This window comes from Cinclus cinclus, chromosome 9 (genome assembly GCF_963662255.1).
Source record: "Cinclus cinclus chromosome 9, bCinCin1.1, whole genome shotgun sequence".
NCBI classification, from domain to species: domain Eukaryota; kingdom Metazoa; phylum Chordata; class Aves; order Passeriformes; family Cinclidae; genus Cinclus; species Cinclus cinclus.
This window is the reverse complement of record NC_085054.1, coordinates 8286926-8359014: the sequence shown is the minus strand read 5'-3', so window position 1 is coordinate 8359014 and position 72089 is coordinate 8286926. Positions and strand designations below refer to the sequence as shown.

Sequence of the window (72089 nt, the reverse complement as noted above, 5' to 3'; positions counted from 1 at the left end):
AAGGGTCTTAAGTGCCTGCATTTTGTAGAACTAAAAGGAATATAGGTAGTAATGACCCTCTCCTTCTTTTGAAACTTTCTAACAAGTTTGAAATCTTCAAGAATTAGAGAATCTACAACACTTATATCAGAATAAGTCCTATGTTTTACTGTGATACTTTTTACAGAACTAGTGAGTTCTGCTGAACATAACTGCTGGATAAAAAAAGAATCCATGCTGTGATGAGTTAGTTTCTCCCTGCACTTATTATTTCGATCATCATCACCCTCTTCAGCAGAGAGAATACACGCATTCCTTGTTGCTCAGGTAGCCATATCCTATCAACTGTCTGCTTTCTTCCTCAGCCACAGTACAATCTCCATTTTCTCCCACATTTTCCTTTTCCCCCACAGTTCTCCCTCTGTTCTGTCTCTTCTCTATTACATGTGGTATGTTTGTGTGCTTATGTAAACTCCTTCTCCTTGCCCTTGATTGTATGATGCATCTATTTTTGTTTGTTGTACTTGTTGGGATGCATTTGTACAGTGCTGAAAGTAAACTTCTTCTATCTCAGCAGGAAGCTGTTCCTCACAGCAATTCTGCCTGATGGTTTTCTTTCCATTTTCCCTCAGCTTCTCAAGAAATTCTATTTCCTGAAACCTTTACTAATTCTCCTTTACAGTCTTACATAACTCAGTGTATTCAACCATCCTTTTTTCATCCATCTTCTCTTTTCCATCATGGTTTCCATTTTGTTAGATATTTGGCTTATTTACTCATATATTATCTACTCTGACACTTTATATTTTCCATCACTACTTTGAATTACTATTTTCTTAGAAATTTACAGAGTTTACATGTGATCATGGCACACAACTCCCACTGATTCTAGTAACTGCCATTGACTTCAATGTGAGTTTTGCACCTAACTCCCTGGCAATTCAGAAAATACAGGGTCTAGTGGGTCTAATCTGAGTTTAGAATCACTTATATAGAAGAATAAGCTTTTAAAAGCTTTTTCTGGTTTTGTGGTCTTGCATTATTACAACTTTTAATAGCTGAGGGACCAAAGAAGACATTTTCACATAAATTAGAGTATTTGAGGTCTACATGTCAAGATTCAGAACAAATTAGGAAAGATTAGTCATTTCCCCCTGGGTCACAGTCAAATTTTGCCTTTGCTTTTATCATTGCAGTCTATGGTGGTCTTCTCTCGTCTATTGCAGATGAAAACGCAACTTGAATAATGAATGAGAGTCTGTGATCAAAAATATGCAAATCTTGTTCTTCATTTTAGCATTTGGATATATCAACTTCAATTTCCTAAATCCTCTCTTCTAACTCAAGCTATTAATGATGCTAAGACAATAATCTAACTCTACCAGACTGCCCATTTTTCATTTAGCAGAAACCCCTATTTTTACAAGAATGTCAAACTGTTTCTGTAATATTTCATATATCAGTTCCTTTTTATTTTTTACAGTCTTTCTGTGTCTTAAGTAGCAGCCAGGGTGTCTACAGCTACAAGGCAAGGAAGCTTTGTCTGAAAAAGCAACACATTCTTATAGACCATCTAATAGAACTAAGAAGAATAGATGAGCTTTTAGAATCACAACCCCTTCATCTGTATCTTAATCTTGTGTTCTTTTTAAAAGGACTAAAATCTCCTGTTACTCTTTGGTCATCTAAAAAATATGGTACATAAATACCCATTTTTCATTCCTGACATCAAGCCAATTCTCACATAGCTACAACCTCTAGTACAGTTGATGACAGCAGGTTTTCACTGTTTGTTATATTTGTTTTAAAAGTAAATCCAGCAGTTTACAAAACATAAACCTGAACACTAGAAATACCTCCTGTAAATCAGAACATGAAGTCTTTATTCAAGGCCAAATTGTAATTATCCTTTATGTAATTTCAAGGAAAAAAATAATGAAAGTATTTTATAACATACATCTATTAGCAGCCAATTGCTGCTTTGGAACACATCCAGTGATCAAGGAGCTGGCAGAGTCCTGAGTTACCTTCTCAGATTGGTAAGGAAGCTGGCCATGGAGCACATATTTTAGAATCCAAAATGGCCAGAGTACCTTAAAGCAAAAAACTTTTTGCATCCTGTGTTTCAGAGAGGTAGCTCCTGCAGCAACACTTACTGTGAGCAAACACCAGGATTACATTCACTGTCTACTGTTGCCTCTCTGTCAAACAAGCTGTGATTGGAGTCAGGGTCACTGTATGTCCCTGCACACAAAGTGACTTGCAGCCACAGTGACTGGGATGATCTACATCTACCTGGTATTCAAACTAGTGCAAGCTGTTTCTTTTCCCACTTCTTTTTTTTTTAACTGAGGAAGCATTTATTCCATGTGAAAGAAAGTTTTATATAAAAGTGGATAGTATTTATCCCACAATAAAGGGGGGGGGGGGGGGGGGGGGGAGCAGGGGAAAGAAAAGAAAGGAAGAAATAAAATAAAAAAATAGAGAGCAAAACCCCCAAACCTGTAGCTGTGAAAAACAGGCTAACTGCAGCACGATTTATTTTTGTCCTGCCACCCATTCACACTATATCAAATTTTACCTCTGAGTCCTGAAAATTGCTCAAGGCAGCTAAGTTTTCATTGGAGGTTTGCCTGGAGCCTTTTTCAGAATCAAGGTCTGCCTCATCAGGCGTCCTACCAACATGAATTACTCTAGTTCAAAGTATAATACTAATACAAATTAATCACAGCACGTACTCAAATATTTATCAAAATGTTTCTCAACCTAGTAATTTCATACTATAGAATTTTGAGATATGAAATAGATTAAATATTTTACCCTAGAAGCAGCTTCCAGTCCTTTTGACTCTTGAAATGCAGGATTTAATATTGTTACTAAGTGGTGACCATTCATCTGCCAAGTGAATCTCACATGATGAGAGAGCTTGCTGCATTACAAATGTATGGAAAGTTTTATCTCAGAATTCAATTACAAATATCAATACTTGCTATTCAGAGCAACAGCTTCAAAATAAAGCTCTTTAATTTCAGATTATAATTGAAAATGTAACCAAATTACTGTATGTTCTATTGCTTTTGACACCACTGACAAATACAGGAACTAATCCTGTACCTGCTACTCACATTATCGCTAATGCAAGTAATCCCATTCAAATTAAGAATGTGTAAACAAAAATTATTCATGTAAGGAAAAATTACAAGATAGGGTGGATAAATCCCCTGAAATTGAATGATACAATACATTTATTTAGTTTCTTTCTCTAAGGTATGTGGTTTCACACGCCTAGTCGAAGCTAAAAGTACAACTGAGACTACAAAAGCTTAAATAACAGAACAAGAACTAAGAAGTTGGTGTCCATGAATGATTAGAATTTATCTGCTAGCCCATAGCTCTGAATAGTCAGACTGCACAAGATGCAGTCAGCAGAGCTGATACAGCTGATGATCTTATGAAAAAAGCAGCTCCCAGGATATCCCTCAGTTCATGCTCTCCCACATGCTCATAGACTTGTAGGCTCCTGACTAAAGCAGAGGGCTCAACCTTATGAGCTACTACATAAGTGGGCACAGCCTACTGCCATGACAGAAGCAAACACTGACAGGATTATACTTAGAATTGTTTTTTGTATTTTCCTGCCTCAGTTTTAGATCCTCATCCCACCACTACACAGACACAGCACAGACAACTTACCAAGAAATGGCATTATAACTAAAATAATAATATCAAAGGAGCATTTGAGTAAAAAGTTTTAGAAGCCAACCCCACTCTCATTTAAAAAGGCAGAATAAAAATGCTATAGATAACATCAGTTACATTTAGACTACCATCGTTCAAGCTACCTGATACCTTCAAATATTAAAATCTTCTCACACACAAGTCCACAACCAGTACCAGACTATTCTAACCATACTTCTACCACATAGCTGAGCAGATGGAGACAGGAATATACTTCTCAGTAAATTTTCCACCATTTTCAGCACCCTGAGCCATCAGTCGTGTTTCAATCTGCCTCTGCAGACTGTTGCAGCTGGACTTCTTGCCAGCTGTTATTAACAGTCCAGTACATGAAATTGTCAGTCTTTCAAATGGCAAGGTAAAAGCAATTAGTTTGTAAGGTTAAAAGCAGAGTTTTGTGGGGGGGACATCCTATTTTTATACAATTACTTTAAAAAATAAGCAAGCCATATCTAGATCAAGAATGTGTCTTCTGTGCAAGTGTAATAACCACATTTCACCAAAAATTGAATAAGTCTATTGTGTAAATGAAGGACTCCCTAAGCACACATTAGCAAGAGAGACCATAGCAATCTATCTTCTCAACGATCCCTGAACAACAGGATCTGTAAGTAATTTTGATAGAACAGATTGTGACAGCTTCACAGGAATTACTGCAAATTCCATAGGCAAAAATCTACAGAATAAAAGGAATAGAAATAGGATGTAGGTTGTTCTGTCAATTCACATATGATCAAGCATTGAAAGTAGCCTTACTAAAACAAGTATTTTTCTCACTAGAATAAGAAGAAAGGGATAGCATAGGAGTGCCTGAAATGTCACATGAGAGCAAACCATAATTAGAAAATCAAATAAATACTGTGTTGCTAAAAGAAAATAGAAATAAATAAAAAATATTCTTTTTCATGTTCAGTTAAAGCAAAACTTAGCACCATATTTCTCATCATATATAAAAATATTATCTATCCATCTATCTATCTATCTATCTATCTAGCTCTCTCTCTTAGTTTAACTAGCCTCCTAGTCAACCTACCAGTCCCATGAGTAAACTGTAAGAACAGAAAAACCTGGATTTATTTCTTACAAAAAGTTAAGGCAAATTTATTGATGTATGACAGAGTCTGGTACAAGTAGAAGTAAGTGTGCTAGCATTATTTCAGTTATAAGTCTTTTACCTCACCTCCCTCATTTGTCTTTCTATATCACCTTATACAGAGATAGTCACAAGAAATTTGACAAGTAGGGCAATGCTTGAAATTACACTATCCTTTAGTTTGAGGAACAGTTCTGGTTTTCTCCATCTTCTGGAACTCTCAAACAAGACACAATTAAATGCTTCAAAGACAGTGACAGCATATAGCAAAATACAACCCTCTCATCTCAACTTCTCTGCAAAAGAACTAAGAAGTTTCTGTCCATGAATGATTAGAATTTATCTGCTAGCCCATAGCTGTGAATAGTCAAAAAAGAGATACTTTACAAGAGCTCAGAAATGCTTGTCCACATTAGATTAGCTTTCATACCAGCACTTTTACTACTGACATAATTGTGTCCTGTCAATAAGGAAGTGTTTACAATTTGACAATTTTGCATGAACAGAAAGAAACAACAGAAAGTTTAAAAGACAAGCTGAAAGGAACAAAAGGTAGTATGTCAATGACCTAGCAAAAGGCCAGTTTTTTACTTACAATATGCCACCTAAAATTCAGCACCTTGATGTTAAATTAATACTTCATGTATAGCTCTCTCTCCTCTGTTCAGGGATAGCTCCATGTGTAATTAACAAAAGCAATTCAGATCATTTCATCAGCACCTCATTGCACTTCATAAAAGCCACTGATGACCCTTCTCCCTTTTGTAAAGCTCAGTCGGAGTTTTACCACAACGTTCATAGGAGTTAGAGGTATCTCAGTTCTCAGCACTCTTGTATGAGGTATGAAAATGGTATACAACTGCAACACATTACTGGAAACTTAGGCCACAAGATGGTGTTCTGAATGCACATTAGAAGCCAAACAGATCCCAAAACACCTTAATAATGACTGATTCATCTAAATTGTAACACCTCTTTTCCACATTTTTCTGAAACTTTGATGTCTCTCAATGTTATTATTCACTAACTTCAAACAACTTTTGTAAGTAAAGCACACTAAAAATGAAAAAGGCAAATAACTTAGAAAAATGTGATCATAATAAAATAACACAATACATTGCACATAACAGTTGCCTCTACAGAAAAAGAGCTATGGGAATGTTACAGCATTTGTATTTATTAACCTGTTGTAATCCAGTGAACTGTGTTTACTTTTCTGTGTTTGCCTTCCAACACCAATGAAACTCCTCCCTCAAACTTCTTCACTGAACACTTTTGCCCTCTGACTCTCAAGTGCTGTTTTCTCCAGCTGAGATGAGTAGCTGGTGTAAAAAGCTTTAGGGAGCAGCAAAAGAGTTTGAGACATCAAAGCTGCTACTATCTTCTTTCACCAATAAAATGTTCAATTTTGGCTACTTCAGCAAAAGTGCCTTCTGTAACAGTCAGTGGCTTCATTCATTCATTCATGTGTCACTAACAATGAAAGATGTTTCTGGGCTTTTTACCCAAGAAAGAGATGTGCTAAAAAATGCAGATTGAGACAATCAAAAAGTAGCTGCCCACTTAGAAAACAGTTTAGGCTTGTTAAAACTTTTTTACTTCTGTAAATCCTGTTTCTAAAAGAGCACTAGTGTTGGCAACTTCTTGTATCTTCTATCATATAAAAACTAGAGAACTCAGTCAGGAATTAGAAGGTATTTGAAATTATAAATACGTCCTCTATGTGCCCCCTTCAGAGTGCCATCTCTGAGAATTTTCCCCTCACCCCATCCCTGGGGTTTCAGGTGGGAAAATTAAATAAATCAGTTGTTCTTTACTTTCTTTTCTTCTATTAAGCCATCAAAACTCGTTTTCCTAATTCAGGCAACCCCCAACCCATTTAAAACATGTCAATTTAATTGTAATAGATACAAAAAGCAAAAAAGGTGAATGTCATAGAATGCAAACCTGAGAGGGTAGTGACTTTATACTGGAGAGAGGATTACTTGACACCAGGTCACAAACTCAGTGCAAACACGAAAGTGAGACTACAACAGTTAGGGTCAGACTCAAGAATTTAAGTATTCACTGCAATACCTTCACTGAAAATCCAACTGCATTTAATTTCAAGATACAAGTTCTTCTGCTCTCTGTTTCAGGGCAGTCAAATGCAATCCATCTTTGATCCAAAAATCTTATATTGTCACAGCATATATAAGCTGAGGAGAAAAAGGACTAAAACAGCTGTAGAGCTTTTGGTCTGAAGCATTTTGTGCAGAGCTCAGAACCTGTGACTGTTAAAATCAGTCTGCACAGGGAGAGACAGCTTGATTCACATGCTTAGAGTTAAATGTTCTTTCCAGGTAACTTCGAAACCAGTTCCACGGTACTAAAGCCACATTTTTCAAACAATATAATAATGGGATAATTTTCATTAATCAAATTTCAACTACTGCAAACAAACAATTTTGAAATGCAGTCCTTCTCCCCAGTTACTGCTAATCACGGCCAGAACATTCTAGCTTTCCTTGTCTCAAGTGAACATAGATATTGTTTTTATGACAATTAATGCATCACAGACTACACTATATTCCTAAGTCCATTACTTTTTTAAAAATACAGGACATAAAATTGAATGTAATTGTGTATATAGCTTAAATATATTTTCCCAGTACACAGCAATATATCAGAAATTTTATTAAACAGAAAATATTAGTGCAGAAGAAAAGTTCCACTGGGTAACAGTTGCTGCCTTTTCGAGGGTTCCAAGTAATTGTTGTCTTTTAAATATAAAAGCTGTTCTTAAAACTACTGAATGCATACACTTTGCTGGACATTTTCTGTTCCTTCTTCTAGGTCTATTTTGAAAATCTCTACATAAGCTCATTTCAATTTCTAAAAATACATATAATTATACTCACAAGTTTGACATTTTGGCACTTCTCTGTTTCTAAACATAAGATTCCAGTTAATCATATAACTGTACAATATCAGCCTGTGATAGTGAATGTACCCCTGTAAAAAAAAATAATTTTTTGCTTTTCAGTGCTTGATGCATGATAATTAATAAACATTTTGTTCTAGTAATGCATGAAATACAGAAAATCCTTTAATTTTGACACAAAAACTGAGCAAAGATGCATGTGCATTAGTATAACAGGGCACATACATAGTGGTATCAAGATGATCTGTGGTAGAGTAAGCTGAATGAAGGAAACAAATTTCTAAAGCAAAAAGGAAGGCAGAAGTAGCAGCTTTTGGGGTTTTTAAGAGGATCTCTTGTATGAATAAAATCCCATGGATTGGCATCAATCTGCAAGTATTTTCTATCATTCCAAAAATGTTTATCCTTCTTCTTTTTTCAAATAAATGAAAAATGCCAACACATACTAAAGAAATAGACCAAAACCCAACCCAACTAACAAAAAAAACAAAGAAAGGAAAAAAAAAGAAGAAACCTTCTTAAGAAAATAAAATTAAAACAAACAAACAAACAGAACAAAACAAAAAACCAAAATAAATACTCAATATTCTGAGGTTTTTTTCCTTATAATTTTCATTTATTCCTGCCCAGACAAAATCCTTTGCCAATGCTGAGCAAAAGTTAGGAAAGATTTGCATTTTTTAAGGGTTCTTTTTATGATGAATACACTATGAACAGTAAAAAACATCATCCTACCCTTAGAGCTATCTTTTCCTCAACATTGTGCAAGATGTAGTAAATATTTACATCCCCATGCTTCACTCTACTCCCCTGTATAATGATATGCTGCCATACCTACACTGTCTTTATCTAACGTCTGATTCATTAATGATTGTAAGGAGCACTGAGAAGCTCCCTTAAAAGCATAGTATCAGAAACAGCTTTTGCAAGGAGCATCATAGATGAAGTGTCATTATAATAAAATTCAACTTTTCTATAAGAAAGGGTACAATTACATTCATATATATTTCATACACACTAGAAAGAATGATACTGAACGTTTCTAATCAACAAAAAATGCACTGATATCCATGTTTAAGTACAAAAGGGATCATTCAGTAATGATTCTATTTTTAACATCTCATATTTGTGAACTCAAAGCTAAGTACAAGAACAGGCTAAAGCTGATCCTTACCAGACACCAGGCCACTAAGGGTTACAGTCTGCATCTCTGCTTTGTTCCTGCTCTCCTATGCCAAGATGGAACAGAGAGGCCTAGCTCCAGGTGATTCCATGTGCCATATGTGCTGCATTTCCTGCACACACTAGGAGTTGGGAACAGTATTTCCAGGTTTATAGCTCGTCTGTTTTTCTTGCTTTTTGCCATTTGAATCCTGTCGGCTCCTCTTATTTATACATTTTATTTAATATGTGCTTTTTCTTTTTTTTTTTCCCCAAACAACAAGGACAACTAAAACATATAACAAACAGGTACAGCAGGGAAAATGGAAGTATGTGCTCAAAGACATGCAGCCAAATTCAGCCCTTTGGAGAATCTGCTCACAGAAGCATGAAATTTTCACAGATGTCTGAGTAGCGCAAGGATAGTATGACTGACATGTTCTGCTGTCTTTGCTATCCAGAATATTTCTGTGGTTGGCTCTAGATGTGGGAGGGGTTTCCCTTTCATAGCATTTGAAAGCACAAATCCACATAGCCTTTTCCAAAAGAGGAAGATATACTAAAATTGCTGACCCACATGCCGAGCTTTTGCCTCTCTGAGTGGTCCTACTGGCTTTGAAGGGGACATTCACACGGAAAGTTACATTATTTAGCATGGGCTCAGTTGTATGGGCAGATTTTAGGACGTATGCCAGCTTTTCTGAGGCACCTCGAACCGATTAACAGCTCTGCCATGGAGGGGCAACAACAAACACAGGAGGCAGGCACTGTGGGTCACGCTGCAGCTGTGCTCTAGAGAGCTCCAACAGTGGTGATGCTGGTGTGGGAAGAAAGAGAACAGGGAGACAAGACCATTCAGACAACAGTTTTGGGGCTATTATTAGAGTTGCCATGCAGCACATCTCTAGTAGAAGAACACCCTAATGCAATGGGTAGTTCCTCATACATAGACTCCACATGGAGCAAGAACTCACCCAGGTTTGCAGAGGCAGTAATTGCCCTTCTTCCAATTCGCATTTGGAGTGATGATGGTTTAAACACTGCCAGGAACAACAGAGCAGTAAGATAAATCCAGTGCTACAGACAAATCAGTTCTCAGATTAATGTGGAAATGAAAAGTCTACAAAAGCAGCAAGCATTAGGAAACATTTTTCATTTGTTACAAGTACTATGATCCAGATTTTGTCCTCTCCAAACACCTCTATCGCTAAAAAAAAAAAAAAAAAAAAAAAAAAAAAAAAAAAAAAAGCATTTTAAAATAAATTCCATGCATGAGTCTATTTTTAGCAACTGAGTCTACAAAAACAGGGCTCAGAGTCAAGAGTGTTAATCCAAAAAATACTACTTGCAACAAAACCATATACTTAATGTCACAAGCCTATTTCTATGTTCTGGTCAGAAAGACTGATTCTCATCTCACAAGAACTGATGGCAAATTTGCTGTCTGAAGTTTGGAAACAATCACACTCTATTTATAATCTAACATATATAACATTCTAAGTTTGGGGTGTGGAGAGGGTCATTGTGTTTGCTGTCATTTTGTGTTCTTTCTTCCCCCACGGGAAAAAGATTTGGCAGCATTCATCTGTTTCACAGTAAAAAAGAGCTATTAATGTTATCTAGTAATTCAGCTGCTTCCCAGCCCTTTGGCAAACTGGTGGAGAGCAGACTCTCTGTTTTGGAGGGAGTTAAGTAACATGTTAACTACTTGTTAATCTGCCACTTTCCTCTTCAGAAATTTACATGAGACTATGTTCGTTTTCACGCAAGTCAAAGTTTGGTGGGTTTTTTTTTTTCAAATAGCTTACCAGAGTAATAACTATCATCTGGCTGTAAAGCTACACCCTGCACTATGAGCTAGGTGCTGAGTGTCTGCTTAGTAAAGAAAAAATGGTAAACCAATATCATAATTGCACAAAATGGAATCCAGATACAATTCCAGACAGTTACATTGAATGCTGATCACGGTGGGGGGGGGGAGGGGGGAGAGGGAAATGAAGTCTTTCTTATATTGTAACCAAAACTCAAAGCAACACCAGAAAAATTATAAACTTATGAATAAACTGAAAAACAATTACGTTATGTGCTGAACTTGGTTGCCCCCAAAAGATGAGAAAGAGCTGTCTTGTTACAGAAACCTACTTTGAGGTAAAAAATACAGTTTATGAAATGCCAGATGAAACCCAGAAAATGAATGTTTTCTATTTCTCCTGGGAGACTTTTTGAATTATCAAGATAGAAACTCAATAGGAAGCTTTTTAACATGTCAGTTTTATCAATTTTATCTGCCTTTGGAGTGAAATTGCTGTCCTTGGCTGCCTTGATTTCAGCCACTCCTGACTCTCCTTTTGCCACGTACCAGCCGTTCTTTCAGTGCATCAGCACAGGTCAAAAGATGAAGACATTCTTACATTCAATATTCCCACAGTTGCAGTTCAGAACAGGATAAGAGAATGCAACATTTGTGCTGCCAGAGTGCTGGAAAAAGGCCTTTATATAAATGAAATGCAAGTCTTCAAGTTACAGCCTCGGGGAAGAGTTAAATAGTGCTGAACTCCCAATGTCTTGTCCCAGCACGCAGAGGGCTCAGTGCTGGCCCTGGAGCTCGCTGCCTGAGAAGACAGTTGTTTCAAGATCCTAGTCAAGAGCTCCAAGTGACTCTGACACAGCGAGAGATCCTGAAAGCCAAAGGTTCACTCTTTCAGTTGAATGGATGAAAATCCCTTCTTGAAACCAGGACTTAGGTAACCTAAGACATTTCTCTCTCTTAAAGAAAAAGTGAAGCTTGTGAAATATATTCTGGGATACTCAGAGTTAATTGTCCAGCAAGAAGTCCTAACACTGTTCAGAAATGATAGACACAGTTCAGAATATAATGTAATATGCTCCTCCTAAAAGAAGTTGTCAGTATCTGGAAGGTTTTTTACAATTGCTCATGATAAAATTCACTATTTAATTACTAGCATGAAAGTGATTCTAGCATAAAGGAAGAAGGTGAAATGAGACCTCTCTGCCTTTTCAACAGTTAATGCACTTGGGCACGTAAAAACGCAATGGTTTCTCAAATGCATTTTTAATGATGCATTGCACTTTCTTAGATGCGTCGGATGTAATTTCTCTGTTGATGTCCTTGGATATAATGCAATACCTTAAGAAATATATAACCACAGTACATAATTTTTAAAAATCTAGACTTCTTAGGGTATTGGTCAAGAAGAGATTTGTGATTTTGTGCCCAACTTGACAGTCCATTAAACGGCACATGCCTAAGTGCTCAACTTTTTAAATACACTCTCTTACCTAAGGCATTTCCTGTTGAACTTCTAAGACAAGACGACTATTTCCAAAATGCTGACTTAACATTTCTACAATGCTGTGCATAATCTGGAACTTTACATTTTTTAACCAGACAATCAAACTTCAAAGCATCCATTCATCTGGTGCTGCAATAATTGTCAAAATAAGCAAACTTACACAGAACATGACAGAAAACCAAATATTTTTAAGACAGTGTCAGGTTTTCAATAAAATAAATCAGAGCTCGTGGCAAACAGGTATTTTTAGCATGCATCTTAGAATCTACAAACTGTAAGTGTATATGGCCATTCAATATTTATATTCGCCATCAAAGAAGCAATTGAACATAATGTGAATCTTCCTTACCCTGACTGAAAACTCTTGTACCAGGACAACCATTTCCACTGGGAAAGCAGCATTATTTGGAAAGAGGCCAGATCAGACAGATGGCAGAGAAAAGGGAATCAGTGAAATGTTCAGTGTTGAAAAGTTTCAGTAACAATGTAACATACTAAACAACAAATAAATTGATCAGTCTCTCAATCTTCTGATAGTACTAAAACCAAACAAAGGTACAGAATAAGCAAAACACTTTTCAAATATAAATATAAATACGAATATAAATCTACAAACAATATATATAATAATCTGTGGTTTTGAGAAAATTATCTAAAATATTCACTGAAATAAGGTATCAAACAATAAATTTTTCTCTACACATGTAATTCAAAATATATTCCTGTGCTTTCCAAATAGTATGCAGTGTATAAAAAATCCATGTCACTTAAGTACCTTAATTTTTAAAATTAGTTTCTGAAACAAGAGCTATTTGATTCTCATCATTTTTATGAACTGCAGGACCACCAGTAAGCTTCAAATTCATAACTTTGATAAAAACATGACAGATTTAGTTCAGGTGCACAGTCAACAGGCTATGCCCTTCAAGCCACTGCTCTTTATTTGATGTAGTGCTGCTCAAAAAAACCCAAGACAGGCACAGTCTGCCTTCATGTTTCATGCACTGAGTTTAGGGATACCCAGTGCAACCCCAAAGTAGAGATTTAACCAGATCTCATTAAGCAATTAAACAAATATTTAAGCAGATCTGCTTCTGTTTCAAACAACACACACAATGTTGATGTGGCACCATCATCCAGCCACTTTTACTCCCCACTTGAATAGCTCTGGAAGGTTGATCATTTGGGAATGAAAGACTGCTGCAACTGCATCCATAGTGGTCACGGAGATAGGTGGCATTGAAGAATGCAACAAGCACCTGCTGAGGCACCAGGGGCAATCCTGGTGAACTGCAGTGAAACCAGTTATTGTTTGCAGACCCTCTGAGCAGTTCAAGGAAAATATTTCAGATAGCCACACTATTAGGGGTCCTGCAAACATTTTTGTGTTAAACACAAGTCATGTATCTCTGCATGCTCTCTGTATCTGCTCCTATCCAGCTCAAAGACATGGACAATGTGGATCCCACTGTGTCAGTCATCATGCTATACAACTATTTTCATTTGGGCTGCCACAAATAAAGAACTAAATATAAAAGTGGTACCACTGGTATGAAATCTAGCTTTTGTTGTCGAGATTATTTCCTTGCCCAGTGACATAAAAGTGATTAGTATGCCATTGTGTGGATAAAACAATTAAAAAGTTTCTCAGAACTAACTCTGTCATCTTGGACAGCAAAATTATGCTGCAAGAAGCCACCAACACATTTGTTTTCATTATAATCAAATGCACCATACTCATCAAAATGATAATTTGACAGGGAATTTTTTTGTTCAATTCATGACAATTTATCCATGTCAGTATTTATTGTTATCTTACTGTCATGAAAACTCCTGTGCAGACTGCCATTTTATTATCCATACATGAGTTTAAAGCAGTAGTTTGCCTGATCAGAAATGCCAAGCAGTTTATCATTTTGTATTTGCCAAAATTATTTTGTAATAGGTCACTGGGTTTTTCTCTTAGCAATCTGTACTGAATGTGTTCTTAAAATATTAGATAGCCAATGGCTCTACTGGATTAGTACAGTTCATTGGAGTACAGTGCTATTGTTTCCAATTAAACATATCTTGGAATATAAACTTTGGCTAGTTTTGATTGAAAGAACTATTAATTCTCGACCATATTTTCTATTTAACACCTCTGTAAATTCTCAGAAGTAATCACTTTTGTCCACTTATAAGAACATAAGCTGGAAAGAACTGGATTTATTACCAGCAAAACACCAAGACTAGTAAGTGCTGAGTCTCAGCAAAAGTCTGAACATTTTACATATTACTCTGGAAAAGTAACAAAGGCACAAGAAAGTTTACCAACAAGGGTATAGCCATATAACAACATACAGAGGACTACTTTAGTGATGAGTATTTAATTTATGAGGGAATTGGATTTCTGGCTGCAGTTTGTTCCTTCAAGTGTTAATATATTCTGTCTGTAAAAAGCCTTCTTATATTCTCTGTAGAACATTTTCCTAACCACCACCAGCCCTCAATATGTCCACCTTTTCATGATGCTGGTATGTACTTTCTAAACTTGTTTCCATCTCTTTTGTCTGAATTTTTTCTGAGGTACACCATCTGAGTTTGCCTCAACAGTCAGCAACACTCTTCCTGATGCACTGGTCTTTCTTGACTGGGATTTAACATTTTCTTTTATTTCTAATATCTACCTGCCTTTGCAAGGACTCCAAGGATAAATTCCTGTGATTATGTCCTCCAGTTTGTCAGCTTTCTGTCATGTGTTTTGTTTCCTTGTGCTCCTCTGTCTGCATCTGAAGTCTCTAATCTTACACCTGCACTCCAACTTCTTTAGGACTCTTTGGTTAGCATTTCCCTTAGCCCCAGATATTACCTCTTTTGACTTCAAAAATTAATTCCTCTAATGTACATATGCAAGCACAAAATATATCGGGTCCCTATCACCTGCATCTTTCAGTACATACATTCTCATCCTTCCTCTGACAGCACTCTCTGGATCACTAGCTGAATATCATTGTGGCTGGAACAGAGCTGTTACTATCCTCACCCTTCTCTCTCTCCAAGTTAACCTTGCACAAGGTCTCCTGTCATAATATGGCCATCCTGCTGCTTCCTCAAACACGTAATTCAGATATCTTCAACTTAGGCTTCTCTACTGATACTCTCCTAATAGTTGTACACAATAATTACAGAGCCTTGTGGTTTAGTGCATGAAGCAAAGTTTTTCCCAAATATCCATATAGATAAAAGTCTTCTCCAAACTCTTACCATCTTGTTTTTTTCAAGTTCTGCCAAAAGCCATCCTATTGGATGATCAAATAGTAACACATATATCTTAGCTACAGTGCTCTTCATGCTTGGGAGGAGATTTTCAGAAACAGTTGTGCAGGATCATGTTATCTTCAAATCCTTCCTTCAAACTTCCTTTGTGTTTTGTTGGGGGTTTTTTTGTTTGTTTGTTTTTTGGGTTTTTTGTTTGTTTGTTTGGTTTTTTGTTGGGTTTTTTGTTTGTTTTGTTTTGAGTTTGGTTTGTTTTTTTTTTTACCACCGTGTGTGTTAAACACTGAGAAATCTGCTGTGCTATCCTCTCAGACTTGCACTTCCATTGGGTCTTCTGGTTCCTGGTTACACCTACACTGCAGGGTCCTTGGAGCAGGGCCAGCTTTTGTGTTTGTACAGTGCCACCCACAGCAAAGCCCATTTTATGTCTAGGACTTCTGGAGGATATCGACCAGTACTGCAGACCACAGCAAAGCATCACTGTGGTAAGGGCAGCTGTCTCTGTCAGCAGAACTCTCCTTGCTGCAGAAGGGAGAGAAATACCATCAGACCCTTCTTCCCACACTTGTCTGCTGAAGCTTCTCTTAACAAAACAGATCTGCTGACGTGGAGGCAGTTTCTCCAAGGGACACATCTGTCTCACCCTTTGAAGCCTGTCTAGCAACCAACCAGCTCCTTCTTCCTCATCTGAGAAAGAGCAAGGTAAAGCTTTAAGAGACAGAGCAAACAAAAACTGTCAAAACAAGCAGGGCTAGATCCAGAGCCTATTATATTTAAAGGAAATGCTAAATTCACTGTAATGGGCTTTGACAAAAGTTCCCTGTTACAAAGAAAAACAGGCTGAAATTGGCCGAGTCATCTCAGTAAGAGGCAGAGCTCTCTTCCAGTCCCACCACTGTGTTATCCAACCATTCCCAGCCACCTGCTGGCAGTTCACACTCCCTTCTCCAGGCTGACTTCCTGTAAAACTAACATATTCCAGCTGTTCTGCACTCCCAGGCCTTAACCCTTGCTTTCCCTTACTAAATATTCACTGTCTTCCTCTGCAGCTTTGTTTTTCCAAAGGAATTTTGTGTCATTGTCTTTTTGTAACTCGGTGATGAGGCCTAAGAGGAAAGGTGAACTGTTTAGATTGCAGAGTAAAATAAACAAATACATAAGCCCCAAATTGGGATCATCTTTCCTTGGAATTCAAGCATGGGAATTCTGGAGGGGTGAATAAGATAAAAATAACTATCTCTTCTGGATCTGAATATTTTGCAATCACTTGGTATTTTAATTCTAATAAGAACATAAAAATCAATGATAAACAGGACTTAAGAAGTACCCTTTCAAATTTATATCTCAGGAACAAAATTATTCCTTGCCACCCAAGTTTTTTATATATGTCCTCTATCCATACTTTTCATATATATATATATATATATATATATGGATATAAACATCCTTATTCTCATCCTTAGGAAAACTGCTGCTTTGGTAAATGTACGGAGAGCAGATACACCCTTAGTATTGTTGCCATGTGTTACTGGTCATCATGAGAACAAAGTCATGGAAAAAACCCTACAGTTTCTTTATAAAAACAAAGAAAGTCTTGTTTTGATTTCACTAAACTAAACAAAAAAATTATTATGACAATGTCATAGGTGTCTTCTTGTCATACACATAACTAGACACAGTATCAAGAATGAGTACTTGTTCTCCAACTCCATCTGTGGTTCCCTCCTGTTAGGGGAAGGGAAAATAAGTTTTGCTGACATTAATTCTCCAAGAAGGTTGCTTTACTTTGTTGCTTTTCAAAATGTATTTTCACTTTCTCAGGTACTGTGTATGGCCAGTCATTGTAACTGTTTCAGTTCAAGTGGAATCTGTCAGTAAGTCAAATGCAGGGACGTAATTTAGGTTCTAAAATATGAATCTGGGAGATGATGGTGATAAAATATGCTTCTGAAAGAAACCTTTCAGCAGTAGGAGGTCGACAATGAGGATATGAGAATACAGACATGAGGATAACATGGTAGCATGCATTTAAACCCACTTTGCACTCCAGCTGTTCACATATGAAGAGTCAATTCACAGTTTCCATGTTGTGTCTGTTTGTGACAGGACATATTACAAAGTCATTAGCTGGTACACCTTATTGCAGGACCAAGGTACTCTCAAATGCTTGCACATGGAAAGAAGCACTTGGATGAATGCATCCATGAGGGATAGCTCTCATGGCTTGACTTGCCCCTTACTGGAGGTATTTACATGAGGCAAGCCAGCTGTTAAAAGGAGAAAGCTGATTCAGTGCTCTCTATAAGAACTTAAGACATTTTAAGAAACAACCTCATTTATTAGGAACAACAAGGTTTTGGTGATCATCAGACATCCTAGCAGGAGGCTAAAGTGAACCTGGGCCTACATCTGAACTTTCATGTAGTTGAGAGTCCTTATCAACCAGTAAAGTAAAAATGATTGGAATAACAGTTTTTACTACAGAGAAGTAAAGCAACAAAATTCATTCCAATTCTAACTTTTTTACTTGCAGAGAATGAAAAGCAATTAGAGAACTGTACATCCATAGGAAGTACTTCAATGGATAGATATAAAGAAGAATAAAATGGATTATCGTAAAGCATGCAGAAATTGGTTCAGAAATATTTAAAAATTTTGCAATTGAATCCTGAAAGCAAATGCGGGAAATCTTATGCAAACAAGAAAAAACATCCTGTGGATGAGGACTGATCTTCTCTACTGAGCCTATATCCAGATGTTTTTCTCTGCCCATAAGAAAGCTAAACAATGAGATATGGAATATAATTCAAATGTTTATTTCCAGGTCAAATATAAATTACTCCTTGGTTCCTTTTACCTTTTGTAATTTGGGGTTTAGATCCTGCCTCTTAAGTTTTTTAAATTCAGAGACCATCCAAAACTTTTCACTATGATACAAACACCCTGTGAAAGAAGAGAGCTGGTAGTGTCTATTAACCTAGATAAGAACTGACTTTTAAGGCAGATAAGATAGCAGTCACAAGAAGTTTGGCATATGCCTCATTTGAAGATGCTAAAATTATATGTCTGAAGAGTGGAAATTTGAGAAGTATTGATTTTAACTCTGAGTTACAAATCTCTCCAATTCATTTTTGCATTTTACTCCTTAGGGAGAATTACAGGGAAAATGAAAACATGAATTTCCTACTTGGACTCCTTTTTACATAAAGTGGTATGCCAGTAAAATAGCCTTCAATTGCCACACCTTTAAATGACTGTTGGAAGTCCAAGATATGGGGACACAGGGCAATAGACATTGTCTATTTTTTTGAGTAACTGGTGACCTTACTCTAACCTCTGTCTATGTTGGTGATTATATCCTTCTAATATAATGTACAACAACAACATTTAACAGAGATGCTTTAGCCAGCTCTTGCTTAGCAATGTATCAACTATCACAAGCAAAACACAACCAGTCTTTACAAGTTGCTAAGTAAGGTGTTTAGAAGTATTTAAAAGACACAATCTCTAGGCTAGCTGGCAATTTTCTTGAGATATTTTCTGATTTTTTTCTTACTCAGTTAGCTTCAAATGGTGATTTGGGCAGCTGGAAGCTGGGGGCATATTTGCTTCATTACATAAAATATTTTGTCAGCTGGAGCTGATTTTTCGTTAACATACAGATGGACACAGAAAACCTTCAAAGACCTTACAAATATATTGTGTTTTAAATATAAATACCACTCTGGTATCATTAATAGCTAAGCTAGCTTGTTTCTCTTAGCATTCTACACCTCATATGACCATAATCTCAGGGCTTTATTTTGCCTGATATAAATTTACATTAAGCTTGCAGAGGGCTCTTTCTGTCTTTCCTGACTGATTCAGGTTTAATTGGCCTCTAAGTATAGTAAGCTGCTTGAGAGTTTTTTCAGAATCTGTGTTCCTGTGCTTCTTTGCCAAACATTTTTTATTTCATCTAGCAATTTGTTTCTACCAGCCTCTTTTCTCCATTTTTGCTGCTCATAATTTTCTCTCATAATGTAAGCATTCCCTTCCATCAGTCTTCTTGGAAGAAACACCATTTTTAGGTAGCTCCACCTTTTCTTCCAAAGTCCATTATGTTATATCATAAAAAAAGATTTAGTCAGAAGATTATTTTTCTATTTGCCTCTACTCTAGTCTAAGTGAATCTCTGTAATAGATGTGTGGGCTGACCATGCCATTTAACTTCTTTCCAGCAAGGCCAAACTGAGTATGAGGAAGTCGGAATATAATTGAATCTAAGACAGAGACAGGATGAAAAAAAAAAAAAGAAAACCAAAAAACCCTATTATATACAAAAAATCAAAACTACAGACAAAAGTACTTTCTTTCTCTTTCTTAATAACCACATAACATTCTTGAAACTTTTTTCCTTCTTCCTATCAGGGAAGCCTAGGATACTTGTACAATTTCCTTCAAACTGAACTAAGAATTTTTGTACCCTTCTGTATTTTCCTGATTTTTCATTCTCTTCTGTGTGGATATAGAAGCCTCCATATCAGCAATATTGTATTTCCATAAAGAGTACTGAATCTATTATTTGCTTGCTGTACCTCTAATTCAGCTTTTATAGTTTTGGAAAGTGTCCCATTCTACAACAATAATTAGCAGATCTCTAAGTTGGTAGCTCACAGGTTTTGGGCTGCCTTTGTAGCCAGCACTCCCCTGCTCATCTATGCAGCTTTATTTATTCAATAGATTTCCAGCCATAAAGTTTGTAGCAGCCAAAGTCATCTCTTTTTTCATAGGTGGGCACAACTTCCAAATTAATGGCCATTATATACAGCTGAACACTTAGAGAGCCAAACTTGGCCTGAGATGGATTCTGATTTTTCAGAGATGACACTTGGTTTTTCAGTGGAATAAACCCCAAATTTTGAACTACAACATCCTCAAATATGGTCACATGTTCATTTCATATTCGGATGTTCAAAAGTCTTTTTAAATGTAAGAGACAACTGCTCCAAAATTTGGTGAAGTTATGGATAGTAACAGCAGAGATTTTATCAAAAGGAATCTAGCAAAAGTCAATAATGCACTGCACAAGCTTTTTTTATGTGTAAGAACTAAAAATAACTCAGAAAGGCTAAACCAATATGCTCTTTATACTTTCTACAACAGGGAGAGAGGAAAGACAGAACTCTAGAGGGATTAAAATTAGGGGAAATAACAGGGAATAGATAGAGAAATAAAATGTTGAGACAGAGAGATGTCTGTCAGAAACCATATGCTTCTGATCAAAATGTAGTGGATGCTTCCATTAAAGCAGCTGTCTCAAATTAATAAACACCTTGAATGAAATTCTGGATCTCCTAAACATCCAGGGGGACAAGATTCCACCACAATCCTTGACATCAAATGAAGTAACTGTATAGATGTTCAAGATTGCCATTAGCATGCCTTCTGTATTTGTTCTTGAAATTAAAAGAATGAGCGAGAATGGAACTAAAAAGTTCAACTGTTTCATGCAAGTATTTATGCTTACCTGGCTGAAGAGAATCAGGAAAGTATGTGCTCCCAGTTCAGGTACTTGTTTGCAGCTTGTCTTGGACCTTTCAATTTTTCTTCCTTAGCACATACAAAACTTCCATGCTTCGAGAAATAGGGATCTAAGCTAACAAGCAATGATAAACAATAGAGCCCCACGTTACCTCACAATCCTCAAATACAGTACCTGTATCTCAAACTAGTTTGGAAGTCTTGGGATTGTAAATTCTTATTTCACTTGCCTGCTATGCACAAGTCATTTGCACACACTAAATGGACATATCAAAAAGTGTGCTATCGAACAGAAACTAAATGAGAAAAGAGTGGGAAAATTTTGGCCTCTGTGGCATTTTTCAGTTATGCTGTATCAAGTGCTCCTCACATCAAGCACAGGTTAAAATATACTCAAAGAGAAATGTCAGTTTAAATTGCAGGGATCATGAATATATACTGAATACTCCACTTGAAAAACAAATCACATTTTGCATGCACACACCAGTATTTAAACATTCAGACTGCAAACTGTTTATGTTTGACATGCCAAGTGTGGGGGGGAGGGTTGGTGTTAATTTTTTAATAACTTAGATAACTATTAATTTTTTAAAATAATTATTGTAACCCTTCACAGCTGTTTACATGCTCTGGTTCTGAAATCTACAATCTTCATACAGTATTTGGTGCTCAATTTTAAAACTAGTCTGTTTCTAAAGTATGAGAAAATCATGAACATTGAGAGAAAATTTAGAGCCCTTACTCAAAATAATAAAAGTGCTTCACCTGATTTACTTTTTGTGGCATACTGCTGAACCAAGCTTTAATGTGGTAATCCCTTTACGTCTTCTGTCATAAAACTTAGCAAAACAAAAGGATATAACTTGTGTGTAAGCAATAAATTATTTATTAATTTTTAAACTTAATTGTATATTTTCACAGAAGTGAGACTTTTCTCATGCTTTATTGCATGAAATTATATAGATGAGATAATGCAGTCTTGAATGAATTTTGAAACCTGTGCAATGACTGGACAAGAGAGATTCACAAATAGTTTTTTTTATCTCAACATTACAAGATGTAAAGATCCCTTGAAGTGACATCAGGCCAGTTAATTCTGTCCCCATTTTTTTGTGTTCAGCATTCAAGAACAGGGTCCTCAGTTTGATTTTCACACACTGTCTCACTCATAAGCAGGACAGAACAAAGTTTTGACCATTTCTAGCCCAAAGCTCTCTGCCTTCCAGGAACAGACAGAAAACATTTGTTGCTCTTTCTTGAAGAGGCAGGAACAAAGAGGCTTCTAAGAAATTTGGAAAGCTGCAGAAGAGATAAGTATTAAGGGAGGATGGAAACAAAGGCAGTGAAGGGACTGACACTGGGAAGTGACAGTTCACCTCCCTTACTCTGCTCCTGAAGTTTGAGCTGTCCAGGATTATTCCCACTCATTAGTGTTCAGTATTGTACATGTACTGAACAGAAAAAATGTAAAATTTGCCACATCCTTCAATCTTCCTGCATTTGAAATATATTTTTATAGCTATATTTTCCTCTGAGGATTGTTAAGACTTTCAGGGAAGCTGGAAAACATCCCTCGCTCCAAAGCTCAGATGAGCAAATGCAAAATTGATCACATAAAAAGCTGATTAGCTCAACTGAAAATGGAACTAATTTAATTCTTCAGGTAAATACTGACTTTTTAAAGGAAATTAAAGAAAAAAATCCAAAATTACATTAAGAATTAATATCGTTTTAAAAGGTGTGTTATTTACAGAAAAGACTTGAGTAGCTCCTTTGGAAGCATTTTAAGCTGTTAAATAACTAGATGTTTAGGACACATTACATGCAGTAAAAACATTTACAAATGTACATGGAAAAATTATGATTAAATCCCATTATCTCAGACAGCAGCTTTGGCACAAACAAGGCCAGGCAGAACTCTGGATGCACGTCAGGAACACGAGGCTGTGGCACCTATGGCTGCCTATGACACTGCCCCGTGTCTCACGGCCAAACATCACTTAAAGACAAAGGCCACCAACGCTATAAGGTTGCACCCCTGCCCATGCCTTAATACCTGCTTGCCCTTTTCCTTCTCAGCAGGACCTGGGAGGCCCTTGGGGATGGTTCTCAAAAGCAGAAACATCCCTCAAACTGCGCTCCATGTGCCTGTCAGTGTGCACAGGCCTGTGGGGCTGAGGGGGTCTGCGTGGCAGTCTGTGGGGCTGAGCAGGGCAGGGTGTGTGGGGCAGGGCAGGGTCTGTGGGGCTGTGAAGGGTCTGTGGGGCTGAGGGGCTCTGCATGGCGGTCTGTGGGGCTGAGCAGGGCAGGGTCTGTGGGGCTGAGGGGCTCTGCATGGCGGTCTGTGGGGCTGAGCAGAGCAGGGTCTGTGGGGCTGAGCAGGGCAGGGTCTGTGGGGCTGAGGGGCTCTGCATGGCGGTCTGTGGGGCTGAGCACAGCAGGGTCTGTGGGGCTGTGAAGGGTCTGTGGGGCTGAGGGGCTCTGCATGGCGGTCTGTGGGGCTGAGCAGGGCAGGGTCTGTGGGGCTGAGGGGCTCTGCATGGTGGTCTGTGGGGCTGAGCAGGGCAGGGTCTGTGGGGCTGAGGGGCTCTGCATGGCGGTCTGTGGGGCTGAGCAGGGCAGGGTCTGTGGGGCTGTGAAGGGTCTGTGGGGCTGAGGGGCTCTGCATGGCGGTCTGTGGGGCTGAGCAGGGCAGGGTGTGTGGGGCAGGGCAGGGTCTGTGGGGCTGTGAAGGGTCTGTGGGGCTGAGGGGCTCTGCATGGCGGTCTGTGGGGCTGAGCAGGGCAGGGTCTGTGGGGCTGTGAAGGGTCTGTGGGGCTGAGGGGGTCTGCGTGGTGGTCTGTGGGGCTGGGCAGGGTCTGTGGGGCTGTGCAGATTTGGTGTCCCCACACCCACCACCATTATGCTGTGGGGCATGCACGGTCACAGGGTGGCTGCCTGAGCCCAGAGACCAGCCCTCACTACAGCGCTGAAACAAGGCCTGTGGGGCCGGGCAACTGAGAAATAACCTCAGACAGTAAATAAAACCAGCTTGCAAAAGAACCGCAGAAGTGAAGACACAAGCAAGCCTGACGCTGCCACAGGACCAATCCATTCCCCTGTACTTAGTTCTTAAGATAGGCACAATATCCTTGTATTTTAAATGAAGGATTCATCCAAAATGTGGCTCAAGCAGCACAGTTCAAGCTTCAATGCATATCTGTTTTTCTCCATCATAGATTGCCTATAGTAGTGCACATTTCCAGATACAAGTTTCATTAGTCCTCAAGCAATAGTGCATACTATGACAAATTTCTGTCTAGCATGTGAGGCTTTTGCTGGGTTATGGTGTATACGACCTAGCAGGAAAATTACAAGATAGAGAGGTGCACAGGTCACTAAAGAACCAAAAGGCAGTAAGGACTGCTAGGAAACCATCATGAAAAAGCTTTGTGCAGCTCTCAATTTATTTCTTAAGTCCCCTTTCCTTGCTTTATTGCATCTTGTCTGACTCATCAACAGCCCCCCGAAATGGCTGCAGTCACACTTGTCTGGAACCCATACTCCAGAAGGTCTCACTGGAACACCAGGGATTAGGATCCATAAACTTTATTAACTCTTATAATTGTGTGTCTCCACAGCGTTCTGCAACCATACTCTAAGTCACTTATCCAACCTATCTGTTCCTTCCTCTCACTTTGTCCTCATGTTCACAAATCTTCCTACCAGCCCACAAGAGCACTCCTTTCTTACCTCCTTATCTGGTGTCGGGTACAAGCTGCTTTTTACCAGGTCAGGTACCTCAGGTCTTCTTACCCACTCCCCCATGCTGCTCCTGAAAAGTACAGCAAAGTGCTGCCATACAGCCCCGTGTCTGTCTGTTTCAACCACCCTAGAACCTTAGAGGTTTCTTTATGCAAGGCTGTAGCTGAGGTCCCAACAGGGAGCCATTGTTTTCATACAAAGGGATACAGCTGTGCCAGATTAACTTGTGCTTAGCACCTCTGAAACAGGCAAAGAGTAGATCAGAAATAGCAAGAACTCAGAAAGGTACAAAGTCTCAGTGCAGGTTGCAGCCAAGCTAACAATATAAGACATGGCTACTACCCTTTCAGGAGCCATCATTTTCACCACTAAACTTTCCAGCAGTACCATTTGTAGTACTAGAATCAGAGTCTAGTACCTTCTTCTAGAGTGAAGAATGGCTGACAGAATAAAAAAAAGTCTCCAAAACCACAGTGGCAGAAGCAGTAAGATCTTTTTGTATTCAACTATTTTCTCAATGTACTGGCACTGATTCATGCAGTGGCCTAGACAGAGGACAGACATCAAAAATAAATTGCAGCAGTAAATGTAGAACAGTCCCATCTAACATCATGATGGTGTCTGCACCACAGGGTAATCATATGTACAGAATCCCACTGATTTTCCCTGCAAACCTGATGTCCTTTCTTCAGATAGCAACATAATGGAGTAGACTATTACATTCTCCAGCATTTATCCCGATGGAAGAAAAACATCCAGTTAGAAAGCAATTGTGATGAAGTAGCCATATGTGGTATTAGTGCATAAATGATAAATAAAATTTTGTGAATACCTTACTTAGAGAAGTAGGTTCCATAGAAACAGGAGGGAGACCTTAAGAATGTGGGTAGGTGGGTTAAACAGCACATGTGAAAGTCAGGGACTCCTTTTTAGATCATGTAAAACTTCAGTGATATTTTGTCCATGCCTGGTACCCAACTCAACCATCTATCTGACTTTTTTTTCTTGTCAGGGGCCACCAAGATTCTTACCTGAAAGACCTTTACAGAGAAAGGATTATGTGATACCACTAATCAACTAATTTTTGCTGTTTCAAAATTATTTACTATAGCAATCTGCCGGCTTATAGTCCTTGTAAAGGTATTGCTCTTCAACAAGTTTTGTGGAAAACGCAGCTATGTTACAAGATATATACAGAAGTAAATTTTGTCATCTGTAGGCATGCTAGGAGCATGATCAAGATTTGAACTTTTGGAGGCTGTAAGAAAAGTGGTGCTCATGCAACAAATAGTTCTAAATCTTGCTTTGGAACCTTTCCCAAGGTGGCATCCATCTCATGTTGAGCTCAAAATCCATGTGCGTCTCCTGACAGAAGAGAATACATAGCTGGGGAAGGAAGATTAATTACCTGCAGGTAATTTTCATAGCATTCTTCTACCAACTCAGCAATAATAAGGTTTGAGAAGGGTACCAATTTGTCCAAACAGAGGCTTCTACGGTGTCAAGATACCAAAGTGAGCTCTGGAACTACAGAGGTTCTGAGTCAGAAATGGCTTTTTTTTTTTTCCTTAGTTCCAAGATGAAAGAAGGAATTGTATGTAAAATAGCTTGTGGAAAATGCTTCCTTTTGATACAGTCTTTTAGAAACTAGAGCACAGAACAACCTGATGCCAACCACCAGTATCCCCACTGTTGGAAAATGGATACTATTCCTGTCTAGTTGAGTCAGCCATGTCATCCTCTGCCATTTTTTATAGAACATACTCTACACACGTGCTGTTAATGGTAGTGGTAAAAATCTGGAGGAAAGACAGCCAGTTGCTCATTAGTTCTTCACTTAAAGAAGCCAAGAACCACTCTTGACAGGTGTCTATTAGCTCCATTCCTTCATTCCACAACATCCAGAACAACTTGTGGAAGTTGTTGGAACGTATCAGAGCTTTCCTGAAGCCATTGGCAAGGCTTATCTTACTGATTCCAGCTGCTCAAAATGCCTCAAACCAAGGCCTGATATTTCTTTTTCAGAAAAGCCCAAAGAGTGCTCTGCAGATTCCCATGCCAGAGGAAAATCTGCATCCTCAGACCAGAAATCCAGCTCCTCGCAAGTCTTTCAGTGATGAGGACACTGTCCTTAGTCATATTGGTCCTTGACCTGGAAAGTAACAGTGATTAAAATCTCTGTTCTCTGCAAGAATCAGTGTTAGTTTGCGACTTGCAAGGATCAAACCATTAGTTCACTCATGAATGAACACAATTCTGAGATTATAGCAAGTGCATGTACAGGCCTTGTACTTACTGAAAGCTGAACCACTGAAATTGGTAACACAGGATGCTTTCAAACTCACGCACTCTTGCAGACCCAGTTTTAAGGTATTCTTAATTAGTGATTACACAAGACTGCAAGAAATAAAAACCAACCAAGGATCTAAAGGCTACCATACCAAGAAACCACACAAGCCTGACATGAAAAAAAGTAAGATGTACAGTAAGAAGCAGGCAGCACATCAAGCAACCATTGTCAGGAACCCACAAAGAACTGGAAAACATTCTACAAAATGCACACTTTTGTCTTGGTATCACATGAATGCCTGGAGAACCAGAAAAGAAGCCATGAAGCAGCAACAGTCCTAATACACCAAAGATCTTGGGCTTGGGAATCTTTGCCCTGGAGGTGAGCAAGGAGCTTTCAGAAATTACTATCCCAGAACACAAACACTATGGCTGTTATCCATTAAGCAGGCAGCCCTTAGGTTGCGGGCTTTCCATGAGACTTCCAGAGTTACTTTCCTCCAAAACATCTACCTTCTGAAGCTTAACAACAACAAATCTTTTTATCAAATGTGCTACCTAAACACTAATTAAAGTAACCACTTAATGTAGTGAGCATAAAAGCTCTGAGAAATAAAGCAATATCATCTTCAGCAATGAGACATCAAAACCCTTGACACCAAAACACTTTCATCCACAGCTGAACATCAGTGAAAGTGTCATTCCATAAAAGTTATGAAAAGCAGCTTGAATAAAGAAATAGCCCTCTTCCCTCCCACTTAAAATAATGCACTAATACAGCTATTGATGGCTGAGATGAGAAACAAAATATGCTCTGTATACTAAAACAGCTTTTGAAAACCAAACCCATTCATCTGCCTAAAGGAAGTAGATTCAGAGTATGTTAATATATTGACAACATCCATGGAACACTGTAAGTCTAAGTGGAACTGTCTTCCCTCAAGCTGCTGCTCTCATCCCAACCAATTTCATCCTTTCATTTTATTAAACAGACGATTAAACTGATGGTGAATTAACTCCCTTTTCTCTGTACCTGTCAATTCCTGTTGCTCTGAATCTCTTAAAGATTTGCCTAAGTTGTTTTTCCCCACCTAACTGCAAATTCAGAAAATCTTTCCTATGTGACTTCCAGTTCTCATTTTCCTAGACTGAACTTCACCTGGTTTATCCTGAATTATCCTGGTCTGCCCTCTGTCATTTGATACTGTGAGACTTCAGACTTCACAAAAAAAAAGCTTTTCACTTTCATTAGAGTATTACATACAACGATTACTCTCTTCCATCTCACAGTTCTCAGTCACAGCTCCTTATTATTACTCCACATATTGTGCATGTGTCAGAGGACTTAAACACAACCTATAGGATGGGGTCTATATGTTCTTCATGCCCTGCTCAGCATGAGAGCAAAACATCCCCACTACACCAACAAAGCACATTCATGTCTGTGCACATACAGATGGGGGGTTGTGAGTGAAGAGGTGGGAAATTACCATCTCTGTGTCCAAAAGGAAAGAAAACACTGTTTCTGCTTCTCACCACCTACTGCAAAATAATAAAACATCTCAGGCTATCAAGACATATTATGAAATTACACCTTGTTAATTAACAAGAACCACAGTAAACTCATGTCAAAAGAAAAAAAAAATAGTGTTTTATTAACTACCACACTGTTATAATACACTTTAAACGTACAATAAGGTAGCCTTTAAATTTGAGGTGGTTTTAAGAATAACAAATGAACAGATTTCCAAATGTTTGTAAATAGGTGAACTGCAGTAATTATTGTTGTACATTTTTTGAAAATGGTATAGCACTTACAGACTGGCTATATAACTTCATTTTGTACATTTTCTATAATTGAAAATATAAACAGTAATTAAAAAATAAAAAGAAAATTCAGCATAATAAAAAACATATATGTTTATCAGTTAAATGTACTGGATACATACAATTTTTAAGGGAAGAAGCAAAAAAGGAAAGATGGCTGATATTTAAATGCAGATTGACTAACCAAAAACTAAACAACAAACAAATAAAAACCTCATAACCCCCCTAGTTCACTATGACTATACCCATATGTTTGGGAGTACTGTCAATATGGAAGTGATTTTTCTTTTGTATTTGCATATGTTATATTTTACTGGTAATTTACATGATGGCTTTTAAGGCCCTGGCATACAGATGGTTTTTTTTTTGGAAAAAGGTTTGATAAAAATCACTGCTGAGACACAATACACCTTATTTTTGGTCCTCCAATGTTCAAAAGAAGGGATATACTTCACTGTAACATCTGCCTTACCACCCAAATGCTTCAAACTATACATATTCATTTTTCTTAACATTTTAAGCTTTTTAAACATTGGTTATATTGCCCACCTTGGTTATTGAAAGAATATTAACAAGACATCATTTTGGCAAATTAAATCTTAAACATGGCTTTTCAATAGGATTTAAAAGGTGACTATCCCTAGAGTTCCATGTTAAAATGTAGTTTGCAAAATCTTACAAGAGTAATGCTTAAAATATTGTACATAGTTAACCTAATTAAAATAATTAGCTTCAAAATGACAAGTTGATGAGCTAAGTAAAGCCTACACTATGTAACATTTGCTTGGAAACTTGATTTGTCAGTTATGCATAATAAAAATTCCAGTCATCAAGAAAATTACAAAATTTCTTTTATCATAATGTGATTTCTTTTCACCCATCAACTTCTTTTATCTTACAATAGATAAATACCAACATGTTCTCATTTTTTTTACACTAAACCACACAGGATTGATGCATTTGGTTAGACTACCATTTCCATCGTTAAATTCTTTTTTTTTTTTTTTAATATAACTTGGTAAAATTTCTTCTCTTCTAGATTCCAAAAGTACCTACAAAACCCATGCAATTTTACCATTTTAATATACTATGGAATATCATACAAAGTAAGGCATTTCAGTGTCATGTATAACCAAGTTACTGTCAATCCAAAAATTTTTGCACATCAATAAAAAGATATCTAAGAACTTAGGAACAATATTCTTCTCACTACTGTATAAAAATAACCACAATTAATAGGTATCTTGTGTAATATTTACTCCATTGTCTCGTTTCCCGAAACTGTGACAAGCTGTAAAGGTATTTCAGTGTTGGTAAGAATATCCTGATTGCTGGTGCCAGATGTATTAACAGTTCCTATTCCTGAAACAGAACCTTGTTGAATATTTGCAAGGATAAGTGTTGTTCCTCCTGCAGTAATCAAAGTATCATCAGATGTTGCTTCTACTGATGCCAGCACTGTACTGCTAGAGTGAATACCTTTTTTATTCTGATGTGTTTTAATGTGTTTGGCAAGATGGTCACTTCTCATAAAGCGTTTTGAACATTCTGGACAGACAAATTTCTTCTCACCTGTCAAAGAAGGAAAAAAACATTCAAGAACACTAAAAATTAAAATTAAACTTACTGCTTTTTAGAGTCAGAATTCTAACAAGAGTTATACTGAAGAAGAAAGCAATCCAACACAATAAACTTGTGTGTTACACTTCTTGACACCCATACAAATCCTTTATATAAGAACTGATTTAATTTTCTGCGTGTTACCAAATTCAGGGAGATCTTTCAGGCATGCTAGAGAATACAGCCATCTCATATCCTCAGGCTGCTAAGCTGCACTGCAATTATTACCAATAAATAATGCCTAGGAGGAGAACAAAACCTACCAAATGATGGACAGGGAAGACTGCATGACCTAGAGCAGAATCACACTTGAGACTGCCACACAAGATCATAGGGTAATTCAGGTTTGAAAGGACCACTGAATGTCTGTGTTCTGATCTCTTTCTAAGCAGTCACCTATGCGATCAGATCTGGTTGCTGAGGAATTTGTCCAGTTTTCTTGAAAACCTTTAAGGATGGAGACTTAAGTACAGAAGAACTCTATGGGCATCCTCTTCCAATGCCTGGCTATTCCAGCAGTTTAAAAGTTTTTATTAATAGCTGTTCTGAAGCCTTCTTATTTCAACATACATCTGCCGTCTATTATCCTTCAACCAATACACCATCTGGGAAAGTAACTGCCTTCTTAAGGGTGGCCTTTGCAGGTAACTAGAGAATTACTACTAAGCTCCCTCCCCGTCATTACTGCTGTCTTTGTGCACCTGAATCCTACAGCCTTTCCTTGTAAGGCTAATGTTCCAGGTTCCTGATCATCTTGCTCACTCATTAGCCAACTCAATCCTGTTCTCAATGTCTTTCTTATATTGGGTGCTGAAAACTAGATGCCATATTCTAGATGCAGTCTAACCAGAAGAGGGGAATAATCCCTGATCCTTTGCTTCCATGGTACAACTCTGGGCATCGTTGCTGCTGGCCCTTGATCATGCTCCACTTGTCTATCAAGACTTCCAGGTACTTTTCAGTAGAGCTGTTTCCAACCTCTCCATGCTTAGCCTGTGTTACCCTAAGTGTTAAGTCCATCTCAGGTGCAGTATTTGTGACCATTCTTGCTGAATTTCCTAGGATTCCTGTTAACCCATTCCTTCAGCCTCCGTCCCTCAGAAGAGCAGCCTTGCCTAGTCACTCCAGTTTGGGGTCATCCACAAACCTTGAAAGCTGAACAGGAGAACTCTGTTGACTCCTCCAGGTCAATGATAAATATTTTAAAAGAGGTCAAAGGATAGATCCCTTTAGTTCTCTACTTTTTACTGGTAGGCAGGTACACTAGGAGCTGTTAACCACAACACTCTGAACCAGATCATTCAACTCGCCTTTTTAAAAAACCATCAGCCTGTCCATCCAGACAAACTGTAACATCCCAGCCTGGATTTAGCATCCAAAATGTCTACACAAAGCACACTGTCAAGAACAACACGGGATATTTTTCACAGACATCCAAAGGCATTTTTCTGAGCAATGTAAATGCTGATTTTTATTTACCTATGTGTTTTTCAAATACTATGACTTTAAAAGGCAAACATCCTGTTGAATGCATACATAGATTTAGTTTGTAAGAAAACAGATAAAACAGTTAACAGATTTTAAACTAACCGCTCCTTGATAAGGTGGAATATAACTAAAATAAATAAATAACTTCTAAAATAACTTCTTTTGTTTTTATTAGACAGAAGGAGAAATGTGAACTTTAAGTTCCTAATCAGTGGTCTAACCACAAAACTAAAAGATGTAGAATGATGCACCACCATATGCTCTTCTTTGATTTTAGGAATGATATCTAATCCCCAGGCCACCTAGTCCTCTTCTTTTCTTATTGAAGTTTTAAGATAGAAAAAGTTATAATACAGTTCAAACAAACGAAATGCATTGCTGAGCCTGAATCAAAGTATTCTGATTAAGCTACATTAAACATTAGCTGAAATGTCATTTCTGAATCAAGAGGCGGCTGTTTTATCTCCTCAGACCTACCAAAGATTCCAAAGTGTGTAAGTATCAGCAAGACTTAGCTGATTTTAGAAAAATCACACTGCATTAAAATCAATCCAATTCAAAGATCTGTTCTCCTCTTAGAAATTATTTATGCAAGCTCAGTCCATAGCACTCCTTTAGTTAAATACACCAGAACCAAAGACTGGAAACCTGTGTGCGTTCTTCGGTGTCGCTGGAGCTCATCGCTGCGAGTGAACCTTTTGCCACAGAACATCCAATTACAAACAAATGGACGCTCTCCAGAATGCCAGCGGAGATGAGCTCTCAAATGTGAGGTCTTCCCATATACTTTGCCACATCCTGGTATGTGACAAATGTGTTGCTTCTTTTTTCCCAAGTTGGAGCCTCTGTTTAAAAAAACAAAAAAGAGAGAGAGAGAAGATATTAATTCTACTACAGTCCTCCTAAATACGGGTCATATACATACATGGGGCTACACATACCACAATGGATCTGCACACCAACCCGAGCAGCTTCATGGTTTTGTTTCAAATACAACCAGATTCCAGTACACTCCATAAGAAGCTGGAAATAAATTATATAATGCTTTCCCAGCTCCACAGAAAACGGTAAATTCAGCTGTGTGTGAAGTGTATGTGGTAGAAGCATAATCTTTAAGAAGCCTAAGAAGAACATGAATATTTCAGAATATGAAGTTGGAAATACAGTTATTATAGTAGTTTGTACCACTTTGATGCTCGAGTGCCCATATTTTACATTTCTCCAAGTTTCAGGGTTTTACCATATCAAAGATAGTTTTGGCAAAGAAAAACACAAATTACTGCAATTTCCAGAACGGACACTGGAGATTTTGGAAACTGGGTAGAGAACAGATGGGACTTCTGGCATCTTGGAGAAATCTGAGAATCAGTTTGGGGTTTGAAGACAACCATACTAACCTGAATTCTTTCACTAAAAGAGATGGAAGCTGATCTTGCTGACATTAATTTGTTAGTTTTTCAGTTAAAATAAAAGAAATCCATCACAATGAATACAGAATTCACAGATCATATAATCCAGACTAAGCCTGATGCTTACTTTAAGATGCTATCTCACTGAAATGACAGGTGATCAAGGCAAGTACCTGATAGAACAGCCTAATTTTTAATTTTTTTAAAATCAAATCACAAGATATAAGAGAAGACCCAGAGAAAAAGATCAGTCTGGCCAGTGCAGGGCATCATGATTGATTATAGCAAATTTAAGAGTTTGCTACTGCTGAAAGGAGCACTTGAGGGAGTAGGTCTGGCTGACAACACAGCTATATGAATGGCAAATGCTGGTACAAGGGAGGAGATTGGAAAAAGCTGTCAGGCATCAGGTCACCTTATTCATCAGCAATATTAACTTAGAACACCTTTGGTGGATTCTGAAATCACAGTCTTGGGTGCTCCATACTCCATGACTGATTATACAATTTTCAGCTGCCTCCCCAGGACATTTTTTTTCTTTAAACTGGGTGCTTTTTGCTTCTGGTTTACATCTAATGAAGCTTCAGGCCAAAGCGCATACACGCTTCAAGGAGCTAGCCATTGCCACAAACATTTCTGAACGTGCACAAAGTCAACTCACTCTAAAACCTCACAGTGACTAAAGGGGGTTCCAGCCTAATCACATATGTACCTGAAACATTACAGACAGTCCCGAAAAGTAAGGTGATAAAATCCCATTAAGTCCTAGAAAATGTTTCTACAAATTCTCAATATAGAGCAATCTTTCCAGTGCTTCATTTGTCATTTTGTCCCAGAACATAAAACCATCACTTTTAACTACTAATTATTTGTCATGACAAATACAAGTTTTGATTTCAGAACAAATTCAATGGCAGCAGAAGCAGAGTCCAGAAGGCTTTTGATCCTGTTGCAGCAGGATAATCATCTCAGAACTTATCCTAACACCTTCTCCAAATAAACTCTAGCGTCTTCCCTTCCACAGTAATTAGTACAAATGGCATGATATAGTACACAAATTGGATGAAATCACATCAAAATTCCCTCAGAATAATGTTAATATTCCTAAATCAATAATCTGAAATTGCTTCTTTGCACCTTTAGTCTAGACTGAAGGAAACCAAGATTCAACTCATGGTTGTTACTGTGCATGGGTGGTATAGAACATGTGATTGTAAGCACCTCACCTAAATGGTGGCAGCATTCCTTAGCAGACTCTAAAGCTTCTAGTGAGGGGGAAATTAAGGATCCATAGAATGAAACCCACAAGACTACTGTGAATTAGCAAGTAAGTGTATTTATTCTATACAACTTCACATCCACATCTGTATGTTTGCTTCATGTGTTCTCTAAACAGACAGGATACAAGCCAGATTCTATCTGGACACTTTGCAGCTGTGGCAGTCTGGCCCTATGCCCTAACATATCATGCTAAGAGGCCTTTCTTGCTGCACTGGACAATAGCCATCATCACTGAATAGATGTATATGGCTCCAGCCTAACCCTCGACTGAAGTCTTAAAAATAATTAATATTAACATATTTCCATAGTACATTTTAGCTTTACAAAGATTGGAAATTATATTTCTCAATAACCATGCAGTCTGCATGGTGTTCCTGTTTCATCAGGAAACACCTTCATCCACTGAGAAACTGGACTTTATATTCAGCAGTATTTCTACCAATAACATTAAGCATTTCAAGGGTAAAACACACACATTAATTATTTTAAGAATGTGGTTTTTAGAGTGACATACCTGCAGTGGTACTCAGAAGCACAACTCCTCTATATATCAGACAGTAGTAGTTATATCTCAATGTAATTCCAGATGTAATTGTTAGGAGGGTGGAATCTCTAGATCTAACTGGGAGGAGACTAAACTTTTTACTTAACTTCAGACACCTTAACTAGAAGCCTAATACATTCTGTCTGGAAAGAGAGCCATCCTTTGAGGCATGTGTCTCTCTGTCCACTTGCTTATTCCCCATTTATTATATAAGCTTGGGGCTAAAAGGTGTTAATTTACAAATCTAATACATCAACATCTTCCTTTCCTACTTCCCTCCCATCAAAGCAAAGATAATAGTGGCTTCCCACTTCACAAAACTGGTACAAATCTGAAGACTGAATGTAGTTCAATTCCAAAAGCCAACAACAAAAACTACAAAGAACTTCTCAACTCGCCTCTGAATCCAGAAAATGCAAGAAACACTAAAACAAACACTATACAATAGATGAAATTATGATGAAGTCTGCATATGTGAAGCCATTTTCCTTTTCCTTCTCCATTCAGAGCATACAGTACTAACTGAGTGAAACACTACGCAGTTTTTTATACTGATTTAAAGTACTTTTCTTGTTTTACTAGTTACATATTATTTTTGCACTACATTAAATTATTATACAGAATTTATTCATTTCTCCAGGGGTTTTTTTTATCTCATCATGGGTACTGACAACACTCACTCACAGTCTCTAAGCAATTCACAAATATTAATGGCTTTATCATCATAATGTCTTGGTATGGTGAACCTGAACTAGTATAATCACTATGTACATCCTGCTATGAGGTAGAAAGAGATTAAGGCCAAAACTGTCAAACACCCACCAGCTTGAGGTGTCAAGGTTAATGTAGTAGAAGCCTATTTTCTCAGAGTACTGTAGACGTTCACAGTCTGCTCAATCACCTTCTTCGCAGGAAATAAACTCAGTACTTCTGCAGTGGAAAAGGTGGGGTATATAGATCTACACCTCCAAAACTTCAGAGCCCTGTTGCTGCAGTCCTATGTCTCATTCCCTAAACACCTCCCAATTTCTGCAATAAGTGAAGCAGGTGACAATCATTACACAGCCCTGATTCATTTCCTGTGCATCAGCCATCCCATGCACCAAATGGCACTGATGCCATATGAAAAAAATAGCCTGCAGTAAAAGTAATTAGAAACTAAGTGATAAATATGTATACACAAGGAATTAAACTAAAGTTGCCCAGGATATCTTAACTAAGCATTTGCCCAATTGTAAATTTGGTAACTTTAACGTCATTTTAAGAATTATGAATGCTATCTGAAGGAATCTACAATAGTAAATATCTTACTATTTGAAACTCAGCAAATCATCAGCGGAGTTGAAAAACAAATCAAAACTCAGAATTCAAGCACTAGGGATAAACAGGTAACTCTAGCAGCTACGGAACATTATAACACTCAGATATTCTTTGAAGTGGGCTTATTCCTTTCTCCTAAACTCTAAAGGAATTCTACATTCTGGTGGGAAAGTTGCTCTAGCAACTGTAAGCACTTTCACACTTTTCTGTTTCCCCACCACTGTCTCCATTATCCTGTTTCTCTTCCAGTTCCAATTATTCTCACATCCTGAATACTTGTCCTATTTTTTCTAGTTACTTTGCATGTTTGATGTGTCCAGGCCTTCCTTTACAGTGGATTTCACTCATCTATCTAAACTCTGTCATAGCTCTTATCTCAACTCTTTCCCAAAAATTGCATTATCTGTGTTTTCAGTCAGACTACACCCTTCTCCAGACTTCCCAAACCATCTCTCAAAAAGATTTTCTCTTGGGCTGAAAGTTTAAAATTTCATTTTATAGCAACTCCACACAGAAGGAAGAAAATTTTACAGTACAGATTTCTAAATTAAAGCCACCAGAGTTTGGAATAGAGCATGAGGAAGATCAAACACCTAAGAGTATAGGCAGTGCAAACCACATTCTTTGAGTTTTCTCCTGAAATGAAACAATCTCAGCCCAGGGAGTACTTTGGGCAGATTTTCATAGCAGAGCCAGAGTTCACCAAGAACCTGGAAATGTCTGTGCCATGTTGCAGTGAGCTACACAGAAATTTAATAAGAGGAATCTGATGGACAAAGATGCTGCATAACCTGCAGCCATTATCACTAGCCTTTCTGGAGGTGTAATTGTATCAGAGTCTTTTTCTCAAACACACTTAATACTTACTCAGCATGGCTGCCTGAGATATTACCTCCCTGTGCTTGCAAGGCAGGTATCTAGAATATGCAGCAAGAACTGACAAGAGATGTAACTCAGCCAGTGCTCTTAGAACTCTTAGTGCCAGTGGACACTGACAGATTCCTTCAAGATATTTCACCTATTTGCACTACAGTTCCCAAATAAACAAAGACTTGCATTTTAGTGAAGAAACTATTAACAAAATGGACAAATTTTATTGGAAAGAAGCCCCTGCACAATTCTCTCAAGCACAAATACAGCTAAGTACTTTCATTTCTAAAAAGGCAGCTTATTACTCTTCCCCTTTCATATCCATAATCAAGATATTTAAAATTAAGTGTCTGGAAGTAGAATAAAATTTTCAGAATAAAAAATTAGCAATATTTTAATGAGATGCACAATAATAAAACATAGGTTCCAATGCAACACTAAAGTTTAATGAATTGGAACTTAGTACTTCTTTGTTAGTGAAATCTCACTAATGTTGACTGAAAACAGTTCAAAAGTTGTTATTCAGAATTATTATACAAACCTTGTTATATCATACAAACTTTGTTTTTCCTAGGAAACCACTGAAAAAGAAAACTAGGAAAACTGTATTTTTGTAACACTTTAAAGCAATTAAACTGTGTGGAAAAAAATGCTCAATCACTGAGGAAATGCAGGAACACAGGATTTAATCAAGTTCTTGACATGACAGGAAGCCAATCATAGATGCGCATATTCCAAAATATTTCATTTTCATATTTTTAGGGCAATGTTCTATCCCCCTCACTTGTACTGACATCTAGCTCCACATTTTTTTCAGCTTATTTCAAAGGAGTAACTCAGAAAGGATGGAATAATCTGCTTTTTCATCTGCAAACCCCAAAATCAAAGTGGTAGTCCTTTATTGCATAAACTCCTTTGCATAAACCTCTAGTTTCCTCTCACTGCAGACAACGGCTGTTAACAAAAGCTCATTTTTTCTTGCCCATATTCATTTTTCATCATTATATGTGGGACATGACACTGAACTTTACATACCTTCCACCACCTTCTTTGCAGTTGGGACATGTACACGCTACTCGTCGCAGTCTTTTTCCCTCCTGATGTGGTTGGTCCCCTTCCTCATCTACGACCTGTACTCTCAAATGTGTTAGATCATTAGCATTCAGTGTAGAATCACCACTGAGCTGCCACTCTTCTGGATCAGGATCCTCTTCTTTAATTCTAATATCTGAGAAAAAGAACAAACATGGATCATACATGAGCAGCCCATTAAATAGCCAGAAAGGAAACCATAATGATCTAATCTTTTTATTCTTGACAGCACTGTCAGTCAAAAGTCAACATCCTTAAGTGCATTCTGACATTGCTTCTATGCCCTTGTAACCTGTATTTAAAAAGTTTATCTTAGTATACATTTCAAAGTTGAAGATAAGCTATAACAAAGTATTATAGTGTAAGTTTGAACAGTTCTTGGTGAGGAAGGCTGTCACCAGGAGAATGTTGCTTGCTTGAAACTTGGGAAAAACTGAGGAACAAGAGGTTGGACACAGGTTGAAGAAAATGTAAACACATGTTTCAAATTATCCTGAGTAGCCATTTTTTTCTCCACAGCATTTCTGAATTAATGTCACATGTAGTAGCAACAGCCTTCCTCAATGGTCTTTGGAAGTTTTTAGTATGCACAGAGATACATAGGGTAATGTAAGAAATCAATCTAATAAGTTTTCACCTGAGAAAGATTGAGATACCTAACAAAAACAAATAATGTTTTTGTTCCATTTACCCCTTCTACCTGAGACTTATGTCTTCTGCACAATACATAGAAAACACTTAGGGAAGAATGTTACTCAGCATTAGACAGAGATAAGCAACACATGAGCCACTTCAATGTTTTCATATACCAGTAGTCAAAATAGGTCTTAGCAGCTTCTTGGATGCAAAAAAGGTCTCCTAATTATTTCTTATAGGATGGACATTTGCAAGTATGTGTATACCCTCTCCCCAGAGAGCATTCATTTAGTCTAATCCAAGAATTAATTACAGTGTCATAACAACAACTGTTGTAACAAATTTACATTTTAATAGGAACATCTTCCCCTCAAACACTTCTGTATTCCCAATGGACTTAAAGTCTAGATTCCAAAAAAAAAAAAAAAAAAGAGACAGTTTGTATGTATCTTTTTAGAAAGCTGAACCCCATCCTCTTCTTTGGTTCAGCAGAGTAGTTTACTTTGCATTTTTTCTGTGAAAATGATTAGCCACTTGCACAAACTAATAAGAAAACAAACATAATTTAGGGAGGTTTAGTTAGTTAGTTGAAGCTTCAAACCAGTATCTGTCTATCTTTCTAGACATATTCAAGAGACTGCTTTTTCAGCAGAACAAACTCAATTATCATGTAGACTTTTATCCTTCAACATTGAAACCTTAACTGAGCATTGTGGCCACTCTTAAGTTCCTTCTGGGATTCTGTGCCTCAGCCATCATATCTTTGTAATGAAGACAAAGCTGCAGAGACTGCGTGATAAAACACAAGAAAAACTGTGCTGGGTCATATGATAAAGAGCATCCTGTCCCAGTAGAGATCAGGAAAGAAACCAATGACAAAATACGTGAAGAGTAATAGTCACCTGGTCTGCCTTCGAAATCATCTCCAGCATTCATCTGTTTAGAGACAAAGGATACTGCTACACAAAAATTTGTTTGATGATAATACAGTCTCGGCCCAGTCATCCCCAACACCATAGTCTGCTTTTCCTTTGCAGACATATAACCACATGCAGGACTGTCCTGAACCCTACATCACTAACATAACTACAGTTATTCTCTAGGAAATCACTGCACTGGGAAGAGAATTCCAGGTCAAAACCAGGGAAGTCTAAAATGTTTATCTGGTTTGGCTGCAAAAGTCAGTGTTAGAAATTAAGTTTACATGAATATGACAATCTCTGAGCTGTGGGAATCCAGGAGGAGCAAGCATACTCACATCTGCTGATTTTTTACACAAGTGGTACTACTGGGATAAGCTTGCCCAAAGTCACCTGCACACTGTTACCATCATAAGTTCACAATTTCAGACAGCACCATAATAAATATCTTCCACGTGAAGAGCTAGAAAACCTGTGGCAAATTCTGGTTTTCTGCATGAGCCACCAAATTATTTTTCCAATCAAATTAAGCTATTTTTTGAGACTCAGATAAAAAATAACTTTAATTTTATATAAGTAAACATTAAACCACTATAAAACAAAGCTTATAGAATTATCTTTCAAATAACTACTAAGTATACTAATACATTCACTTAGAGCAACTTTAGAAAAAAACAAAAGCCTGATTCCCTCTTGCACAAAAGGGCACATAGTAGGAATTTAAATACAGTAAGGCAGCAAGGCTGCCAGTACAGGCTAATGCAAGTCTCCAACCAGTTCTTTAGGATTGTGTGTTACACACTATACTCAAAATTCTTTTGCCAATTAAACACGGCACAAAATGTACACTGTATAAATTCTGGTTTTATTTAAAATACAAATTAAAGTACTGTTAATAAAATAACACATTGTTTTAAGAAGGCAATTTCAGTATGATCTCACTAACATCAGTGGCATACAGTGCACCTGCAAAGTCAGTAGCTGAATCCAGTTAAGACTGCACAAATGTACTTCAAAAGAGATATGCAAAGACGAATGGAAAAAATTAGGGAACGGATCTGTGCCCCCAAGACCCAACTCCACTACTGAAGTCAAACATTCTATGATTTATCCTCTACACTGACCTCCCAAAGTCACACACTATTACTAGAGATATACGTAAGAGTAGAAGCATGTCCAAAAAGTCTATTACTGCATGCCAGTATCCATGACACCCTTTATGCAATGTCTGTTCCACTTTACAAACTTCTGTCATGAGTTCCTTTCACTTTTGCATTAGTGTCTCTCTATTCCCAGTTTCTCCCAATCACCACCATTACTGCAGCAGCACAGAGACTTATAATAGTTTCACAATGATAGATGGATAGTTGGGAAATCTATTTGGACCAAAAAAAAAAAAAAAAAAAAAGCAGGACATACAAGACATTCCTAACAGTTGAGAATACTAGAGAAGACAATTTGCATAGATATACAACAGTTTATAGAATTATTTAAAAAGAATTATTCACAAAACTGAAATGAAGACAAAGTAGTACTGTGCTTTTTAATTTAGTGCTGTGCTTTCTGGTAATCTTGGTAAGGCAGAAAGTGTAGCTATTGCTTTCATTATTCATCAAGACTATCTTCTAGTCCTGGCACACAGAAAAGTACACCATAAGCTAGTACTTTTTAATACTTACCTATGTAGACTATACTTTAAACAAAACACAGTTAAAAGAAAGATCAATAGATAAAGTGTTTATATAGCCTCTCCAGGATGTACGATAGCAGAGAGTGGATTGCATCAAAACCCACAGTGAATGTGACTGCCTTAAATGAGGTCCTCAGAACTAATGAGTCTGTTGCCCTCCAAGTAAGTTTTTACATTATTTCAAGAGATAAGGTTAAAATTTCACCAGTACTTTTTGGAAGGAGGAGGGGTGCCACTCATGACGATGTTGAAAGGGACAACCATGGAGAAGAGTTACAGATTAAGTGTTCTCCAATGCAAAGGAATTTGAGATTATGAAAATTCATGCAGATACCAGAGACAACATTTCTCCCTGGTGTTCTTCTAGATGTGCTCCGTTCTAATTCAGCCTTAACTGAGAGAATTTACATAAACTCTGCAAAAAAAGAGGCCTACAAGAATTTATATAATTCCTAAAGTCCTGACAAGCTGATGGAAACACTAGCAAATTTAAGGTAACTTTTGTCTTCTACCAATTAAACATAGGCTAAATAAAAGTTGTATTTTCTTCACTACTCTTATTTCCACGCTTTCAAGTTTCTCTATCCCCTTTTAAAGTTCAAGATTCAGTTCTAGGTAAGTATTAAAGGGAATTTTAGACAAAGATACTGTTACAAACTGCCAACAGATTCTGAGTAACATAGATTTGTGTTCAAGTTCTGCTTCCTGTCTAGTGTGCAAGATTTGGTTTAGTTTTGGCTTTTCCAAGATGGAAATTGGGATCTTGGTGAATAGTTTTGTTCCAAAGGTAGCATTTTATAGTCATAAAAAGCCCAGAGCTAGCTACAATATGGAACAAGATTGAGTGTTTCTGGCAAATAAAACCAGTAAGTAAGAGATCTGTTTAAAGTGTTTCAGAGAAGAGTAACTAAATTGACAAGATGAAACAATGCAGATGAAAATGCAGTTTAAACTATTCTTGAGTATGTCAGCTATAATCTAGTGTGGAGCCAAAGACTGTTGTCCACAGATATACCCAAGTCATTTACCTACTTCTCCAGGTATCTGATGCATGCATCAATTAAGCTTCACATTATGTCTTGGTCTGTTTCAACCAGGTCTTAGGAACATATTATTTTCTTAATCTATGGAAAAGTAATTAGTTTGCCCAAGAACCACAGAAACAGGGGCAAACTGAGAAGGGAAGAGGATGCGGATTTTTTTAATATACGCAGAATGTCACAAAGGCACACTCAGTATTACATTATAACAGTCTCTAAACTGTGAGCTTCTAGTTTAGCTGCTTTTCCAAGATGCTGAAAGCCACCCTGCCCTTTTACTCAGCCAAGCTTTACAAGTTCCTGATCTGAGAAGTAGAAATATGGTCTTTGAACTAAAAACAGACTTGCACCAGCACTGCACATACCTTCCCACCTATTTCCTCACAAAATCATAATGTGACTGCCATTTTAGTTGTTTCTAATTGTTTATTTTTCCAAATAAAGGCTTCCCTTCCTACCTTTCCCAAGAAAAGAGATATTAATTCCCACTTCCTTTCTATCTTCTCCTGTTGTTTTCTGTTTTCTCTACAGTTCAACCCACATTCCCCTGGAATCTTGACTCATCTTGCCTTAATCTCTAGATGTGAGGAACCTTTTAATAAAAACATTTAAATTTCTTAAGACACTGTTCATGTTCTTTCCCATCTAAACTGAACTATCTAAATCAAACTCTCTCTACTAGTTGACCAGCTATTCAAGTCTGCCAGACAGGAAACTCAACAGAATTAATGATTTTTACTCTGATTTGCCCCCAAATCTTAAGTGTGAATTTAGACATTTTTATTACACAATAAATTACAAGGCTACATAAGGTACACTGCTGCAAATTGTCATCTTGAAATACTGGTGAACCTCAACTCAGAAGAAAGACTGTCATCTAGATTCAATAGCTCTAAATCAAATTTTAAGTTTCTGATTTATTTCCTTGCAAGAAATACCACATAGCGTATCTCCAAGTGATCCTATACATTATTCTAAAGCAAATACTTAAGTATTTAAATCGTGGAAGTATTTCAGCCAGTGCAACCATAAAGAACACGCTAGGCATCAAGGAATAGTTACTTGCTCTACAGTAACTGTACTCCCTTGAGATGTGCTGTATGCAGATTGAAGATTCTCAATTCTTATAGACAGTAATGCCTGCTGCATGATGCACTTACTTTTGCTGTTCTCACAGCTGAAAATCTAAGAGGGTCTAACTAAACTAGGGGAAGGAGAGTAGATTATACTTAACACTGAAGAATCCACAAACTCCAGAAATATGTAAGGAAAGCAAGAGGACACAGAGCCTCTGACCAGCAGGGCTAACTACTTCTATATAGAAGAGTACCATACTGCTGCTAGGGTCAAACAACAGAATTGCCAGCAGTAATTCAGGAAGACAGAACTGTTCAATAAGTGTTTCTGTTCCTGTATTTAGGTAAAAGCCAAATAACTGTCCCACACATTGTCGCTAGACGACAGTGAAAAGCTTCCCACTGACAGTAAGCCAGGAAAATGTAAAAACAGCTAACAAAGTAAACACTTAATAAATCAACCTATTAGGATGATTTTCAATTGATACTTTTTAAGAGAAGGCTGAAGAGCTCTCTGCAGTTTTAATGCTGTGAGCCTTTGGCCCTGTGAATGCTCCAGTGGGTTAAAAAAAAAGCTAATACTGTGATAATTCTGAAAAAGACTAAACAAAGACTCAAAGAAGTAGGGACAGAATTAGTGCACTCGAAATGTGATTATGTGAACAATTAGATTAAAAACTAATTTTTTTTATTTAAATCAATGATGACATTGTTGCTGATATAATATACTTGAGAGTTCTGCACAGCAAGTGTCTTACTAAGATACAGGAAAACACTTTGATTAAATGAAGTACAAAACACACTTGGAATACGTGAATTAAATACTGGCATGAATTTTAGATGCAGGTTGAGAACTATCATTTCTCTATGATAAATTATGACGATGTCATTGACAATGCATCTTTTTATCTCCTTTTGCTCTTGAAATTACTAGCTTTTGAAAAAATATGAGTCTTCTCAAGCAGTAAAAGACAGCCCACCTACAACCCAGCCTGATCTTCAAGAGGGCAATCATAACTAGGTCCTGGCAAGTATTCCTGGCATTATAAAAAAACTCTCATTGTCCTTGGTAGCAACTTCAGATATTTCTATGAGCCAGATGCACTGACAAGTTTGGTTCTGATCTTAGAGATGTGAACCAAAGTACGTGATCCTGCCAGGAGGTACAAAAGGCAAGAAAACTGCACAGAACCTGAAACAATGGCCCTAAAGTGCTGCGACTGCAAGAACACAGGAGACAAGTTTCCAGTGGCCTTCCTAAGCTGTAGCAGTTCTGGAAATAAAATCCCTTCCCTCTTCTACTCCGTGGATACTTGTCATACATCCCCACAGGTGCATGAGTTTTCATCTTGTGTCAGAATTATCTTGTAAAAAGAGCATATGAAAAATGCAAAATAAATGTGTACCTGAAACCGGGTAATATATTATTTTGTGAACATCCTGAGGATATCTGAGACTAAGGTAACTCAAGCTAACCTCCTTAAGTCTGAGAATCTACACTGCATCCCCAGACACCCAGAATAGACAACATGTATTTACTTAGGAGTAACACAGATGCAACCAACTTCACCTCACCACCACCAGCTGTAAGAAAATTCAGTAATGAGCTGTTTTGGAATAAAGAGCAGAAAAGCCCGTGAAGTACTAATGCAGAGGAAGGATGCAACAATTCAGTATTTTCAGGAATTTGAAGAAAAAAAAGTCATTCTATTCCACAACAATAGATACTGCACTAAAAAATTAACCAGACTGAATGAAGTTCTGAAAACTTTAAGTGAGATAATTTACTGTTGTGCTGCTATGAGTGTGAAACACTCATATGTTCATCTAATTCTTCCACAATTTATTAATTTCCTTTGAAAATGATGCTAAATTGAGGAATGTAATTTAAGCATGCTGACAGCAAACTATTTGATATTTCTACAAGATAGGTACATAAATAGCTCTAATTCCTGCACTAACTTAAATTTGTCAGTTTCCAGTTTAATTTTCATATTAAAAAAACAGTGGGGAGAATTGTTTTTAACTGTTTTGATCTTAATGCCTCAAATGAAAATTGGATAGCTGCAGACAGATGTTGTCAGATGAAAATACTTACTTAACATCATTGCTTCAAGTTTACTTCATGCATTTAATAAGACTTTTTTTCTTTTTTAAATCAGATTCTGTTTCGCAATGATACCATGGCCTTGTCTCAAAGTCTTGTTATAAAGAATGCCTAAGAAGGAAAAACTGCATAATTGAAATTAAGATTAATAAGGTTAAAAACTGAAACTTAACGAGAAGAAAACTAAGTTGCGCAGCACTGAAAACCAGCCAAAACCTTTTTACAAGTTCTAGATGCCAGAAGGAAGCTATGCATTAAGTCCCATTCTGCACTACTTCACTGGAAGCACTGAAACGTTGAAGCAACTGTCCCAGTATAACCGTGAGATTTTAATTTTTGTTTCAGCATTTAGACTGTCCTAGGAAACAGATATTACACCAAAACCTCACAAGATACCAGCAGATGAAAGATAAATTGTCACTTGGGCAACTATTTACCTTGAAAATTGTCAGTCAATTTTTTGGTCAAATTCAGAGTAGCTAAATTACTCCGCATGACAAAGATGTCAGATTCCAGCAGGAAGGGAATGAAGTTGCCACCACAAACAGCCAACCACTCCCACTCCCCATCAACTGGTCTAAGTTAGCAACAGGCCTGACTCTAAGGTCAATGGCAGCAGGCAGATGAGTCCCGAAGCAGCTGTGCACACTCCTGCAGAAGAGGAGCTGGGAAGAAAGACGTAGAAATTAAGACCTCAGTACTGGAGCGACACTTCAGTCAACTCTTGAAAGGAATCCCTTTTGACTCAACTCCAGCTGTAGACCAACCTGGAAAGCTGTTTGTAGGGCAAGGGGTTTTTTCTATTTAAATAAATGAATCTTCCAGCTGAGTGTGTCTGAGTTGATAAGCAGCAAAGCCCATTCTCAAGCCAATGCTACTCTCTTTCAGCTCATTTGCTAGTGCCTCCAGGTGCTACTGCAATGGTCAAAAGAAGTCTGTAAAAAGTTATCTAGCATCCTGTAACAAGTTATGCAACCTATGTAAGACCTGGTAAAATTGCCTTTTTTTTTCCAGGAAATAACCAATCCCAAACTGATTCAGTACATTAATAAATTAGCTGTGACTCTATTACAATTAGAATTTGATTAACATCATTAAGTTTCCTTCAGTTGGACAATGGCTTGGAGGCAGGAGGAAAATCCAGTAACTTAAAAATTCTTCCAAGCTGACAAAACTTAAAGGATCAGAAACATGAAGGCCAAGTTGATACATTTCAGTTCCTGATAGTTTCCCAAAATAAACACTACATTATCTGAAATGTTTGAAGAAGAAATCTGTATAAACATACTAATAAAACCTTTCTTGACCAGGCAAGTCACTAAAGAGTAATGTGAAGTATGCATGTAACAGCTCATTTTGTTATACACAATGCAGTATTTTATTACAAACTGCCAACAAAAGAAGTACAATACTAGAGAGCTTTCTCAGGTTTAATTTCTTCTCAAGACAGAAGACTGAAGCCAAAACACAGGTGAGAAAGGCATCTCTCTGCCAGTGCTTAATATATAGATACTATTTGATACAGCTTTTTGGTAGAAAAGCAAAGCTGAAGAGGTTCAGCTGTGACTAACCAATACCCTTCCCCTGGTCACCACAACACTAAGCACAATGAGGAAAATGAACTCTAGTAAACATCCTAAGACAAAACAAGCTCGGCCAAGGCTTTTCAGAACAAGCTCACTTCAGTGCAGGTCTATGCCTATGTATGCCTGGTAGAATGGACATTTTGGTAGAAGCATAATTACTGGACATCTTTCAAATGAAACTGTACATCTACTGGACAAAGCTATTAGCTTTGTATTATTTTCAGTGGCTTTCTACTATGTAAACAAAATGTAGGACCTAAGTAAAGACTTTTTTTCCTCTCACACACTCACGATCACGGTAAAGATGTTCTCTGCTGCCTACCTGGGGAGTGAGCCTTGGAAGAACACCTCTCACACAATGGGCCGTAACAATGAAAATCTAAAACCTAACTGTTTCTGCAGCTACCTTGCTAACAGAACAAAGTACATTATTTGGACTTCAGATAATTACCAGCCATCTCTGGCACAAAACTAGGAATAGGTTCTTTTTATTTTTGCCTTAGGTAGACAAATTTTCTTAAATGAAAACAGAAACTACAGCCTGACTCTACTTGGTATGACATGAGTGTATTATCCAGCCTCGGGGAGAAAATTCAAGGAAACCCTTCTTTATCTTGTGTCAAAGCTACTTGGTAGGTGGGGAAAAAAAGGGATCAAGTAGCTTCACACCCTCTAACTTCTCTCGTTCTGCTATCTTTTCCATTTACCTTCTTCTTTTGGATTAAAATTAAACTATTTTTCCTTATTTGCAAAACAACAATATATTTCTGACTAAAAAAAAACCACCCCACGATTTCATAATCTGATTCTAACTGCGCATTTATTCTCCAAGTTGAAGAAAGGTTGTGAGGGGATATAAATAAGAAGGGAAGGAACACCTCTGAAAAAGATTCTCTCAGACAAAATACCAGATGCATATGGAAAAGACACAAAGTTAATCAAGATCATTCAGTCCGATTCTGTCAGAAGCAGTGCCACACTAATCATTACTGTGGAAAAGTGAGTTTCTTCCAACATAAAGGAAGGACCAATTACATTCACCCCAAATTTAGGGAATGGCAGTTTTAATAGCTTCCAATACATTTATTATTCCTAGATAAGTAGGAAAAATATTACTATAAATTTCCATCTTATATTTAATATAACCAAGTGTTTATAGCTATGCACTTCAGGAGATAGTTTCTGCTATTCATCTAGTACTTCTGCCTATTTAACCACATTTCATGTATTCCATTTAGTATCTTGCTTTTCCATGTGAAATTCTTTATAGGAGAGTACAGTTAAAGAATGCTTGATGGAACTCCCTTGCATTTTATTACAAACCACCATTGAAACACTCTCGAGAACAATCAATAGATAAAATGATACACAGCACAGATCACTTAACTTCTTTCTCGTGTGCTTAGCTGGTTTGGGGCTTTTTGATTTATTTCTGCTTTTCTTTTCTATGCTTCTTCTCAAGTTGCTGCTACATTACTCCACAAGCAATACCATTAGCTACATGATCCTATACCAAATATAGATCTCAGAAATAATCCTCCCTGTATTAGCCAGAGAGCTATTAAAAATTAGCATAAGGCTCTTTTTCCAAGACTTAGATTCTGACATCTGAGTTTGGCTGTATTAACAGGCAGAATATATACTTTTTGTTACTGATGTCTGTAACCTCATAGGTAACAATGTGAGATGGAGACAAACCAAGACTTCCTGTGGTCACAGGAAACAGGATATTTAAGAATCAAGATCAGACAGAAGAGCAAATGCCGTGAGCAGAACACAGTGCTGTTCATAATACAGAAATCAATTCCAAAACAAAATGAACTAAAAAACACCCCAGCCTATTATTTTTAATTCAAATTCTAGATTTCAAATGGGAAAGCAAGCTTCTTGACATAGAATACAGAAGCACCAGTAACTATAATCAGTAATCTTCTGAAACAAAACTCAGCAGGTCTTCCAGGCATGTTTCACTTAGCACTGCATTCTTCTCACAAGCTTAAATAGACATATAATACAAACCATGCATGATTTATTTAAATATTTATGGTCCAGTATCTTGATGAACCAGAGGGCTGGATCACATGATTATAGTAAAACAGTGGTTCCCAAGCTACTTTGTGCTACAATTCCCTCCCAAATGACCTCCACTGCTCACTCTGCCCCTCATAATTAGCCTGGGCACAACCCAATAATGTGTTTAAATGGCTTCTGGTACAGCAAAATCTCCTGAATCACAATCATCTCTTATTATTTTTGATTAGGTAGTTATGCCCTGAAATTTGGAATGCACTGTATCAAATTTACCAAAAACAAACAGGCATGTTTATTTTTTCTCACATTAAGAAACACCTATTTTTAGAAAATAGTATTTCTGCTCTGAGATAAAACACTGTGATACTTATAATTAATGATTGCACTTTAAAACATAATGCAGGTAAGCAGTACTGAAAATTCACACAACCTTAAGCACATCCTCCATTTTGATATTTTCATGCTTGTTTCACTGCTGCCTACATCAGTTTCCTACATCAGTAACACAAAGTAAATCAGTAGGAAATTAATTTAACAAAAGAGCAGATGAATAACAGCACCTCAGGGGGTCCAAAAATTTTAAGGGGTAAAAAATTTGCATAAACAGAAATATCTGGATTTTCTATAGAATCTTAATCTATTCAGGACTAGGAAGAATGGGTATGTTAATGATCCTGATGCCTTAGAAAAGTGGCAGCTGATAGCCAGATTTCTCCTTTTTCAATTTAGTATACAGGTCTTCTCCAGGGTAAGACCTTTAAGCACGAACACTGAAGTGCTGTTAAATAATATGACTACTTGGGAGTTACATGAGCTCATATTAAAAGGAGCAAGGTAGGACTATGTTCTACAATTACAGTTTCTAATGGAACAGCAGTTTCAAACAAAATCTATCATCACCATGTTTAACCCACTGTATTTTGTAGGCTTCAATAGCAAGACAATGATGTTCTGATTATTGCCATTTAAACCAACAACATGCAGTAATAAAAACAATCTTTTACAAAAAGAGTAAAATAAATACCTGCAGGACTTCCAGCATTTTCTCCTTGATGCAGCTGAATACCAGCAGAATCTATAGAGTTTACTGTGACTGTCTGTAGATTTGGCAATTGAGCAGTGCTTAGACTAACTGGAGTTGATGTCAACGCACCACCGGCTGCAACTTGACCAAGAGTGAGAGTCTGCACAGGGGTCAGAGTTATTTGTTGACCAGGTGCATTCTGAATTTGCAAGTTCTGCAAGTTCTGAACTCCTTGCACTTGAAATGTCTGCCAGGTTATTTGCCCAGAAGGGGTCACCGTTTGTGCCTGAATTAAGAAAGTTCCAGGATTCAGCTGCAGTTGAAGATTTTGAAGAGCCTGCTGAGATATACTTTGACTTGCTTGAACACCATGGATTGTCTGTTGCGCAATACCTTGTACAATCTGGGCTTGACTGGTTGGCTGCTGCGACTCTTGTAGCTGTATGTGTTGTACAATTGGCTGTGCTGTGGAAACCTGAATATTCTGAGCCTGTGTGTCATCAGAGACTGACGTCTGGATGTAATTTCCCTGAAGATCAGAACCATGAACTTGACCACTAGTTGTGGTCAAGTCATTTGCATTTTGTTCCAATATACTTGAACTGTCTATGGTAACGGGCAGTTGTGATGAAGATGACGTTGGCACAAATAAGTCATTATCTGTGGCAGTTTCTGTAATTTCAGGAGAAACTTGCTCACCAGTCCTTTCAGAAGTATCTGAACTATCCATGGCCTGTCCGGTATTTATCAAGTGCCCATCTGCATTAATGCCTGCTGTCATGGCTTGAGAACCACTGCCAAGTCCCAGAGAATCTAGATCAACACTATTAATGGGTACAAAAGTAATATTTCCTGGCAGTCCAAGTGGGACGTTAGCAACCACTTGTGCTTGGCCAGGGTAAGATGAACCACCAATTGCAACTCCCTGAACCTGGACTTGACCAGACTGACCAGATAAGATATTCTGAATATTAGCTGAAGATGTTCCAGAGGCAATGATGGTTTGATTCGAGCCAGGAATGATCTGAATTTGACCAGTTTCTTGATTTATACTGCTATTATCAGAAGAGGCTGCAAAGCCAAGTTGAACCTGCTGACCATCCGCTGTCTGGATCTGGGGTATTACCTGGTACTGTACGTTAGACACTGTACCATTCGACGAATCTGATCCTGGTGCAACAGAAAAGATTTGTTGATTTTGCAAACTCTGAATAGGAAGGACATACTGCCCACTTGAAGTGACTGTGGCAGCACCTGGAATCTGTACTATATTACCAGCTTCATCCTTTATAGTGGTAGGAGCTGCAGACAAGACCTCCCATCTGTTTGGAGCTCCAGCTAATTGCACAGAAGCCAAATCCCCTGTCTGAATAAAAAGAAAAGAGAAAATAAAAAAATTAAACATCATACAGACTGTGTGTTAGACCAGTCATGCAATTCCACACTAGATACTGATACACCACTGGAAAACATGCAGTACAGCTTGTATGACCATCAGCAACTGGATCAGAACAATGAAACACAGATTCTGTAAGCAATCTAATACCTAAGTCAGGGTAGCCAGCTTGTGGCTCATGAGCTGCTCCCAGACATGTCAAATGCAGCTCCTATGTCATGGCTATGTCAGGTGACCAGCAGCAGGGTTATTCTGGTGGCCGGACTGCTGGGTAATCAAAACCCCTGGTTGTGGGAAGGAGGGAGCTGGCAGGAGCTGCTGGAGTTTCATCACCAACTTCCCCAGCGATTCAAACACTCTTTGCCCAACCAGGCACCTATTGCACAGAAGTGGAGGAACCACCATGAAACCAGTGTTGCCTATACCTCCTGGAACTCCACTGCCTTTCAAGTCTGTTTGATATTTGTGCATGTTGTGATTACCAGCAGTACAGGGAAAATTAACAAGTGATGTTTTCACACAGTTGGAAAGGCAGGACAACCTCAGTTTGTTACACGTAACACAAATCTCTAGCATTTATAAGCTCGTAGAGTTAGTTTGGCTAAGGAAGACTTCTAGACTAAGAACTTTTACACTGAAACCATATTTGGATTAGTCATATGCATCAGTTAGGAGGGGGAAAAAAAATTATCTTCATTAAGTTGGAACAATAGAAAAGGCCAGTGTCTCAGAGTAGACCCCAGATGCTTAAAGAAACTATTATGCATTTGTTTTTTTATCAGTAAATAAAAGGTAAATTGCACTTACCTTTCTTTATCAAAGCAAGCTTTTTCAGAAGAGTATTAAGAATTAGATTTAACATCCTGCAATGCTTAGCACAGATTTGCAAAATCAACAAGCTTGGTATTGTAAGTAACCATCAATCTAAAAAATATGAAGTTTCTCCTTATCTGTTTCACCATACTACAGTAAACCAATGGAATAACTTAATATTAGCAACATGTAACCGACTTGTCTTACAACCAATTCAGCTCTGTGAAACAAATCTAGTCTCTCTGGCAAAGTCCAGAGGACACAGAAAGAAAAGCTCTGGTTTGTCTTTCTGCACTCATCCTGTGATCACTTCTGGCAGGGAAGTTACCAGAACATATCGTAACTTTTTTCTGATGCTGCATTCTGACTTCCTTTAGAACAAAACCAGGACATGTAAAACATGGCATACATCTAATTCTTTCCTAACACACAGCACTGAGACCTAGCCAGTCTGAAAGAATCCTGCAGTATGCACCTGAGTGAATTGAGTCCACAGCATTAGAAGGGACGGCTAGTTTCACATTCTAATCCTACTCCACCCCATAACACTACAATGTTTACATGTAAAGGAAAAGCACTGTATTTAAGTCTGAACACTTATTAGAAGTTTTACTGCACTTACCAAGCTTTATTTTCAATAAGGAAACATGTATCGTGGTTCTAAACTCTTCTCAAGAACTGTAAAAATAATTATTGTGCAAAAAACAAAAGAATGCTAGCCTTCTTCAGCCCTCACAGACCATTGATTTTTATTAAGAGTTGGACTCAGTGACCCTTAGGGACCCTTTCCAGCTCAAAATATTCTGTGGTTCATAAGCATCATTCATAATTTTTCAGGTAGTATATTAGAAAATAGATTCAGCGTTGCCAGAACAAAACTAATTTTATGGCCTTAATGCTTCACGGAAAAGAAACAGAAAAAGTAGAATAATAATTCTCCTCTATTATTTTCTTTTCCTCTTATACTGACCAACCTTTCATGTAAAAAAAATTTAAATGTTTTAATCTTTCAAGCTCATAACTTATGATACTAGGAGAAAAAACATGGAGTATTCCACGTCACATAGCTTACCTAGAATAAGGCAACAAGTTCTATTTTCCTCTGCTACTACATTAGGTTTATACCCTTGTGTCTAATATTGTTTAGACATAGATACCAGTTGCTGAAATGCTGCTAAGAAAGTTCTTAACGACTCAATTCACAAGCATATAAATATATACTAGCTGAAGGTTTCATAAAATATCAAAAGACCCATAGAAGTTACAAGTAAACACCAATCAGAAAATACCAAAAGCAAAAATATGATTGTTATATGTTTAAAGTGTGTCATTATAAAATAAATGCATAGTATAACGTGCTGATAGCTATTAGAACAAAAGAGAAAGGAAAAGTAATATAAGCCATTACAAGCCTGATATAATTTCCCACTGATTTAAAACTATGTACAAACAAATGTTGAAAGCTTAGGTTAAACTGGATTGATCTAGTACACAGTAACATGTCTGTGTCTACTCATATGTAATATCCTCCACAGAAATACTTCAAAGGGAACCTGTCTCCTTTGTGATATGTAAACTACCTACTTTATTCTTCTCCCAAAACATATGTTGACTTCCATATTGGCATTTTAGTGTTGGGCACACATCTCACATTTTCATGACCTACTGAAATCTTCCCTCAAATACTGCTCTGTAATGATTTTAGCACAACAGAGCCACTCTTTTAGTAGATGCACTTGTCAGTCCATGGAGAAGTTCAGGGCAGCCATGCATGAAGATATGAAGCTATGCTGCACATACAATATAAAATGCCTATTATTCATATTGCTCTTACAGATGGCCATATCAGACACTGCCAACTGAATCATGTGGAGAGAGGAGCAGAAAGAGGATGAGGCTTTCAAGAAGCTATCTGGCAGCTATCAAAATTACTAGCATTAAAGCATGAAAAAAAAGTATGGTAAAGAATATTTGAGGATGATCTCTAATCTCAAATGGTCATGATCAGCTTGTCATAACAAGATTGGCTGTTAGGCTCTTTCACAAAGTCTGTTGAGACAAAACATTTCTTGGACTTCTTTTCCTACTAACTAAAGAGCTATAACCTTTCTTTACGTCCTCAGGCAACTAAGCACTTCTGTAGTAACCCAAAAGTTCTGCCACTGGTATATAAGCACTAACATCTGCAGCCCAGTCGCTTACTGAGCTTTACATTTAAAATACACAGATTTGTTTGCAGCCTCAGCCATCCATGAAAATTATTTAGAGGCTAGAGATAAAGCAACAGTTTCTTTATCAACTGATACTCTGGCAGCATCGATTTGTCAGCTGTTCCTTTAAGAGAAGGTTTAAGAAGGACTGTTTCAATCCAAAGGCTCTGTTTCAAGAGGAAGGGACAAAGAGCTGAGGAAAGTTCAGCACTACTCGGCCAAGGAGGAGAGAACTGGAAGCAAAGGGGAATTCACTGGAAGCAGCATCAGGAAACAAGTAAAAGAGACAGGAACAGAGAAAAGAGAGTAGCTGACACAAGGCACAGGATCAATTAGAATCAAATTATATGTCCACCTGAAGAAAGGTCAAGTACCAACAAAGAGTGAAAGCAACAACCACTGTTCAGCCTGTCTTTTGATTCTTTAACAGGCCTTGTATAATTTCTAGTAGGTAAAATAACGAGATGCCTCTATGAGAAAAGTCTCATCTCTGAAGAATCACAAGCCACGATAAATAAAAATCCAGTAATTGCCTTGTTCAACGTATTTAGATAAAATTACAGCAACATTAAGTCAAATGTAGAAGGAAATAAGAGAAAGATAGAAGGTAAAATACCTTTCCGAAGTGATCTAAACCATACTGAATGATAGAACTTTATAAAAAAATAAAATATGCTTCACCAGAGTAAAATGGAGAGGAGGAAAGCAGAGAAATAGCCCTCTAAGAACTGGTATCTGTTGTAGACACCTGCATCTCAACATGTCCAATGGGCACATGTCCTTAGCCATCAGTATTTTATTACTAAAGTCTACCAAACATTTATCTGTGCTTTTACTGCACTTCTCAGAAAGTCACTTTTGGCCCATTTAGTCCTGGAGCAAAAGCATCAGCCAAACAACCAGAGGTGCACAGATAATGAGTCATGAGCTCCTAAACATTTAAAAAAATCACACACCTAATGAAGAAGATTGGACACTGCCTCATCCAAATTGTTGTTTTATGAAAGAGTTAGGGTTCTAATGCATGGGTTTAATAACACCATGTGTTTAGCAAGCTACAGTAAACTATCTGTGCATTCTTAGGTCATTACAAATACAAGATAAAATGCATTTGCTTCAACTCTTTCATTAAAGTATGAGCTAATACATTCTATCTTGTATTTGCCATAGGTTAAAAACATGTTCAACATCATTCACTGTGGTTCAGCTGACACAAAGCTGTTTGTTAAGTCAAATTAATTCTGATGCATGTTTGAGCCCTCTCCCACTGAAGCCATTCAATTTAGAGAAATATTTTTGCCCAAATTGAATGTTTGGAAAAAGAAAGAGCGTTTAAGGGGAAAATAAAGTATTATCTGGGACTGCTTAAAATCTTATGTTAATAAGAAACTCTAATCTGGTGAAATGTATCTAACTGTGTCTCAATTTAAGAGTACCTACATCTTTTTGCTTGACATGGACAATTGCAGCCAAAGGTTCAACAGTTTGTTATCTATCAGCAGAAGTTCAGAACTTGTCCAAATTGAGATAAAACAATATCCCTGATCTTAGCAGAAACAAGGAATCTGAAGTACTAAGAAATGAGACATGGCAACAAGGAGACATTTTTAACTAGATCACAGGTAACTTCTTTTGTTTCTTAATTATTAAACCTATATATGTATATTAATCTCAATATAACTACATGCCAAACTAACATTCTGTGAAATGGTTCGTTTTCTTCCTGCTTTTTAACTCGGGTGCTGAAGGGTCAACCAAATCATCAAGAGAACAAGAAAGAGGACCTGGGATCAGTCAGCCTCATCTTGATCTCTGAGAAGGCAATGGTGCAAATAACCTTGAAAAAATTAGCCTTCAAATAACCTTGAGGGGAAGTAGTGTTCAGAAGTAGTCAGCCTACACTTAGGAAGGGGAAATAATGCTGAAATAACTAACCTCACAATTCCTTTTGATGAGAAGACTAGCTTGGTAGATGGAGTTAGGCAAGCATATTATTTATCACTACGTTAGTCAGGCTTTTGACTCTGCCCCCATAATATAAGAAAAATTGTCTTTTTTTGTATCATAAGGGTTATCAAACACTGGAACACACTGCCCAAAAAGACAGTAGAGTTTCTATCCTTGAAGGTATTCAAACCCACTGGACACAGCTCTGAAAAACTTCCTCTCACTGACACTATCTACTTTGAGCAAGGAGGGGCAGACTAGACATTCTCCAGACATCCTTACCAGCCCCAACTTTCTATGAAATCTTAGACTTCTTACTAATGTTAGAGAACTTTTTTGTCTATGCTGTTTAAATATGGGAATGTTTTAAACCATACATTTTCTTACTTCCTCCAAAACTATGAAGAAATAAAGCAATTCTTTTAAGAACATCCCTAAAGCACCTTTTTCTAAAAGAACTTCAACACTTGGTTCTGATCCAGCATTAGAAAGACATAATTGGAATACAAAACCAAAGAACATTTTTAAAGGGGAGCTTCTGGACAGCAGCAGGACAAATATAGTTAGCCATCACATTCTAGTGAAACTTCTTTGTTTTGTGAAAGTAGAGAACAGAGAGAAGTAAGACAGTTGCAGGCACACATTTCCATAGTGGCTGAACACATTCTGGTGCATCTGTTCACATCCAGAAACCTAGCATCAGGAAGCTATCTTATCACCCACAAAAGTGAAAATAATTCTGGGCTTCCACAAAATGATCATATAGGCCAGAAAACTAAGTAGTATGGTTAACTCTGACACATGGCATTCATGCATATTTTTGCCTAGTGGAAAAGATGCCATTTAAAACGCCTTCCTCTTTCTCCATCTTGTCTGCACTATTCCTATTTCCCCCTAAACTGAGTTTAAACAAGGTGTATCTCAAATGGTTAATCTTCTGAGGCATAAACCAACTAGAAATTCAGACTTTCAATAAATTCTGAGAAGCATTGATACTCAATTCTAAAACTCAAGATATGCCAAAGCAGACTTAAAACACTCCAGCCTTTAGTTGTAAAAAATACAGAGAAATGCTTTGCCTACAGCAAAGAAATGATACTCATCTTCCCCACATGTGCTAATTATTAACCTGTCCAAATGTTTTCTGTATCTTGTTGGTAAGCAGCAACACAAATAAATCGTATAAATCATTCCTCCCAACCATTTTTTTTTAAGACTAGCAAATCAGTGCAGCCCACTTCACACAAGATGCAACCACACACCTCAAATGGGGCAATCATCTCTGACAGCTCCCATTCTTTGGCGGCTGTCAGAGCCACCTGATTTCTCAGCCAGCCTGCCACTCTTCCCAATTCACCTGCCTTCCAGACCCTCCCAGGCAGCCTCCCATCAGTCTTGCAGCATCCTCACCTATCCAGTCCCACCCAGCACAACCATAAGAATGGCCCTTGGGAGCATGACAGTTCCAAGACAACCTTTAGCTTTGCATTACAATGAAGTAAGAGAACATAAACAACAGGTTATCATCTCAGCTTTGCAGCTTCTTAAACAATCATCTGATAATGCTACAACCATACAGCTGACCATCAAGGCTCTGTTTGACCTAAATCTGTCTGCTCTCCTGCTTCCTTCTTTATGCACAGCTTTACAGTCTTCTGCTTTGCTTCTCATTTTCACCTAATACTAAAATCTTTGCAGATTCTTAAACAGGAATGAAACTAGAGTATTTATAACTAAATGAAAAAGAATCCTAAATATGGAAGTTTGAAGTAGAATTATTAGTCAAAGATAAATAGCGAAAAAGCAAGATCCAAACTAAAACTTCTCAGATTTTAAACTGCCAAGAGTAAGAAAGACATCCTGAGAGGCCAAAATATGAGCCGTCACTCTAGGTCAGGCAGTAGCACACACCATCCCAGCACAGCTCTCACACAAACCAGCAGGCAGCAATATTCAAGGCAAAGTTCCTATGGGAAGTGTTTGAACCAACCATGGATGTAGCAGTATGGCAACCAAAGAAAAGATTCTCAGGTAAACAAGCCACAAACTCAAGGCCATCTATGTTAATACCAAACACCATCAGACAATGTACTGGTGTCGGTTGATCATCAGGCAGAGTAAATCAGTATCAAAGCTAAAAGACTGCAATCTTCATCAATTCACAAAGACAAGATCAGCAGTAATGCCTGCTAGTGCCTCTCATCCAAAAGGAAATACAGTTCCAAGCGGAATCATCAGACAAGCTGAAAACCTTGTTGTCTAAAGACAGCCTACCAGGTCATTGACAGGATGGAAAGGAAAAGAGGGTTGAGTTTAGTTCTGTCAACTGCCTTCTTCATTTGCTTTTTCTTACAAGCAGCTGCCATTTTCATTAGTCTTTTTACTTCCTCACTAATCCTTTCAGTGGTGTAACAGCAATGTCCATTCTAACAGTAGGCCTGGACTCAGACACCGATACAGAATCACAGGATAATTTCAGCTGGGAAGGACCTCTGAAGGTCACCTGGTCCAACCCCTGGGCTCAAAGCAGGGCCAGCTAGATTGTTACAAACGCAATCACATTTGCTCCGACTCTTCCCCAAATCCCAGACACACAATATTCCCTGTGTTCCTATGGGAGTTTTGCTGTTGCTTTTAAATCATACTGCTGGTCTCCTGGGAAGCAGCTGCAGCATACCATTACAGCCAGGAAAGCAGTATGCTAGCCCAGCATGCTAGCACCAGCCCTGCCAGTTTCTACCAAGCTAATGTCAGTAAAACAGTAACAAAACCCCGAAACAACATCATCACTATGCCTGTTCATGCAGGGTCTTCAAGCACTTCTAAGAAGAAACACCTAGTTTGACTTCTACTACCCATTTGTGTAGATTGATAGTTCTACCAGATATTCAGCAGTCAGAACTGCAGTCCAGGTACAGACTGTAACAGGAAAGAGCTGCCCTCCCACTGCTACATTAGGCACCATCACCCATGCACTGTCTCTTAACTGACTGAGCTATACTTCTGGGAAAGGGATGAGCATCACAAACTGCAGGAAGACAATTATGTCTGTCTGTGCATATAGATATCATTTTCCATGAAATTACTTATGAGGTATCTACAATTTAAGCCTTTTTAGCTTCTTCCTCCTTCTTCCACCCTCCAATATGATAAACACAAGGGACTAGAAAAAAAAAGAAGACTCTTTATTGCACTAAATCTCTTTTGCTCTTCTGTATTTCACAAGGGCATTTTAGGGCCCTTAGTCCCTCCCCTCTCTTTATTAAGGTCATCTTAATTAACTCCAGTGTCTAGTTCAGCTACTGTAAGGTATCTCCTTTAATTTATATTTAGTTTCCACCCAAAATATTCTGAATCATTCAAGAGTTATGTTGCAGGAGTGTAAAAATTACCAGAATGCTATAACCTAACTCACAGAAAATATGTAGGAAGGGCCTATCTGCATGTATGGAAACTAGTGAGTGAGCTTATATTCACTTAGTTTTTAACTAAGAATTTGGCTTCTCTTGAATTGCATTTGCTTTCCCCTGAAAAGCCTCTTATACATTAACACAACAACATATTAATTTAACAGAAGTAAAGAAGTACCGCACCAAAACTGCTTTGCCCATTTTGAACTGCCTGGAACCATTTGCCCCGCACCAGCATTCCAGTATCCTGTCAGACCTAGAGTTCATCCTAATGAATCAACCCACCCTCAAGATGCACAATTCCAGCTGTACAACAAGAAGAACCTTAGAGGTGAATATAGGAAAGTAAGTAATCATTTAAACATCATTTGTTTTTCAGTATGTTTATGCTCTTCAGCACTGTATGCATCCAGTATTATAAAACAAATCTTAGAGGTATCTGGCATTTTACAACATCTAGAAAGATTTTTAAGAACACACTGCTTGAGCAAATAAATAGGTTTGGCAGAAAGGATGCTTGAAAGGGGTCAGAATCTTAATATATTTTTGAGCTTTGTCATTAGTCTACAATCTGCTGTATGACCTCAGACAGCTATTTTGCTCCAGCTTCCCTTTATGTAAAGTAAGCTGCAATGTACAGATGTAAATTATTTTAAAGTTTAGCAAGTATTTAGAAACTTCTATCATTAATATTTACTGCCAAAAGCCACTCCATCCACCAGTATGCTTTGTAGTTTTTCTTCCTATTCACAAAATCCTAAGACCATACAAGGCTGTTATGTAGCAAGTTTAAAAAACAAGACTTGCTTTTAAAGAAGAAAAAGGCGTATTTTTTTTTGCTAACTTAGAAGATATTTTGTTTTAAAAGAATTGGGGGTAATACGTGAAATTTTCCAAGGGCTAAGGCCAAAAAATTACATCATGTCATTTTAGAAGGTATTTTAGAACTCTCTTTTAAGATACCAGTATTTTTAGGTATCAGTTATTTGGAAATGTATAACCTCTGAATTTTTTGAGCATATGCCAACACGAGATTTAGCTAGACAAATTAAAGTTTCATTAGGCTTTTGTTATGGGGATTGGTAAACTAGCTTCAGCAATAATGCATTTCTAGTCTGCAAGATCCATCTCCTCACACCAGGTCCCGAGGTTATCAAGGCTCCTTTCAGAGGCAACGGCGCATGAGAGATAAGGACAGAAAACGCTGCGAGGAACCGCATGATAACTCTCCCCAGAAAAACAGCGCGATACAGGAAGCAGCTTTCCACCACCGCGTTCGCTTCTAAACAGCCATTTTACTTCACTACATCCTTCCCCACAGCCAGCCTTCATTTTGTGCTCCTGCCTGGCTGCGCGGTTCCAGGCTGCCAGCCTGCCGAGGCTACCGGGGACGCGCTCAGGTGGAGGTGAGATGCCTCCCAGCCTCTCCGGGTTCCGAGCGAGCCGTTCCGGTGCCAGGGTCGGGGGACGGAGGCTTCCCGCCTCCCCCCATTTTTGAAAGTAAATGAAAGCGCCGCTCCCAATGGCGGGGGAGGGGGGAGCTTGGCTCCCTCCTCCTCCCGGGAGCCCGGCTCCTCCTGGAGAGGCAGGGGAGCCCGGGGACCCCTCTCCTGGCAGGTCGGCCCTGCTATCGTCCCTCCCCCCGGGCGGGCAGTGCCGTGTGTCCCGTCCCTCCCCCCGGGCGGGCGGGCTGGCTGTGCTGTCTCTCCCCCCGGCAGGCCGTGCGAGAGCGGCGGGGCGGGCACTCACCGCTCCGGCAGAGTGAGAGGCAGCGGCGGCGGCCTCATCCTCCTCCGGCGACGGCGGGCCGATCTTGCTGCAGGTGGCCGCCAGCAGAGCGAGCGGTGACGGCTGCGCGTCCTACCCACAATGGGCGGGTTCAGGGAGAGAAGGGGGGTGGCGGTTAGTGCGGGACAGCGACCGGGCTCCTCGCAGACGCGCACACAGGAAGCGGCGGCGGCGGCACCGGCTCCGCACCGCTCACAACGTGTCACTCGGGGGAGGGGGGGAAGGGGCCCAGCCGGGCCTGCGCTCACCTGGGGGGCGGCCGCCCCGGCGGAGGCCGAGGCGGCGCCGTTGCCGTGCTGGAGATACTCGCTGTGGCTGCTGCTGTCCACGTCTAAGGCAGCCATTTCCTCTTGTTTCACGGGCTTCTCGGGAGCTGCGGGCACAGCGGGGAGGGGGAGGGGAGAGTCACTGACGGGAGCGATCACCCCCTCCCTCTCCCTCCCTCCCTTCCTCCCTCCCTCTCCCCCCCCCCCTAACCCCAGCGCTCCCCCCGCCCTCCCGCACGGAGCCCTCCTCCTCCTCCTCCTCCTCCTCCCCGTGCTGCTGCCCCTGCCCCTCTTCTCCCTCCTCCCCCTGCTCCTCCTGCTGCTGCTCTCAGTGCCGCTCTCGCTTCGCTCGCACACGGACGCTCCGGGGCCGGAGCGGGGACGCGCAGGGCCGGAGCAGGAGCGGGGAGCCCCCGGGCGGCTCGGTCGGTGCGTACGTACCGGTCATGGTGTGAGTGCGAGCGGCCGGCTGGCTGGCTGGCTGGGCGGGAGGCAGGCAGGCAGGCTGGCTGGCTGGCTCGCACACAGGCCCTGCTGGCTGGGGCTAGGCGGCTGCCGCCGGGGACATGCTTATTGTGCTCACGGCGGGCTGAAGCGGCGGCGGCGGCCCGAGCCTACTCCGGGTTTTTTTTCCTATTTTGATTGACGGTGCGGGAAAGCCGAAAGGTGGGGCTTACCGCGGGAGAGGGGGCCCGGCCGACACCGCCGCCCGCCCGCCCGCCTGCCAGCCCGGAACTCCCGCCCACGCCCGCGCGCGCGCGCTCTCATTGGTTGCGCCGCGCCGCCGCCGCCGCGCGCACGGGCAGCCCGGGCTGCCAGTCACCCGCCGGGGGCGGGGGGGGGGCGCCCCATGCCGGGGCGGCTTCCTGTTTGCCAGGGTTAGTGCGGGGAACAATGAGCGGGACCCGCCGGGAGCCCGGGACCCGCGGCTCCGGGAGGCGGCCCCGCCGCCCCGCTCCCCTGACACCGCGGGGCCCTCCCGCCCGCAGGGGTCAGCGGGTAGACACAGCTGCGCGGCGGAGGCGCTGTCCCTCCGCCGGCCCCCCCGCGCCCCCGCCGCTGTTGTGCCCGGGGGGCGCCGGGCCAGGGCTGCGATCTTTCGAAGTCTCCCCGCCGGGGCTGTCACTCACGGCTGGCGACAGCCGCGGCTCCGGGGCGGCGGCCGAGCAGCTCCCGGCCGACTGACAGCGCCGCGGCGCTTTGTCCCTCCGGCGCTAAGATGGCGCGCCGTTCCCGGGGGAGCCGGCCCGCCCGGCGGGCGCTGCCCGAGGCTGCCGCTGGCCGCCCCCTGCGGGACCGGGCACCCGGCTCGGCGCCGGCCGCAGCGGGGCCACCCCGCCGTGCCGCCGTTGCGTAATCGCTGTGGCGGGCTCGCACCTGCCTGACCCGGGCGGGGGAGCGTAAAACCTGCGCTGTGTCTGAGGCAGAACAAAACCCGTCCGGGATAAGGCCGCGAGTTAGATTTTAACGCGACGTGCCCTCGCAGCGGGGGTACCTGCCCTGAGCAGGACACCCGAGCCTCCGCAGCGATCGAGCGTTTATGACAGCAGGGTTTTTTTCCGTCGTGTTAAGGAGAATTAATAAGATTCCCCTCCACGTCAGTTTGCTGGTCTGTGTCTCGTGTTATGCAACACAGAGGAAACTGGGAGCTTTCAGATTGTTAAACGAAGGCAGGAAATATGTTTAAAACGTTACATAAGTATATGATGATACAGGAATGATTATTAGTGGGGCCTGTTTCTCTGTAACACCACTTAGCTTGTGAAGGGTTCCCGTAAAGGGGAACAGTTTGAGCTTGGCCTTCCGTCACATCTGAGTGCATGTGCAGGGTCATGGGACAGTGTGCAGGCTGAGGCATGGATTCTGACCTTTAGCTTGCAAATTCTCCTGAAGAATGACTTTTTCACCCTTGGCGTGGTGTTCCAAAGAGTCTGGATGAGGCCAAAAAACCTCAAACCTACTTTCCTGTTAGGATCTTTAATGTAATTAGAACTGAAGGTTCACCAGGAGATACAGTGAGCACATATGTCCGCAGTTGGGCTGAGTATGTGGAGTCCCAGGCTCCTGAGATAAACTCATGGCAAAGTTAGTAGCTAGGAAACCCAGAAGTATGGTCAGGATTTCCAACAGCCTCTCTGAGCAGAGAATAAACAGTGCTTTTTAATCAGTCCCAGTGCTATGACCTTGCAGTAACTGCCCAAGCTTAACTTAGAAACTATTACAGAACAGGAAAAAATGTGCTCAGAGAATGTGAATTTAATACGAGAAAGTTAGGATGGACAAAGATTGCAGTATTTCACTCTCAGTAGAAGACTGTTCTTTCTGTGTGATGTTTAGTCTTATTTCTAACCAATTTACTTTTGCTGGGATGTTGAGAGTACCTTCAGGTGACTTAACAGTAAATTATAAATTAAGGAATTAACAATTCATTTTTTCCAAGGTAGTTAAAAGAAAGACCCAACCCTTCTGTTTGATAAACGTATTTGCTTACATAGTCTGTTGTAATTCTACTTCAGAAATAGTTGTTGTCAAGGTAGATAACACAACCATAAACAAGTTGGTTTTTTTTAATTTGTATTTTTCATTTTAATAAGCAAAAGTTGTAACTAGGAACAGAAGTCAGGGTTTTTTTAAAAAAAGTGTCAGAAACAATTTTTAGCCAGTGAAAGCTAATGTACACAACCATTAAAAATGCATCAGTATACATAAGGACATTTCAGGAAAAAAATTAAAATGCAAAATTCTCCTGGGTGTTGCAGTATTTTTAAAAAAATACTTCTACAGCTAATATAGAACTTGGAATTTTTGGGCAATATTGGAAGTTGCTAGTGAAATGTACAAATGTCTGTCACCCTGAAACCCCTTTAGAATTTCAGTAACTGTGCTGTTCATTTAAAGACTGATGTATAAGAGAAATAATTCCTGCTAAGATGCTGTGATGAGGAAAATGACATTGAAAATCTGGTGCTTGCTATTTAGCAGGGCATTGCCAAACTATCAATGGCATTTTGCTTCAGGAAGATCATGTTGTCTAGGACTTAATCTAAAATATGAAAGTTGTTCTTTCTTCTGCAGCTGAGAGCTGTCTAACTTTAAGGAAGATGCTGTCAATTTACCTTGCAGTTTAGCTGCATGGATCTGATTGGAGGCTGCAGTGCATTAAGACAGAAAGATTTGAAATACCAATAATGGGACCGAGTTTATATATAAAGTGTTTTTCAATACAATAAAACTCAGTTATAATCAGGCTTAACACTAGCAGAGGACCATCTTTTTCTAGTCAAGTATCTAAAATTAGGGGGGACACTTCTGTTATGTTGAATTCAGATAAATAACTAAACCAGAATATCAATAAATTATTTGAAAAATAGACAAAAAATCAAGATAAACTACAAGAAAGTTGCAAAAGAAGGATATGCTCATATGAAAAAGGTGTAAAGAGACTCAGAATTGTTAAATAGAAACTGCTTGGTAGTAGAAATCACATGTGTCTGTTTACGACTTCCCAGCAGAGAGTAAGAACACATGAGAAGGAAAAAAAAGTTACTTAGAAAATGAGAAAAGACATTGTAGGTTTTTTTGCTTATCAACATACTAGCATTAAGACACTCATGAGAAAAATCCTGGATACATGAGGGAGATACTGTATCAGAGCTGGCCATGTGAGTTCCAGTGGGTGCTGGTTTTCCCTCAGAGTTAGCCCTGGGGCAGTATCCCCAGAGACTGAGCTCCATGTCCAACTAAAGGAGCTGTTGTTTTCTCTTGAGCTTGCCCACCAGATGTACCCTATCCATATGTGAGGTGAATAAACTAACTAGGACCAGTTCTTTCTTAAAAGAGCCTTGCCTCTTTAACCTTGCCTCCTGCTTCTAGGCCCTTCCTGGTTAACTGCAGGTTGTGGGATGAATTCTCAATCAATTTGCTGAAAATGGTGTGCTGTAATTTGAGCTGTGTAGATACAGAGAAAGTAATACTGCTCTATAAATATTAAGAATGCCTTTACTAGATACCGAAATGCAGCAGTTTCAGAACTGAAATGCAGCCTTTGGGGTAAGTAGCAGAATAATATGGGAGAGGAAACAATGTCTGCCAGCTTCTGATGAAACCGGAGAGAAGGTTTTGACAGATGAAACAAGATGCAGCTTGGAAAGAACACTAAAACTTAATACCTACCCTGTATTTCAGTGGTAAGCTCAATGCTGTATTTGTCCACTGTAACTTACATCTCATACCTCATTGGTTTAAGTCTTGGAGCTCAGTCTCAGTGTCAGGTCAGTACAAATTCAGAAGGAAGTGCAGTCTTAACTTCCATCCAGAACAGTGTCTGCTATACTTGGAATAGCTTTTCTGTCTCTATAGTCCTCTGACATTTCTGAGCTATGATATGTTATTTCTGTCTTTAGTGGTCCCTGCAGTGGGTAGCCCTGCATTTCTTTAAAGGAATATATTATTGAAGACTTGTTGGTATGTGGTCCAGTTCAGTTTTACAGCTGTAGTACTCCATTCCTCTGTCGAGTGGTGGTTTTGCCATGCTGAAGCCTAGAATGCAGCTGGACAAGACAGACAGGAATGCATTCTGCCATGACAGAATGTAACACCTGGAAAACTCAGGCTCAGGTCGCTGTAGTTTGAAAGGCTGGGTCTGAAATGCCTATGAAGAATCAGTAGGGATTCCATTGAACATCTACCTTAAAATGTGTCTTTTACTGAAGGGACAACAAGCAGGATTATCTGTTAATCTCATACCTCAGAAATTAACTAGAACACCTTAAATCCTTAACCATTTAGGAGAGGTATCTTTTTTAATTTGAGATACCTTCTTCTGTTTTAGTAGTCTGTTCAAAATTTCTGTGGAAGCTGGAAAGCCATGTGTTTTTTAAGTGCTAAACATTTACATGGTACTACAAAACCCGAGGTAATGACGAAGTTTTGAATCAGACCCCTTAAACTTTGTAGAATTCCACTTCCACTGAATTTCAGCCTGCTTTTGCAATTTGTTTAAGTCTTAGCAGACAAAAACAAGAGTGTAGCTACCAGTCCTGGATACTGCACTCTTAATTTCTACATCCCATATGGGTCCATTTGCGTAAGAATATTGGGTCATCATAAGGCCACAGGCAGGATTGACAGGAAGTGGACCTGTGAGGTTTCATGAGTCAGCACATAGTAGTTGAGATAGTTGCATGACTCGAGTTCATCAAATGGAGAAATGAGCCCTTGCCTGGTATAAAATCAGCAGTGGTTAGAGAAAAGTCTTGGCTGGCATTATGTCATCATCCTCCAGAAAGCACCTCCCTGTTCTGGCTATAAGAACACAAATTTTGTTGGGGGGGAAGCAGGCTTTAGCAGTAGGTGTGGTCTACCCAGAAGCTGAGCTCATGGACATTACCATAAGAAAACAAATCCTTCAGAAATATGCTTCTGATATTGCAAACTAGATTGAGTCAAACTAGACACAGGGAGCAACAGAACTCCATGGGTGGGAGTAGATGAGAGCTAAGACTCCCTTCAGCAGCTGCAAGTAGATTAATTCAGGGTGTCAAACTTGCTGGGCAGCACAGGAACGTGCTTTTGGCTATGTTTTGTGCAAAGTGTCTTGTCAGTAGCCCAAGATTTCAAGCCTTTAGAGGAGCACAAATGGTACCTGAGAGCATGTGAAATATCAAGGCATTTGTATGGTCTGCTGCATAAGTGTGATGGTATCCAAGTAAAGACAAATCATATTTAGTGAAATTGGATTTTAGGAGAGCATTTTTTCTCTTTTAAGTGGGGAAGCAAGTCTAAAAATACTGGTCTCTGCTTGAAACAACTCTGTTAAAGAAAGGTCAAAGAGAAGTCTGTGGTACCTGGATCCAGCTGTTAGCAGGGGACACATTTGATTCCCCTGGTCTGCTCACATGCAGTGGAAGCTGTTGGTGGGATAAAGGCAGGCCTAGCAAATCCATGAGCAGCCACAGCAGGACTATGCCAGCTCCAGGCTCTTCATACACTTCACTGGAGGTCTGAAACACGCTGCCTGGTAAGAGGAAGAACCTGTGAATAAGTAGCCTAACAACCCAGTGAACAAATCTAAAGGCTGGGACTCTTCACCAACACAGATGACTGATCTTCAAGGAATGGGGCCAACATGCACCAATATGCGAGGACAGACCTCTGGAACATTGCTTTCAACCTAGTCATTGTGTTTATGAATTTTTTTTTGAGCAATTGGGACAAAATAATTCATGTTCTCTTTTAATCAAATTCCTCCTTGTTTGTTACTGCTGTAATTCTCCCCAGGTGATACATTTTTGTATATTTTGCAAAATTTCAAATTCACTGGAGACATCTAGTATTTTGCTGGTAAACAGGTTCTGTTCTTAATAATGTTAGAGAAAACTTCCTTGTGTTAAAAGTATGTCACTACAGTAGGGAACAAAGTTCGGTATAATTGCCCAAGGGTTTTTATCCCCATTAATTTCATTATCTTGGTTTTAGTTGCATAAAAAATAAAGAGTATATTAGTTAAATCTTCCTTGTAAAATATGTGTGGTTTTTATTCAACTGCTAGCACAGTCCATCTAAGTAAGAATATTTTTCAGAAAAATACTTCTTCTGAAGATGTAAACAAAGTCATCTCCCTCCCATTTGGGAAGAAGCAACAGGAAAAAGCAAATCAGTACATAGCTTGCCATTTATCAAGTTAGTAATTGTTTCATTTCACCTCTCAAATGAGAAATAGATGTCTTTTTTTCAAGCTTCCTAACAGTTACTGTGTTTGGGCCCCATCGTTACGCTGTTTGTTTATGCTTAATTGCTGCCCTTCAAGGTCATCACAACAGACAAAATGTAATCACAGAAATAATTAGGGGAAAAACTGTAGATCCATGAGGTAGGGTTAGAAAAATTATTCTTAGGAAGAGCCCACATAACTGTGACTTGCAGAATCGGTAATACAGCATCTATGGATCTTCCTCCATAACCCATCACAGAACTGGAGTGGAAGTAATTAAATAGATACATAAAGTCACCTGAACGGAAAAAAAAATCTTGTGCTTTTCTTTCTTAGTTTGGCATTTTATTTTTAATAGTACTGATAGAAGAGCAGGCCCGTGAAATGAAGGAGACCAGCAAATTATATGTGTGCACATACGTTTTCTGAAAGATAGAAAACACAATAGGAGGAGTTACAAATTGTGAAAGGAAGTACTTCTGGAGGGATAAAGTGGCTTACTTTTATGGATCTCGGTCTGAATTCCCATTCCCAAAACAAAAGCAAGCAAGACTCCGTGGCTCCCTCTAGGATAAGGAAGTCTGGGGCTGTAGTCCAAATGACACCCCATGCTTTCTCTGACAAGTCTCAGTTCCAGCAGCCACAAGGCCACAGTGTGGTCTGAACAGAGAGAGATGAAAAGAATGTCTCTCTAAGGTAATTTGGAAACCTGTAGGTAAGTTCTGAATTCTTAAGTATCTTCAGGTGGGGGAGGTTTTTTGTTTCTCAGCGGAAAAAAAAACCCTGACAGGATCTTTGAAAAAGGAGTTGTGGGTAGCAACCTACAGAAGAGGGCTGGGCAGGAGACTGTGTGATGCAAAGAACAACCTGACCTCATAGAGTTTCTCAGCATTTTAATTGGTGCTAGGGGATTACACACAGCCTGTGTCATCTCAATTCAGGGGCTAAAATGCCCCCAAGGTGCCTAGCCCACTCTTCCTGGGAGGAGTCCCAGTTTTTGAAGAGAGTTCTGTCATTTCAGAGCGGCATATAAAACTTCTGTGGTCTTTCCTAGAAGCATCATTTTATTAGAGTGGACAAAAGCATTAAGAGGAACAGAGCAAATTTGGTTTGTGCCTTTCTACTCACTAGCTTTGAAAAGAGAGGTGGAAAGCTCTAAGGTTTATTTCATATTTTTGTGTCTACATTTCTTCAAAGTCCAAATCTATAATTTGGACAGGACTTGGTAACAGATGCATTTCCCTTATCTCTTACCTTCCGGCTTTACTACAGGTAATGCTCACACTGCATCACAATTACCAAGGAAGAGAAAGCCATGTGAGATAAAATCCCAGTTCTGGTCATAGAAGACAATTGTTTGGGGGTAAGGGGAGCAGTTACTAATTAGAATTCATCTAAGAAACGCCTCAGTAAAAGAATCATCAATCTGTTTCAGCTTAAGTCTGAAAGGGGCATATTTGAGGCTGACAGTTAAAATTTACGTACTCATGGTGCTCACATAAAACACCAGTGGATGCTTTTAATCTGCCAATTAACCTCTGGCTTTTATAAACATCCTTAAAAAATGCACATCTTCACCTTTATTTCAGCTCACTAGCAGTCACATTCTTTTACTTCTCAATGCTGCAGATCATTCCTGGTCCTTTTGACCTGCTTCAGTTTCCAAATTACTGCACAACCTTCCCAGTCTAATGACACTTGCAAACACCTGCAGGTGCTCTTCCTATTCCTAAAAATTAATTAACAAAAGTTAATTATTTTTTAATGTATTGTTTCTCTCTCTTGTGTCAATTAGTATCTGAGTTATTGAAGTGGATCATTGCTATTAGTTTGTTTTCACAAAGTTGGAAGATTCAAACTCCACTATCATCTTAATTACTTACAAATGAAGGATAAAATTCCTTCTTTCCTGTGGCAGAGGTCCAAAAGACATAATGGAGACGGGGTGTTGTGGCAAGCCTCCATTCCCCATGCATTCCTCCAGTCTCAGCAGGACCACTCTGGCACTGGAGGCAAAGCATGCGTGCCGTGCACAAGCACGACTATGCAGTTCCAGGACACAGAGCCCTCTACATCTTCTACTTTTTAATAGTAGTGCCAGATTTTCAGCAACGCATACTGTGTTTAAGCAGAGTGGTAACTGATTAATCTGTCTACTGCATAGAAAAAAAAACCAAACTATCTCATTCTCATTTTCCTCTCCCAAAGAAGGAATTGCAATACTTCTTTTCCTAGCCCGGATTCCTGCAGAAATTAAAATGGGGTTGAGATCATTATCTCTTCATATGTGTAATAAGTCTCTGTGTACATAGACGTGCATGTACATGCATGTTGTGCAAGAGAGAAGGAACAAAAACAAACAGTAGCCAATTTTAACCACATCTGACAGAGCAAGAAAAGACTGAAAAATTCCTATACGTTTCATAAGAACAAACAGCTAAGTAAAAGGAGACCCACTGAAGTTTGAGTTAAACCCTTATTAAACGCCAGGAAAGCTGTGAAGATGAAAGATGTTACGAATACCCACCCACAGGAAAAGCTGCAGTCAGAGCTTCCAGCTATATAGACCTAGGAGAATCCAAACAAGATTTGCCCAAGGGAAACCAAGCCCCATCAGATATGCAGCTCACAGGACTACTGGTCTGTGCTGGATTTCTAATCCACTGCTATCCAGCTTTGATGAGGAGATCCTCCATTTTTTTGCCCTTTGACTTTGGGGGGGTAAAAGATTTTTTTTTCATGCAGGTTTCTCAAACCTGATAAACTGAAACCCAGCATGAAAGGAAGGACCAGATTTTGTTCTTAGAGGCCCCATGGGATACCCTCACAAGAATCTACATGTGCAGCACACTAGACAAAGAGAAAACAGCATCTTCCAATTTACAGCAGACTAGAGATAAACTTCATACCCTGGCAGCCTGGAATTTGATCTTAAGGCAGCAGGAACCAGTGCTGTTAGAAAGC

The 72089-nt window shown here is 39.0% G+C and overlaps 1 protein-coding gene across 4 annotated transcripts; it reads right to left on the bottom strand.

Moving 5' to 3' along the window:
* Positions 1-28650: 28650 nt before the first annotated feature.
* Positions 28651-63201, bottom strand: SP3 (Sp3 transcription factor). 4 transcript variants are annotated; one of them, XM_062498740.1, is made up of 8 exons: positions 62855-63200; positions 62396-62520; positions 62109-62219; positions 51838-51949; positions 50584-51753; positions 38417-38609; positions 32606-32802; positions 28651-30421 (listed from the first exon to the last, which is right to left on the bottom strand). In XM_062498740.1, exons 1-8 carry the CDS (start codon positions 62859-62861, stop codon positions 30105-30107), a joined length of 2232 nt encoding a protein of 743 aa, XP_062354724.1. In that variant the 5' UTR covers positions 62862-63200; the 3' UTR covers positions 28651-30104. The 4 variants fall into 4 exon arrangements, with proteins under 4 accessions (XP_062354724.1, XP_062354725.1, XP_062354723.1 ...); XM_062498741.1 differs by having other exon boundaries at positions 51859-51949; XM_062498739.1 differs by having other exon boundaries at positions 50584-51949; positions 62855-63201.
* Between the last annotated feature and the right edge of the window lie 8888 nt (positions 63202-72089).

What these genes read in the sequence shown, in the direction of transcription:
- SP3 (XM_062498739.1), bottom strand. An exon ending in CCTCTCACTCTGCCGGAGCG is followed by an intron (nt 51,950 to 62,108) that starts GTGAGTGCCCGC and finishes CTTTTTATTCAG; the next exon opens with ACAGGGGATTTGGCTTCTGT. An exon ending in TGCAAAGAAGGTGGTGGAAG is followed by an intron (nt 32,803 to 38,416) that starts GTATGTAAAGTT and finishes TTTTTTAAACAG; the next exon opens with AGGCTCCAACTTGGGAAAAA.